General features: G+C 44.6%; 1 protein-coding gene across 1 annotated transcript; it reads right to left on the bottom strand.

Annotated features, from left to right (window-relative positions):
* Positions 1–22,947: 22,947 nt before the first annotated feature.
* Positions 22,948–53,954, bottom strand: CFAP45 (cilia and flagella associated protein 45). Its single transcript, XM_068251710.1, has 12 exons — positions 53,756–53,954; positions 51,351–51,470; positions 49,758–49,894; positions 49,522–49,666; positions 46,275–46,445; positions 45,600–45,778; positions 41,713–41,842; positions 36,266–36,412; positions 34,431–34,544; positions 31,324–31,517; positions 31,017–31,241; positions 22,948–23,356 (listed from the first exon to the last, which is right to left on the bottom strand). Exons 1-12 carry the CDS (start codon positions 53,756–53,758, stop codon positions 23,281–23,283), a joined length of 1,641 nt encoding a protein of 546 aa, XP_068107811.1. The 5' UTR covers positions 53,759–53,954; the 3' UTR covers positions 22,948–23,280.
* Between the last annotated feature and the right edge of the window lie 6,410 nt (positions 53,955–60,364).

Raw genomic sequence — 60,364 nt, 5'->3', positions numbered from 1 at the left:
CCCCCCCCCACACACACACACACACTCTGCTGTACCCCATTTTTAAAAAGCGCCAGCCTTGCGACATGCAGATTGTTGCTAGCCTGCAATTTAGTTCAGGCTGTCAGTCACCACCGCTCCCCAGCCTCCTGCATATCGGGACTCCCCGCCTGTGTCCTTTCCCTCCCTGCCTCTGTAAGCCGATTGGAGGAAGCTTACAGAGGCGAGGAGGGAAGGGACACAAGCGGGGAGCCACGCTACACAGGAGGTTGGGGAGCGCCGGTGAGTGGTAGCCTGAAGTAAATAGCAGGCTACCAACAATCTGCATGTCGCTAGCCTGGCGCTTTTTAAAATGGGGACAGCAAAGTGGGGGGGGCTGGAGGCACACTGAAAGGACACAGAGACAGATGATTGTATACAGAAGAATATACCTCAGTGTCCTAATATGATTTCACAAACCCACCTCGGGTTCTCTTTAAAGCACAACTGAAGTGAGAAGAACATGGAGGCTGCCTTATTTATTCCCATTTAAACAATACCAGTTGCCAGGCAGCCCTGGTGATCTATTTGGCTACAATAGTGTCTGAATGACACCAGAAACAAGCATGCAGCTAATCCAGTCAGATCTGACAATAAAGCCAGAAACACCTGATCTGCTGCATGCTTGTTCAGGGTCTACGGCTAAAAGTAAAGAGACAGAGAATCAGCAGGACAGCCAGGCAACTGGTATTGCTGAAAAAGGAAATAAATGTGGCAGCCACCATATTGCTCTTGTTACAGTTATCCTTTAAACCTTCTAATATGTGGAATCTACACAAACAGCAAACCCAAAAAAAGCATACTGTGTTTACAAAGCAAAAGGGCACAAAGTTCCAACAGCAATAAGTCCAGGCTGCAGGGTCATAAAATGCAGACCACAGTTCTCAGCAAGTTACAAGTCCAAACCGTGGGGCAACACTGGAACACAACAGACGTTCCAGAAATGCACAAGCATCAAGAGTGGAATCCACAAATCCCAGCTGGCTTACAGTCACAAATTATGACAGGGCATGATCTCTAGAGGTTAAGTTATAGATAGGAGGAGCAAAAATTAATAAAATAATTAAGAACAATCTAAAAAGGAGGAAAGTGGTGGACTTGCCTTTTATAATGAGACCACCATGAAAATTAAGTGTCACAGTGATATACAAACAGGCAGAGGCCATGATGTGACTGTTGGTTTATGACTGTGATACTCAATTTTGACCCGAGGAAGTGAGTTATCACCTTTGAAACATGTTGTCATTGAGTTTAGTTTGACCAATTTAAACTGTAAGTTGCCCCCTCCTATCTATATAATAGCAGTGACCCACCCACTATTGAAAGGATGATTTTTTTTCCTCCATCACCATATCCTCTTTTGAAGTGTGGCTGTTCCTAAGGTGCTATCCCAAACCCAAGTGAAAACAGTCTTGTAATCCCCAATGGCTCTGTGGTTGGCTGCCACTCTGGTGATCTTTGTCTTTGAGTACTTACCATATTTATATATTTTGTCATTTGAGACTTGTGACCCAAATACTACACTAGTAGTGTATAGCTCCCAACTGTCCCTTTTTCGAAGGGACAGTCCCTCTTTGAGAACTAAATTCCTTTGTCCCTCTGTTCTCCGTATTTGTCCCTCTTTCGGGACTAATGTAAAGATCTATGTGCATTTTTGCTATTTTTCTACTTTTAAAGAATGGGAGTAAAGTTTACAGTCAATTAATTGACTGTAAACTTTACTCCCATTCTTTAAAAGGATATATTTCTATATATTTCCAAATGTTAATAATAAGGTAACATAATGATGACAGAAAGGACCAGTATGGTATGAATTATTAAACTCTATATTTTGCTGGTGGATTCTTTGTGGTATGCATGACTATGGCAAGTGTGTGTCAGGAGGTGTGGCAGGGGCATGTCTTAAAGAGGAAAGCCAGTGAAAATAATGTGCCTCATTTTTACAATAATTATGTATAAATGCTTTAGTCAGTGTTTGTCCGTTGTAAATTCTTTCCTCTTCCTGATTTACATTCTGACATTTATCACATGGTGACATTTTTAGTGATGGCAGGTGATGTCAGTGGAAGGAGATGCTGCTTGCTTTTTTGGTAGTTGGAAACAGCTGTAAACAGCTGTTATTTCCCATAATGCAACAAGGCTCCCACAGTGTGATGTCAGAACCATGGTCCTGACATCATACTGTGGGAGGGGTTTCACCACAATATCAGCCATACAGAGCCCCGATGATCCATTTGTGAAAAGGAAAAGATTTCTCATGGAAAAGGGGGTATCAGCTACTGATTGGGATGAAGTTCAATTCTTGGTTAAGGTTTTTGTTTGACCCTTTGAAGACCGCTGTAGTTAAATACTACGCCGCACTTGTGGCTGTCTAAGCCTGATGCGTTGTAGGATTAACGCCACCTACAGCTTCCGCTCCCAACCCGAGAGGGGAGATTAAGCTGTCACATGACAGCTGACATCTCCTCTCAGTGATCAGGAGCCATCGCGCTTGGCTCTTAATCATCATGTGATCATTGCGATCGCCAGCGGACCGTAGAGATCACCATAAGAGCTGCGGCGGTAGGGGGAAAAAAAGAAGATCCACTCACCTTCCTTACATTCCCCCAACGATCGGCGCTCCCCTCTGCTCTGGCCGGCAACCCCGCTCGCTCTAACGTAAGTGCCGGGTCCAGGCTTGATGACGTCATCAAGCCACGACCCGAAACTGAACGGCAGTACGAGCTGGGATGCCGACTAGAGCGGAGGGGTCCACAGCTGCTCATCGCTGGAGCCTGGGAGGTGATTAAAGGCTGCTGGCTACAGGGGGACACCTAACTACGAAAGGGACACCATGCCCAGCTAGCCACAGCGGGGATCCGGCTGCCTGACCCCCCCCCCCCCCAAACGCACCCCCAACCATGCAAAATCGCCTGGTCCTTAAAGCGGTATAAGACCCTGACATAATATACAATAAAAACATGTTGTCCTACTTTTTATATGCCATACGGTTAGCATATTTGTTTTGTGCATAAGTATTATTATTCATTTATAAATTATACATTCCTAAAGTACACTAATTTTACTCTGAGAGCTGACTCTGCATTTTATTTATAACTGCTTTATTTATCCTCTAACTTAAGGTGGCCATACACTCGTTAGATTAGCAGCAGATAGATCATCAGATAGATTTCTTAGGAACATTTTTACTAGGATTAGAATTCCAATAGATTTCAGTTTAAAATCTTTTGAAAATCCATCTGATGGCATTTTTTTGCCATCAGATTTCCATTAGGGCCAATGCAAAATGATAAGCAATCTCAACAGATCGACCTAGATTTTCCACCCTGCCAGATCGATCGAAATTAGCCGAAATTTGCAATCGACCAATCGATCGATTTTGATCGATTGATCGGCCAGAAAATCGTCTGCGTGTATGGGCCCCTTTAATCAGAAAGCATCAGAAAGCATTTATGCTTGTCTGACTTTGTTCAGCAGAGCTGGCAGTGTGAGAGAAGGCTTTGTTTACATTTCTCACTTGATACAATTAAAAACTAGATAACATTATGTGAAGCTCTGCTGGAAGGGAAGCTTCTAAAGCCTATGTTAAACTGTAACATTGCCCACTTGAGCAATAGGGAAATATAGACATTACTTGCCACATCAGTTGTCCTCTCAGCTATAACTGACAGCAACTGATAAATAACTGACAGCAACTGATATATTTCAGTTCTGACAAAATGTTGTCATAACTGAATGGGATCATTGTCAGAAGAAAATGGTGAGCTTCTATAAGGGACTGATGGCAAGGTAACTATGTAATGTTCATTTGAAGTTACCTCGTGTTTATTTTAAATCATTTTACTCAGTACAGGTTACCTTTAAGGGGGGTTAGGCAGCCGGTCCGGAAAGGGTTAAGGTGTCCCTCTTTTTTATGTCAGAAAGTTGGGAGGTATGAAAGTGGCTCATTCCTCATGTTCCTTGCTTTCAGCACTATAGTCCCTCTTTTATTTTTTATTAACTTTTTATTTTTATAGTTTGTCAATAAAACGCCTTTTAAGCCACCACCAAGTAAGAAAATATTCAAAATATTATGATTTTACTTTTTCATCTACATTTTGGTAAATTTTGAATTTGTAAAATGCTGAAAAGTTGTTTTAAAGCGAACCCAAGCCAAAGCTCAGGTTCAAAATCTATCACTTACCACTCAGAGAGGGAAGATTCAGGATCCTAATGAGGCTTCCCTCAGTTGTCCCAAGCCCCCCGTTGCTGAGCGTGGCCTCCCTTCACTTTGGGGCCTCTCAGCTCCTCTTCCTGGGTGGAGGGTGCGCAATGGGCGCACAATTTTGACTACTTTTAATGCGGCGGGGAGTGGCGTAATTGTGACAGAGGGGAATAGGAGATGTCCCCTAACGCACTGGAATGTTTAATTTTGTGGGATTTTAACAATACAGATTCTCTTTAAGTTAAGTATCTTATTTTGTGTACCTGAACTTTTGCTCGGGTACACTTTAAAGAACAGATGAAAAAATACCTTCTAGGAGAAAACTTAGGAGAAGGAGTTAATTGAATAAAGGCCAATGTGTCACTCCAGAGGCTGCATCTTGGTTTTGAGAGTGGGGATAATCTGCTAGCGATGGATAAGCTGATTTATATTATCTTTACTACACAGGAGTATAACTCAAGGCCCTTGTTGTATGCGCCAGTCAAGCCAACAGGTATCATGCCAAACATTTCTTTTCTAATATTTCATACTTTCCTGATTAAAAACAAAAACAAAACTTTAAAACACTTGTGTTTACTTTAAAGTCTAATAATGGACATCAATTACACTGAAAAAAAAATCGTTAAAAATATTTTTTTAACAAGACTTTCAAAAAAAGGTTTGCTATGTTGTTGTTACAAGATATAATGAGTCCTCCAATCAATTTATCAGACGTCTTTTAAAAACCCTGTAAGTAAGGAGTGCTGAGGAATGCTGCAAGTACAGTCAAACAAAGTAAAGGTGTTAACAGTTTTACGTTTAACCATTATTTAGAAGTGAGAGGAAAACATTTAAAAGGAAGATTTTATTGATGTCCTTGCCTAATGCAAGGTCAACACCCATAATGATGTCGTGGCTTGCTTTATTTTTGTGTTGTTGTTTTTTTTATTATTATTAGAGAACCCTGTTCACGCCTAAAATTGTTTTCAAAGTGACACAAGTATAGAAAAGTTGCTGTAAATTCCCTTGCCTTCACAGTCTGTCTCCAAGCACAGATGTTAATATACTGTGTAACAGCTCAGTGTAAAAACCAACAAAATGGTAGTTTAGTGTGTCAAGCAAGGCTACTGCAGCTAAATAAGTGGCTCAGCTGAAGGATTGAGGGCCAGTCCACATATGCATGTTTGCAGTGTGTCTGCTGACACCAAGGCACTCATATCTGTTGATATTAGGCCTTTAGGCACGATACCTGAGGAAGTAAGTGTTGTCCCACAAAACGCACTGCTAAGTGTTAATACAACTCTATTATTACCTGACTATTTTAATAAAACTCTTTATCACCTGACTCTTACACTACATGGAGCCGGTACACCAAGTATTGACTTACCCTGCTTTTTAATATTTTACTTGTTTTAACCCCATCCTGGGTGCCTCTATAACCTCTCCTTCGGTTATCTTTCTTATCAGTACTCTAGTTGGTCCTTTCCTACCCACCACTTTTACGGTTTGGAGAGCGACCAGCTGGAAACCCCAGCAGAGTACCACGTGGGTGACAAGTGTTATAAACACACTCATTACGTGGCTGTAATGTATATTTGTGCATGTCTAGTGATCCACATTACTACACCTAGTAGACTACTGTATCCAGTTCTGTCTCTCCTGAGGTTCTACATAACTGAAGTAGAAATTACTACATCAGAATTGTGCCCACTACAGTAACATGATAGCTGCTAAAGTCATGAGCGCTAAAGAGAATTAGAATTATAAATAGGAAAGAAAATTGTGACTCATTGGGCCATTTGCAATTCTCTTTTTCACCCGAGTTTTCTCCTAGGAGATCATTTTTAATCTTCGATTTTAAATAACTTTCCTGCACTTTTCAACTAAAAAAGTACCAAAAAGAAGGTGAAAAATTATTTTGTGTATTTTCTTGCTTTCTGGTGGCTTAAAAGGCATTTTATTAATGAGTTTAAAAATATCACTTAGGAGAAAACTCAGGAGAAAAAGTGAATCGCATATGGGCCATTGGCTCACATGCAATTAACTTTTTCACCTGAGTTATCTCTTAGGAGATCCTTTCATCTTCTTAAACTAACTTTTCAGCATTTTACAATTGAAAAAGTACCCAAAAGTTGGTGAAAAAATGTTATCAAATTTATTTTGAGCGTTTTCTTGCTTGCTGTTGGATTAGAAGGCATTTTATGACAAGCTGCGAAAATATTACCTAGCAGAAAACTCAAGAGAAAAAGTAACTTGCATACGGTGCAGTGTCAAACCTAGGAACAGTTATTTCTAAAGGTGCCCATACATTAGAACGAATATAGGCAGATTCGACCAAGAGACAAATTTATTTATGACGTCAGACATAGCGCCGCCGGCGTGTATGCGGAACCCGGCGAGATGGACGGAAACCGCATGGAGGCCGACACCGGACAGGTAATGTATAAATGCACTACACTACATACATTTATACATTGCGGCGGCAGCGGCGGGGGTTTTGTCATCTCGTTGCTCATTCGCAATTCGGCCACCGTACCACCGCGCACCCGACCAACCAACCTCGGCCCGACATTTGACAACATGCGCGATCGACTGTGCGGCCAATTTCTGTCCCGAAATTGGTCGCTTTGTAGGTCAGGCATGCACTTGGCAGCATCAATTTTAATGCAATTCGATTATAATAATCGAATTGGATGGTCGATTGGTTGGTAGGTCACCTAGTGTATGGCCCCCTTAAGAAGGAACATGACAAGAATTCTCCAAGATTTATCAGCTCCCTGAGGGCTTGTTCACATTAGGAGCGACTTTGTGTTTTTTTAAGCGCTGGTGATTTTAAAAATCGCCTTAAAAGCTCTTGTACAATGTTCGCTTATGTGAGTAGTCTCACATAAGCAATCGCAAAAGTAGCTCCTGTACCATTTCTGGAGTGTTTGCGATTCAATGGAAAATATAGGGAAGTTGCAAAACGCTTGAAAAAGCGATTTGCAAAGTGATTTCCCGAACGCTTTAATGAAAAAATACAATGTATTTATACATTTCTGAGTCAAAGAGTTCACTTCCTGTCAGGAAGTGAAAAAAAAACCCGCTACACAAAAGCGCTTAGAATAGCGCTTTTCTACGTGAAAATCACTCTGAAAGCGCTTAGAAAAGCACTTTAATAAATCGCTCAGCGATTGCAATAGCGCTGTCGATTTATAATGTGAACTAGGCCTGAATCTGGGTAACAGCCGATAAACCCTGTTTAGGTTGTATAAGACCATGTCCTGGGATCATCTTGTGATCCAGTTATGTAGCAGTGCTCACAGATTTCTAATGGTTCACTAGAATCTTTGTAAGCATCCTAAGATCAGATGCCAGACCAAAGGGCAAGGCTCTGAACTTAAAAGGAAAAGCCTTGATTTCCACCCCATCACAAACCTAAGGAATGTGGAATGTGGATGTAAGGGCTCATGTAAATCAGCGTCCCTCATATCCAGAAACAGCATTAAATGGTCACGTAAGTCTCTTTAAAAAAAAATGAGTTTTACTCACCTGGGGCTCCCAGCAGCCCCCTGCAGCTGTATCGTGCCCACGCAGACTCCATCACATGCTCCTGGCCCCGCCGGCAGCCACTTCTGGTTTCGGCGACAGGAGCCAACAGGCCGGGAACGTGAGTGATTCTTTGCGTTCCCAGTCACAATAGCGCCCTCTATGCTGCTATATGGTATATGTGTAATGATCGCTGCTGCAGCAGCTATTGCTGGAAGTAGTGCTGCAGCTCAGGCAGTTCTGATCTATTTCCATGCAAGTTGCATAGCTTTGTCTGTCTTTCCCTGCTGTCAGCTTGTGACTGATTATCATTCACCTGTGTGGGAATCTGCATGTCTGCTCCCATTGGATGACCTCAGTATAAAGATCTGCTTCCTGCAGGGTTTCCTTGGGTTTTCATAGCTTCAGCTTAAGCCTGCCTTGCTGTCGCTTTAGCCCCCGATCGTGTTTCTTGTTAAAGATACTTTGCTGGTCTTTGCATCATATATTGGTTCATTGCCAATATATATGCATACCAGCACGTTTATTATTTTCCTTGTATTTGTGTTACGTTGATATATCAGTGTTGCTGATATATACGTACACGAACTGTTTATTTCCTGTGTTCAGTTAGTCAGTTTTCCAGCACGTTTTGGTAGTTTGCGCGTACCGTGAACACCCGTGCTGAGCTAGTTATCCTGTTCCTGGTCCTGTTTGTGGATTGCGTTCATCTCTGCGAAGAGATAACGAATCCTTCTGAATCCTGTTCTGTTACCGTTTGTGGATTGCGTTCATCTCTGCGAAGAGATAACGAATCCTTCTGAATCCTGTTCTGTTACCGTTTGTGGATTGCGTTCATCTCTGCGAAGAGATAGCGAATCCTTCTGAGTCCTGTTCCCTGTGTTACTCCAGTCTTAGTCAGCGTTCCTGCTTATGTCATATATCGGTTCATTGCCGATATATACATATGTTAGTCAGACGTTACAAATAGTTTCATTGATAGCTGTAATTGTAATACGCTAGGAAAACATACTTATTGTATATTTATCTGTGTTACGTTCATCTATCTTAATCCTGCTATTTTCTGACTGTCCTGTCCTGTCTTTGTGAGGCACGCCATCGCCGCATCGCATTGGCTGCCTCATTCCAGTCTGTCTGGTTTTGGACGCTTGCTGTCGCTAAGTAGCCGCTAGCTAGCAAGCGTTCATTCTGTCTACCTGTCCTGATCTCCTCAGTTCCGGTGTATGCGCTCAGCGCTACTTTGCGCTGAGACGTTATACGAAAGCATTGTTTGTGGCTGTCAGATCTGCACCGGCTCTGTGCGCCACAATCTCCTATTGGAGTCAGTCCTCCCCTCCACTATACTAGGGATAGCCTGTTTCCTGGTGCTAGTGTGTGTACCTCCTCCACGTCAGCCCATGCGTTGCATGCTGACTGTGGAGAATACACCACCAAGCCTTACATTATGAAAACCCCATTACCAATCCCCATTGTGGGGGGGATTCCCAGAAAGTATGACACTGTTAATTATGGTTCCTGTTCCTTTAAGAAATTTGAAGAACTTAGCTCTGAAACAGAAAATGAGTTTTTCTCTGAATGTGCCAGGTTCCTGGCCAATCCCGATCTCCAAGCGACTCCTGTTTCAACCTGGGCACTCCAGCTAGTTTATATTTTGTTTAAAGGGCAATTGCTTCAGTGGGCATGTGATGTTCTCAATCATTCCGATTTGAATGAGAGACCACTGGAATTTCTAGCGTTTGTGATCCATAACTGGTTGCGCATAGATCCATTGCCTTTTCCTCTAAATGAACTTCTGGCAGCAGGCCAATCAGCTGCTCCTTCAATTGCTTGCAAGAATGAGCAGCAAGCAGAAAGTGTTACTGATAATTTTCCTGCAGCTTTGAATAAATCATCAAAAACCGCAAGGTCAAAGGCAAAACGCAAACGTTCTAAAAAACGTGTCCAATCTGCAGAGTCGTTATCCTTAGCGACTGAGACCTATGATGAGATTCTGCCATTAACAGATAATGAAATGCAATTGTCTTTCAGGGGAGTTAAATGGACTTATGAAACTACTAATGAACTTTCATCACTGGCTAGGGAAAATAAAGATTTTTGTTTAAAAGAATTATCTGAGTATGATTATGAGGAGATATTACAGAGTATTGAACAAATCAACTTATTTGTGAAGCAAGGAAAGTTTGCATACACTACAGTTAAACATTTGCTACAGGTATTAGAGATTCTTAAGAATAAGGAATCTGCCAATCACCTGCTAATTAACCCAATATATGTCCCTGCCACAATCATATCTGCAAACTGTGATCTGCCTGTTAAGTATGCTTGGAATCCTCCATTTGAGAAAGGAGAGATGGAAGCTCTGGTCAATGAATGGAAGAATGATTCAAGTTCATTTTGTCAATTTTACAGTGCAAAAGGTGAATTAGTATTGAATGCATGCATTAAGTCTGCCTATAACCTAATAAAAACTGGTGTGTGTGGGTATGACTTTGTGGCTCCATTGATCGATGTGTGGAAAATGATTTTGGATGATTTTTATGCGATTCAATCAGTTGATACCAGGGAAGACACACTGTCAATTGGAGACTGTCCCACTTCTCCAGTTACTGAGTCCCTGCCATGTCTTGTGAATGTTCCTGTAACTCCACCCTGTACCATGGATAACTCAGTGTTACTTCCCAGTAAAACAGAAGCCACTGATACATTCTTAACCTTGCCCTGCGCAAATTTCTCAGCAGAGAATCCAGAGGTCCTGCTGACTTCCGAGTCCAGCCTAGCCAGTACTCATGACTCTTTGTTTAGTGAAACAGACACCAGAAAAATCTTGCCTGTCTCTGCAAACACTTCTGCAGAAATTACCTGTGTTAATAAAGTTCAACTCCTGTCTGATCCAGCAGATGCCAGTAGGTGCACTGCATCAGTTTCCGAGTCCCAGCAATCCTGTCTAGTAAACTCAGAACCCCAGCATCTGAATTTTCCAATTTTACAAATGAATGGTGATTCAGATGCGCAAACATTGTGTCTTGATCTTCCTGTTTCTACACCTCGCTCTAGTTTCGTGAATAGCTCAGAGCATCTGCTATGTGAACCTGAAATCGCAGAATTATTACCTTGTTCAGAAAATTTTCCAATAAATTTGCCCTGTACCATGAATTGTGCAGTAGATCTCTCCAATGAAAGTCAGGTCACAGAATCATTATGCTGTCCAGCAGGTGCTTCCATGGTTTTGCCCTGCAATATGGACTGTTCAGTGATCCTGTCCAGTGAAGCTGTGGTCGCAGAGTCTTATGCTTCACCCAGTACTTTGGATACTTTAAACCCTCTAGCAGAGGAGGCTGAAGCACTGCTTACCTCAGTTGGTGTTGCAGTAATATTCACTTGTCTAGCAGCTGTTTTGGAATTACAGTCTGCTCTAATAAAACTTGATGAATTTCTGCCCAGCAAAGCAGAAGCCATTGAAATATTGTCCTCGTCAGCAAGTGTGTCAGATACCTTGCCCTGTACACAGTCTGATTTAACCAATGTTGAGTCCCTCTCCAGTGTTGTAACAGCCGAGGAACTCCAGCCCTGTCCTCTGAATGTTTCAGAAGTCTTGCCCTGTAACATGGATAATTCTGATTCTCTGGTCAAAATAATAGAAATCTCAGAATTTCAGTCCGGTCTGATGAGTGTTCCTGAAACCCAGCCCTGTATCCTGAAAGATTCTGGTTCTCTGGCCGCTGTGGCAGAGGTTCCAGAGTTCCCTTCCTGTCCAGGGAATTCCTCAGTTTTGCCTAGTCCAGTGGGGGCTGCTGCAATACTGACTTGTTCTGCAGCGCCTCATGAGCCCCAATCCAGTGTATTAAATGAGTCTCTGTCCAGTCCAGAGGTAGTTGTGGAGTCCCTGTCTGGTTCAGTGCATACATCAGAAGATTTGTCCTGTCTTGTTAGTGCCCCTGAATCTGATTTGTTACTGACTTTGCTGGAATCAGCGACATCTAAGTCTGATCCAGCATTCTCGTGTAAAAGTCCAGTAGTTGCGAAGTTTAGTCATGATGATTTTTTTTTGGCCAGTCCTGGTTTTGGTCCTGTCTTGGCTGACCCTGAGGCTCACAGTTCCTTGACATGCCCAGAGGTTTCTCTTGTGCCGGTGTGCCCAGATGTTCTTTGTGTGCCAGAATGCCCAAGTGTGTCTAAGGTGTTAGCGTGCTCTGATGCTTCCTTAGTGGGAACACGTTCTGATATTGCCAGTCTGCCTGCATGCCCAGAGATGGTTCTGGTCCCTGGAAGCCCTGATATTGATGTTTGTCCTTGTGGCCCTGATTCGGGAATTGCCCTAGGTTCCATAGGGGTTCTTGATAGTTCTCCATGTGAGCCTAAGGGGCATTCTGACCTATGGGGATCTCTTTGGAGCTTCAAGGTGTTCTGGGAGGTCTCTGAGAAAACTTGTCCTGGTGCCTTGGACTGGTTCAACAGTGGGTTTTGTGTTGGTAAAGACAGTACCGGTGGGCATTGCAAAGGCTTTGGCGTTTCTGAACTGTTCCTGGAAGGCGGTGGGTATCGCTCAGGGAGTTTCGGAGGGCTTTCTTCTGGAAATCATGGTTCTGATGGGTGTCACACTGGGGCTTGTAGTACTGATGGGCATGGTTCTGTAGGTTCTGGTTCTGATGGGTCCAGTCTTGTGGGGACTGATTCTGGAATTCGGTCTTGCCGGGCTGTCCCGGTCATCATGAATTATCAGTCAGACTGTTTTGTTGGAAATTTCAGTTTTGAAAAGCGTCTGGAATCCGCTTTTAAAGGCGGGGGTATTGTAATGATCGCTGCTGCAGCAGCTATTGCTGGAAGTAGTGCTGCAGCTCAGGCAGTTCTGATCTATTTCCATGCAAGTTGCATAGCTTTGTCTGTCTTTCCCTGCTGTCAGCTTGTGACTGATTATCATTCACCTGTGTGGGAATCTGCATGTCTGCTCCCATTGGATGACCTCAGTATAAAGATCTGCTTCCTGCAGGGTTTCCTTGGGTTTTCATAGCTTCAGCTTAAGCCTGCCTTGCTGTCGCTTTAGCCCCCGATCGTGTTTCTTGTTAAAGATACTTTGCTGGTCTTTGCATCATATATTGGTTCATTGCCAATATATATGCATACCAGCACGTTTATTATTTTCCTTGTATTTGTGTTACGTTGATATATCAGTGTTGCTGATATATACGTACACGAACTGTTTATTTCCTGTGTTCAGTTAGTCAGTTTTCCAGCACGTTTTGGTAGTTTGCGCGTACCGTGAACACCCGTGCTGAGCTAGTTATCCTGTTCCTGGTCCTGTTTGTGGATTGCGTTCATCTCTGCGAAGAGATAACGAATCCTTCTGAATCCTGTTCTGTTACCGTTTGTGGATTGCGTTCATCTCTGCGAAGAGATAACGAATCCTTCTGAATCCTGTTCTGTTACCGTTTGTGGATTGCGTTCATCTCTGCGAAGAGATAGCGAATCCTTCTGAGTCCTGTTCCCTGTGTTACTCCAGTCTTAGTCAGCGTTCCTGCTTATGTCATATATCGGTTCATTGCCGATATATACATATGTTAGTCAGACGTTACAAATAGTTTCATTGATAGCTGTAATTGTAATACGCTAGGAAAACATACTTATTGTATATTTATCTGTGTTACGTTCATCTATCTTAATCCTGCTATTTTCTGACTGTCCTGTCCTGTCTTTGTGAGGCACGCCATCGCCGCATCGCATTGGCTGCCTCATTCCAGTCTGTCTGGTTTTGGACGCTTGCTGTCGCTAAGTAGCCGCTAGCTAGCAAGCGTTCATTCTGTCTACCTGTCCTGATCTCCTCAGTTCCGGTGTATGCGCTCAGCGCTACTTTGCGCTGAGACGTTATACGAAAGCATTGTTTGTGGCTGTCAGATCTGCACCGGCTCTGTGCGCCACAATCTCCTATTGGAGTCAGTCCTCCCCTCCACTATACTAGGGATAGCCTGTTTCCTGGTGCTAGTGTGTGTACCTCCTCCACGTCAGCCCATGCGTTGCATGCTGACTGTGGAGAATACACCACCAAGCCTTACAATATGCTATATCAGCATAGAGGGCACTATTGTGGCCGGGAACGCGAAGAATCACTCGCATTCCTGGCCTGTTGTCTCCTGTTGCCGAAACCGGAAGTGGCTGCCGGCGGGGCCAGGAGCAGCTGATGGAGTCGGCGTGGGCACGATACAGCTGCAGGGGGCTGCTGTTTTTAAAGAGACTTGTGTCCCTTTAAAGAGGAACTGTAACGACAAAACGGCCCCTGGGGGGTACTCACCTCGGGTGGGGGAAGCCTCAGGATCCTAATGAGGCTTCCCACGCCGTCCTGCGTCCCTCGGGGGTCTCGCTGTAGCCCTCCGTACAGCCGTGACGCAATATTTACCTTCCTGGCTCCTGCGCAGGCGCTCTGATGCCTCTCGGCGCCGAAGTAGGCGGAAATACCCGATCACCGTCGGGTCTGCTCTACTGCGCAGGCGCAAGTTTCCAGCGCCTGCGCAGTAGAGCGGACCCGACGGAGATCGGGTATTTCCGTCTATTTCCGTGCAGAAAGTCGCCACAGCGCCCCCGCTGGAGCCAGCAAAGGTAAATATTGAACTGACAGTCGGCACAGTCGTCGGCTGTTCGGAGGGCTGCGGCGAGACCCCCGTGGGACAGAGGACGGCGTGGGAAGCCTCATTAGGATCCGGAGGCTTCCCCCACCCGAGGTGAGTACCCCCCAGGGGATCTTTTTAATGTTACAGAGTCTCTTTAAGACATTTGGAGTCAGCGGTGACCTTCCACTGCAAACAGATTCCATCTGAAACTTTCTAAGTTATACAGACATAATCTTTTCAAATTCAAAATCATCCTAAACTGGCCTGAGGAATTTAGTGGTACAAAAAATAGGGTAGGAATCCTGGCAGGCTGCACACTATTCTGGCAGTTGGACTGTGCCACTGCTGTAAGTACAATATTTCATACCAAGCCAATCATATAATCCTATTTCGGGTTTCATATTTTATGCAAGTCTAGATATTCTTTAAGCAAAATAAGTTGTTTGCAGAAGAGAAGAATTTGCCTGACTGCCCTGGGCCACAAAATGAACAATAAAACTAGTGATCACCACCCAATATCAGCACATACCTATGCAAAGAGTCAGAATTGTCCAAATGTTCACTTCTAGGTGGGGGCTTTATAACATTATCCAGTTAAGTAGCCAGAATAATATGTGCCTGGCATTATAGTGGAGTTCTATACTGGCAAACAAAATTTCCCCCTTACTGTGAGAATCTGCTCAGCTGCCTGTGCAGACAGGCAGCGTTTTGACCACTGTTCACGTCTGCATTCTGCAGGTCTCTTTAAGAGAGACTTTCTGTCAGTTTTGCAGCTTGTGTTGCTGAGGGATTTGCATACATTAGTCATGCAAATCCGTTACCTGCCTTCTTTTGATGACTGGCACTATAAAAGCATGCTGCTCCCAGAATGCTTTGCTGGACATTTCCCTTCCATGGTCTGTTCCTGATGGACACTGCTGGAGTGTCAGCCATTGCTATCTAGTATAGTTAATTCCTGGGGGGTGCTTTAGGCTCCCCTTCTAGTCCAGTCAGGTTGTATTATCTGTTTTGCCTGTTCCGTCTGTCTTGTGTTTGGATCGTACAAGCCCTAGTGTTAGCGGCTGTGGATCCTTCTGATTGAGTCTGGAGTGTAGGTTGGAACAGCGGTTGTTTCTGCCTACCTCATCTGTTCTGTCTGCCGTGTGTTTGGATCGCACTCGCCCTAGCGCTAGTGCTGGGGATCCTTCTGTTCTGTCTCCTGGGATCACGCTAGCTACTTTTCGCTAGCGCTGGGGACGCTTCTGTTCTGTCTTCTGGGATCGCACTAGCCACTTTTCGCTAGCGCTGGGGATCCTTCTGTTCTGCTACTGTCTCCTGGGATCGCGCTAGCTACTTTTCGCTAGCGCTGGGGATCCTTCTGTTCTGTCTTCTGGGATCGCGCTAGCCACTTTTCGCTAGCGCTGGGGATCCTTCTGTCGCTTGTCCCTGTTTTCGTGTGTCTGTCTTGTCTGCTGCGCTTGCTGGAGGCTCGGTGAGGTAACCGTTAAGCAAGCGCTCGCGTCCTCTGTTTCATGTTTGTCTGTTAATGGTTAGTTAGGCGTGCTTGTCTCTATTGTGCTTATCACGTGGAGACCGCGCATAACCGCGTGCACTGTTGCGAATGAGTGCGGTGTTCGCGGTTAGCTAGCATTTGTTATTTTCCGTATCTCCTTATTGTATTATTTGCTGTGCCTTTGCTACTCTCGTGCTCCGCCTTGCTGTAACCTTGTGTCACGTCTGGCGATCGCACCTCTCGCGATCGCGTTCCTGCTTCTTATCTGCTGTGGTGTGTGCACAGTCGCGGGTTGGCGACTAATTTTATGCACACACACACAATCTGTCTCTGTGCTCACTCTCAATCGCTTCTCTTGCGATTGCGTTTCTTCCCTTCGTACAATTCCTGTCTGGCGTGTGTGGTAGGGCAGAGGAGCTGTTCCTCTGCACTCCACAGCTCCACCTGCCGACAGGAATTTCCCTCTGCAGGTGCATAGCACCTAGCCTGGGTGTCCTCAATAATACGCTTGTGGAGGAAATCCGCCGCTTCAGCGCACGTCTGGTGCGCTGACCACGGAGACGATTCCACAATCGTTACAGAATGTCCAGCCAAACCAAAATTCCCAGGGCAGAGGGAACCTTCGATTTTGTTCAGATGTCATTGCCTGAGGCAAAGGCATATGTGGATCCTATTATAGGTAGGATCGCACACTACATTAAAGCAGTTAAAAAGTCTGTCCTCGTTCCTGACCCCAACCCATATGGAGATTACCTAGATACTGGGTTGTTTGAACCGCCATTTGCCTCATGGGAGATTGGGGCCTTGTTGGAAGAGTTTGATTTCGATTGGAAAGCCTTTTGCGATTTTTATATCGCAAAGAGTGCGGATGACCTGAATGATTGTCTCGACTCTATGTACCTTTTGATCGATTCTGATGAATGTGATGAGTGTGATGTGGATCTGGTGATTTATGTGTGGCAGACTATTTTGGACGAATTGCACACACACCAACCAATTATTTCCAATAAAGAGACACCATTGTCACATGATTATTCCTGTCTTTCTGGGGTAAAGCAAGTGAGTTTGGACACTGTGCGACCTGAAACGAATGGGTGTGCCTCGACTGTGGACACCTGCGTGAATTCTGATGGAGTTTCTCCCATTTGTTTAGAGGTTAAATCTGTGCGATCTGATGCCTGTTTCTCAGATGTTCCTGCCGATTGTGATCGGCGTGAGTGTGTCAGTTTTGTCAATGATTTGTGGGATCCCTTGTCATGTAAAAACAGATCTTCTTCTCTCAGTACTACTTTAAGATCCTCCATCTATGATCTTGCTATGGGGAAAATTCCCAAACTATGCAGTTTCAAGAGTAAAATTAATATGATTCCTCATGTTGTTGCCACAACTTCCCCTAACATTGTTCAGTATGAATGCTCAGACCTAGTCAGGTGTGAATGGGAGCCCCCGTTCCAGAAAAAACAGCTCGAAGCGTTGTCGTATGAATTGGAGAACGATTCAGAGTCGTTTTGTGAGTACTACATTGCCAGAAGTGAATCTGTCTTGAGAGCATGTATAAGTTATGCTTCCGCCTTAAGAGAAAAAGAGGGGTGTGAATTTGACTTTGTGAGTCCGCTGATTTGTATGTGGAAAATGATTCTGAATGAATTACGTGTACGTCATTCAGGTGACGTTTGTAAAGGTACATTGTCAGCTGGCGTTTCTGAGATCCAGCAATCCAGCCTGGAGACCTCAGAATCCCTGTCTTTGGAGTGTTCGGTTTCGCAACCTAAAGCGATTGTGGATTTGCAAATTTTGCGTTCTGTCTCCTCGGATTCGACATCGTTAGCCGAGTCTAAGAATGAGACAGCACTTTGGTTTTGTGAACCTGATACTGAAGCACCTTTGCTCTGTCCAGAGAAGATGTCTCTGAGCCTGCCCTGTATCATGAATAAAGACATTATGTCCACTCGCATTGACATTTGCGAGTCTGATTCTGAAGTAAGTACTGACTCTCCACCCAGTAATCTGGATGAGTCAATATTACCTTGTTTAAAATCTCCTGCAGTGTCCCTAGAGGCTCGTCTAGGTATTGCAACCATTGTTACCTGTTTCTCTGCTATTTTGGAATTGCAGTCTGGTTTGACTGCTATGGAGGAATTTCCCTGCAATGAAACGAAACTCAGAAGGCCAGAGTTAGTTTCACTAGATATTTTTGTGTATTCCTGTCCTGATGATGAAATTCAGTCTCAGTTTATGGTGGAACCTTCCCTAGGACATCTGCCCGGTTCAGAAAATAAAGTTCAAGCTTTTCCCTGTAACACGGATAGTTCAGAATCCTTCTTAGGAAACTTGAAAAAGGATGTTCGTGAGGTCCTGTCTGACCTCCTGGAGATCTCCGAGTTCCGCCCAAGGGGTGCAGAACTTGTAGGAGACGTCTCCTGCCCCCCAAGTCCTTCTGAGGTGTTGCTCTCTTCAGTAGGCATTGCAGCCTTGCTGGCTACCTTTTCAGCTCTGATGGAGCTTCACGCCTGTGTAGTCAATGATGATATTATTGTCACAGAAATTTCTGAATTTGTATCCGAGTCTTCTTTTGAAAGTCCAGTGCCTGTGACCTTCACTCATGATGATTCTCTGCCCGGTACTAGTTTTGGTCTTGACGTGCCGGACTCTGAGGTTGGCAGTTCCCCGACATGTCCTGAGGTTTCTCCTGTGCTGGTGTACCCCAGTGTGCTCTGTGACCCAGAAAGCCCAAGTGTGCCTCGGTTACCAGCGTACTCAGATGCTTCCTCGGTGGAGACATGCTCTGATATGGCCTGCCTGCTTGCATGCCCAGAAGTGGTCCCTGAAAGTCTTGATCTTGATGGGTGTCCTCGTAATTCTGAATCCGGAATTGTCATTGGTTCCATGGGGGTTCTTGGTAATTCTCCATGTGAGCCTGGTGATTGTTCTACCCTCTTGGGATCTCTGTGGAGCTTCAAAAGGTTCTGGGAGATTCCGGGAGAGATTTTGCTTGGTACCCTGGATAAGATCAACGGTGGCTTTTGTGTTGTAAGGGACACTTCGAACAGGTATTGTGGCAGGTTTGGTATTTTCGGACGCTCCTTGGAAGGTGGTGGGTATTGTCTGGAGGGTGTCGATGGCTTCTTCTCTGGCGTTCACAGTCCTGATGGGTGTTATACTGAGACTGGTAGTACTGATGGGCATGTTTCGGTGGCTTCTGTTTCCGATGAGGTCGGTTTCGGGTGGACTGACTCTGGAATTGGACCTTGTCGGGCTGGCCCGACCTTCATGAGTCTTCTGTTAGAATGGTTTGGAGATATCAGTTTTGAGGGTCGTCTGGAATTCGACCCTAGAAGGGGGGGTACTGTGAGAATCTGCTCAGCTGCCTGTGCAGACAGGCAGCGTTTTGACCACTGTTCACGTCTGCATTCTGCAGGTCTCTTTAAGAGAGACTTTCTGTCAGTTTTGCAGCTTGTGTTGCTGAGGGATTTGCATACATTAGTCATGCAAATCCGTTACCTGCCTTCTTTTGATGACTGGCACTATAAAAGCATGCTGCTCCCAGAATGCTTTGCTGGACATTTCCCTTCCATGGTCTGTTCCTGATGGACACTGCTGGAGTGTCAGCCATTGCTATCTAGTATAGTTAATTCCTGGGGGGTTCTTTAGGCTCCCCTTCTAGTCCAGTCAGGTTGTATTATCTGTTTTGCCTGTTCCGTCTGTCTTGTGTTTGGATCGTACAAGCCCTAGCGTTAGCGGCTGTGGATCCTTCTGATTGAGTATGGAGTGTAGGTTGGAACAGCGGTTGTTTCTGCCTACCTCATCTGTTCTGTCTGCCGTGTGTTTGGATCGCACTCGCCCTAGCGCTAGTGCTGGGGATCCTTCTGTTCTGTCTCCTGGGATCACGCTAGCTACTTTTCGCTAGCGCTGGGGATCCTTCTGTTCTGTCTTCTGGGATCGCGCTAGCCACTTTTCGCTAGCGCTGGGGATCCTTCTGTCGCTTGTCCCTGTTTTCGTGTGTCTGTCTTGTCTGCTGCGCTTGCTGGAGGCTCGGTGAGGTAACCGTTAAGCAAGCGCTCGCGTCCTCTGTTTCATGTTTGTCTGTTAATGGTTAGTTAGGCGTGCTTGTCTCTATTGTGCTTATCACGTGGAGACCGTGCACTGTTGCGAATGAGTGCGGTGTTCGCGGTTAGCTAGCATTTGTTATTTTCCGTATCTCCTTATTGTATTATTTGCTGTGCCTTTGCTACTCTCGTGCTCCGCCTTGCTGTAACCTTGTGTCACGTCTGGCGATCGCACCTCTCGCGATCGCGTTCCTGCTTCTTATCTGCTGTGGTGTGTGCACAGTCGCGGGTTGGCGACTAATTTTATGCACACACACACAATCTGTCTCTGTGCTCACTCTCAATCGCTTCTCTTGCGATTGCGTTTCTTCCCTTCGTACAATTCCTGTCTGGCGTGTGTGGTAGGGCAGAGGAGCTGTTCCTCTGCACTCCACAGCTCCACCTGCCGACAGGAATTTCCCTCTGCAGGTGCATAGCACCTAGCCTGGGTGTCCTCAATAATACGCTTGTGGAGGAAATCCGCCGCGTCAGCGCACGTCTGGTGCGCTGACCACGGAGACGATTCTGCAATCGTTACACTTACCACCCCTTCCCTGAAGAATGCATGTGTTACTGTCTGTTTTGACTCTGATCAACAGACACAGACTGTCTTGTCAAAGTAATGGTGGCCACTAATGATCCAACTTTTTCATTCTATCTTACCATTTCTATGTAATATAAGGGAACTGCCTAAATTATCCATTCAATATATTTACTCAATTTACCCTTATTCTACATAGATTTGGTAAAATTGAATGAAAAAGATTAGATGATTAGTGACCACCTTTTAACAGATTTCCAAAGTGGTTTAAATTAATTAAAAAAAAAAAAACAATAATTGCATAAGTATCCACCCCCTTTATAGTGTAACTGTCGGGCATAAAATCAATTCTTTATTTTTATCTGGTAAACAAGTAATGAAGATGCTAACCAGGCAATCCAAAAGTTAAAATCTCAATTACTTTTCTTGTTGATAAATGATCATTCCCCAGTTTACTTGACTCTTATTTGGTACACACAAAATTTGGTACACAAAAAGAAAGTTGCAGGGCATGCTGGGTTGTCCTATTTTGCTTCTTTCATTTCCCTCAGACTTAACTAATGCACCTGATTGGCTGAAGCCTCTTTCCCTCCTGTTTTCCCCTCCCACACCTCTGTTCCTCTCTAATTTGCCAATATTTCTCATGCTGAGACAATGCACTTTCTATTGTGAAGGGCAGGCAATGCATAGGCAATCTGGCAGAGGAGAGTAAGGGAGGAAATTAAATCAGGATTGGCTTCAAAATAGCCACACTTAAATGGAGAATCCTAAGATGGATTTTCTCTTTATTTACTATAGAAAAAAATCACAAAAATCAACTAAATTCAAAATGTGGACAGTGAAATACATCTGTTATGTAAGTAGAGCAAGTATTTATTTACTTATATATGTGTTTTTTTTCTTCTGAGATAGTATGGTTGACTGCTCCTCTTTAATGAGAATACTATTAACTCATGCAGCTATTTTTCCCTCAAAGTCACATAATCAGTTAAATAGAGAATACTTTTGTGTAGTTAGTAGTTTTGCTTATTGTGATATTAGATATATGAGATTTAAACCACACTACATCATGATTAAATTATTGCTTTATGAGCAGCGGTCTATGTAGTCTCTGCATATGGTAGTTTCATATTTTTATCTCATTGACTCATCAATCATGAGGTCACCCTGTTTGTCAACCTTTTGGCAGCATTTGTGCGTCATATTGTGGAACAGGCATCCACCTTTTGAATAATGCAATAACAGCTAGAGAAATACATTTGACTTGTAAAAGCACTTTCTGAAATTTGCTGCCACCTAGTGTCTAGTAGCGGTAGAAGAAGACTGCATCTCCACATATCCAAATCCACTTTAACAACTATTTCACACTGTGCCTGGTGCATTGCATTGTAACGCAGCTTACGCCTGACATGGAATGGACATGTGCCCTGGGCTTTCACATGAACTTACCCATGAAGGCGGTGTCCTAATTGAAGTTTGAAGTTCAGAGCTGCAAGGCAAGAGTGATAACCTTGTGCCCAATGCCAAAAGTTATTGCAGTTAGCAGGCATACTATCTAGATCCTGGAGTGATATTCTGCTTACTAGGGATTATCAATGAGATGCTAATAACTCTGAGCTGGTGAAAATTTCATCTAAATCTATGCAACTTGAAAATGGACCCATCAAATGCAGCTGCAGAATTACTAGCATCATGCTGATCATTCCTATTGCTCACCCAGTTCTGCTAGGTCAGTTAATTGTATCCGTGCTGCTAAGTCAGCTTTTGTACTATTTAAAGAGTAACTGTCAGGCTGCAGAAGCTAATTTAAACCTCTATTCTCCTGTGTTAAACAGTTTAGAAGGAAGCTCAAAAGCCATTAGTGAAGATAAACATTTCAGTTACCTTTGATGTGTGCTTATCTTAAAGTCTGTTATAGACCCATAAAGACGCAAGCCGCAGCTAAACTGCAAAGCATTCTGGGGCCCTCCCCTCGGCTGCTAATGAGACGGTACAGGAGCTTCTAATCAGTCCAGCGCTGCGAAGCACTGATAAATCTCGGGCAGACTACACTGCAGGAGTCAGCTATTGTTCCTAGCCACATGGCTCATTAATATTCACTGCACACCGTGTTGTTCAAGAACGAGCTTATCTGTGATCAGAAGCAGGCAGGACATGACGACACATTTGGCTTCACAAACATGGAGCCTGCCATGAGCTGTCAGGAGCATCTATCTCTGCATATACTATATACAAAATCTGTGAAATCCAAACGTGGACAGTGAAATGCATATGTAATGTAAGTACAGCCAATCTTTAGCTACTGATATATGTGTTTATTTTCTCTGAGACCCTATACCTAACAGCTCCTCTTTAATGCAGTACAACACCAAGTATATGATTAGAATTTTAGATTGCAAATATAGATCTCAGTAAAGCACATTTAGATCATTATCATTATAAAAATTAGGTGCACATGACTAATATCATTTGCCTTTAGATACAAAGAGACCAAAAAGCAGTGATGGTAAACTTGTCAGCAATTTATCCACAAACCAAGTACAGACTTTGCACAACTGAGTAAAGGTAAAGCAATATAATTGTCAACAACAAAAATATCACAGTCTGACTCTAGAAGGACAGAGAAAATGGGAAGGGGGATGCACATTAACAACTAGTGCAATAGTTGCAAAAAGTAGTGGAGATTAGAAAAGATACCCAGATAACAAATTCTGACTGGTAGATCGGAGTATCCATTACATTTTTTTTAACCAGTTTTGCACTGTTGTGCTTGCACTGGTTTTGATAAATGTGCCCCAGAATGCACTATAGCTCATGTTATATTTCCAGTCTTCTTAGAGGACAATGGTCATTGGGACATCCGCTTTCCGGGCCACCATGGAACAATATTTGTCTGGTAGGCCAGCCATTCTGCAAGAGAACAAAAAACACAACTCAGAGATTAAACAGAAGCAAAGTGGATGATTGCAGTGAGAAGAACCTTACGTATGAAAAGTGGAAGACAAAAAGATGTTAATGGCTAATTTACGAAGATAAGTCAAAATCAGAATTTACGCCACTTTTCTCCAGTTCTAAAATTTTCAATAAATTTTGACCACATTCACGTTGATTTATAACATTAATTTACGATGCTGGAAAAGTGAGGACAGTCGAAGCATAGTTTTAATAAAGTGGTGAAGAGAAACTGAAAGATGCGATAGATAATTGTAAAGAGACTGTCACAGGAGCCCTAGTGGCTGACCGCACTTAGCCTTCTAAACGGTGCCAGCGCACAGATCGTGCGAACTCTGGTCGCAGTCAATGCGCAGGAACCGTTAAGAATTAGCCGCAGACAACTCAGAAGGGAGCCTGTGAGACACGGGTAATTACAACGTCACCTACTGGTTCAGAGTAAACTGCCACCACCGCGGTTACCATGGGACCGTGGAGCCCACTGACTGACTGACTAGTCCTGCGAATAAAACGGTTAAACACACGGTATTCTGTCTAGCCAACAACAAACAAACAGTAGCGTATCTTCAGAGACCCGGGATCAGTTCTGTGTGTGTGCTGATAAGCAGGGTAGCGGACAGTGAATGACTTGGAGAAAGTCGTTTATTCACGCAATATAAATAATTAATATATACAGACAATTATTAAAATCACAATTATTAAGACAGTAATAGCCAGTATAAAAAATAAAAGAAGGGAGAAAAATACTTAGTTCCTGGAAAGATGTCCTTTTTGTGGGAAAACAGAGTTCTGGGTTTCAATTTGAGTTCAGAGTTCAGACCAGGTGGATGCCAGCATATCCTCAAGCTGGCATCTGATGAGTTCAAGATGTTTCAGTGTGGAGGACACTGAGTTTGGGTCCTCTGCCATTCTTATGCAACCGCTTCAGTAGGAGGGAGTGAGGGCGGGGAGCCATACACCCCCTTAGAAGATGAGATGAGCCCTCCCCTTATCCTGGGGGCTAGAAATCATATCTACCCATATATAGGCTCTATCTCACCGAACCGTACAGGTCAGGGCAGATTTATTAACATTTTCAGGTCTGTCTCGATTTACCCAGCGCCCTGATACCAGACATGAGGGGTGGGACCCCTGTGGTATCATCAGAGCATTTTCAAACTGCCTAACTGGCAGTCCTTACCGCAGAATGTTCTGAAACTTCCTCAGAACCAGCACCGGGGCTCATGCTACACTTCCCCCACGTTTGGCGAAGCTGCCATCTCAGGAACCCCAGAAATATGACAGATCTGGGAAGTTATGGATATGCTATGAGACTCAGGTTATTCCCAGGCAAAGGCTCTTTGAAGTTTGGAGCAGCCAGCGAGGTGTCGCCTCCCCTGCTGGGAATGAGCCAGTGGGTCTGGCTTTTAGCCCAACTAGATTGCTTCTGCCATGGTGCTTGTCACCTTATACCTGATGGATGGGCCATCAGCACAGCTTGAAGCCAGGGACTCTCCGGGGCAGATTAGGCTCAGGCTCATTAGCATATCAAAAGAGCCATCCAGCCTTTAGGATGGTGCTCTCTCTGCTAAGAAAAGGACTTCAGCTCCCCCTACACACTCAACCCAGATTGTATCGATTTGAAGCGCAATCGATGCAGGGAATCGAGTGCGATCGCTTTTTCTTCACGGGCGGTTACAGGACGCGCCTGCGGCCCCGCAACCGTCCGTGACAGCCCTCCCTGGGGAGAAGGCAGATAGACATTCATCAGCAAGATGTGTGTCGTTGCCGCTAACCTGCGAGATCTGATCTAGTTCCCCGTTGGCGTTCTGGGATCGGCTGCCCGCTGCGTGTCGGCCAACCTGGCTGACGGGTCTCGGGTTGCCGGTGCGGCGGGAAAACCTATTGGAGCCTGTGGCTCGGTTCCCCTGGACCGGGCGCGGTCTGCTACCCTCAGGGTTGACCCGACATGGACCATTCTGGACAGGGCGTTTGCGCCACTGCAGTCGGACGTGGTGTCTGCCGGGACTGCTGACAACGGGCAGTGGGTTGGTTAGGTCAACAGCCAGCCCACGCAGGGTTCCCCTGCTAAGTGGCTGTGGACCTAAGGGAACCCCGCGGGGATCCCTGGACCTTCCCAGCTCCTGACAGACGGCACATGCTCTGCAGTAGTTTGCTACATCCCTGTTCATCCGGGGCCAATAAAACTGTTTCCGAATACCGGCAAGTGTCTTGCGGACCCCTGAGTGCCCTGTCAGAGGATTACCATGTGCGGATTTCAGCACATGTCCCCTGAACGCACTCGGGACCACAAGCCATTTGGTATTCGCGTGGGATCTACCTGTAGGGGGCTGTACAGACTCACTGTACAGTCTCCCACCTTCCCAGTACACCTTGAAAGCGGCCCCGTCTGCGAGGGGCTCAGCGGCTTGCTGCCTGAGCACCTCCAGGCTTGGGTCACGTTGTAGTGCGGCTGAGAATACGGCGCTGTCAGTTTCAGCCAACTGGCTCATGTCACACGAGGCCAGCGGCTGAAAGGTCTCATCCCTGCGGTCAGAGGAGGGGGAGGAGGCCGGAACCCCCTCCACCTGTTCTGAGCTCGGGTTCTGAGCAGTGCAGCTGCGCGGTACTGCTAGCACAGGTACACTGTCAGAATGGCACAGACGGACATTACTCAAATCATCATTGCATGCAGTAATGACATTGACAGGTATAGACATTTTTTCATTACAGACAGGTTGTACAGTAAACTCAGGTACAGTTACAGCATCATCACAACAGACAGTCTGTACATCAAACTCAGGTGCCTTTGAAGCAGGCACTATTGAACCTGGTACCCTTGAACTGGGCACATTCAACCCACCTCCCCCTGGTGCTCCCCCAAGTGTATAAAGTACCTGGTGGTGGGTGGAGAGTCCGTCTCCTTCCGTGAGCGACAAGGCGGTCGTGGCAGGTTCATAGTAGGACACAAGCTTGCCCAAATCAGTCCCCAGCAACACAGGGACTGGGAGATCCTTCATAACCCCAACAACCCTTTCTTGGATTCCTCCCACTCCCCAATCCAGCTTCACTGTCGCGTGGGCTATGTGAAAAAGGGTGCCCTCTACTCCAGTAAGGGCAAGGGATCGGCTGGAGCTGATGCTCTCCTTTGGCACAAGATGTGAGTGAACTAACGTGATGTCAGCTCCGGTGTCTCGAAATCCGGTGACAACTTTGCCGTTCACTCTAACAAGTTGCTGCTGGTCGGTTCGGTCGCGGATTTCCTGTCCGCGTGCAAACAGGACAAAATCTGATGATCCAGGCTGTGGTTCGCTGGCGGGTTGCCTCTGCTGTGGGTGAGGTGCAGGTGATGCAGATGATCCAGGTGCTGGTGGTGTCTGTCTCCGCTCCGGACAGTCGAATTTCATGTGTCCGGGCTGGCGGCAGTAGTGACAGGTGACCCCTCCAGGCGCTGCAGGCCTGGGTGCAGCAGCTGCGCTGGGTGGCCTCTGTGGCGGACGGCTCACAGGGGCAGGAGGGTCTGCCGAGGTATTGGGCTGACCTCCTCTCCAGCTGGATGGGACAGTTCTGCGGGTATCAGCCACCCGGGTAGTTGCAAAAGTCTCAGCAAGGTCTGCAGCGACAGTGGCTGAAGCCGGCCTGCGTTCTAACACAAACTGTCGTACATCAGCAGGGCAAATGTTCAGAAATTGTTCCAGGACTATCAAGTCCTCCAGGACATCATAAGACCCTTTGGTGAGGCCTAGTGTCCACTGGCGGAGTGTGGTGAGCAAGCTGCTGGCCACATCTCGGTACGAATCAGAAGGCTTTTTCTGCCAGGCCCTGAACTTTTTCCGATAGGCTTCTGGCGTCAGCTGGTACTTAGTAATGATAGCGTCTTTTATAGCAGCATAATCATTATCCTTCTCCGCAGGCAATTCTGCGAAGGCATCAAGCGCTTTGTAGCGCAGCAAAGGTGTCAGATGTCTGGCCCACTGGTCTTGGGACAGACGATACTGACGGCATGCTTTTTCAAAAGACCGCAAAAACAAGTCAATGTCTGTGTCTTTCTCAATATTAGCAAATTTAAATTTTGCACTTACGGGTGGTGAAGCTCCTTCAGCAGGGAGGCTGGGCGGTGAACTCCGGCTGGCCTGTTGAACCTTTGCCATGTTGAGCTCATGCTGTCGTCTCTCCCGCGCCTCTGCGGCATCCCTCTCCGCGTGGCGTTCTGCAGCAGCAGCAGCAGCCTTGCGTTCTGCAGATTGGCGTTCCCGCTCCTCGCGGGCTTCCATGTACTGCATGTACTTGTCCAGGTCAGTCTCCATCAGCTTTTGTAATGCCTGCTGCATTACCGGGTCAGCACCCCTGGACAGTCCAGTACTGGCCAGTTCCGGGCAAGTATTTTCAGAAACTTTGGGGTTGGGGTCCACACTGACATTCTCCTGCGTAACTGTTGATGCAGGGCCCTCAGGATGCACAACCTCTGTACGGTCAGGAGTCTCAGTCTCTGGTTCCCCTAGCCTTGAGTCAGATGGGTCAGCGTCTACCTCAGCAGACACATCCAGCTCCTGCAGTTGCTGGGTATCCCATTGAAACAATTCCGTTACCAGGTCCCCTTGTTTCTTGCGGCCGACATCAATGCCTCTCTCTTGGCAAAGATTTTGCAGGTCTGCCAGGCACATTTTCTTGTAGTTCCCGGACATTTCCACGCCAAATAAAATAAAACTTTTGGGGAGGGGTACTGGCTACACAGTCTCTCTGTATATATAAAAAAATATATTGCCTTCCAGCTACACCAACGAATTAGTTCCTTTCTTGATAGCGCTAGCGCTATCGTAGATACTTTCAGCACAACACAGGTCCCAACCGCTGCCTAACACTGTCACAGGAGCCCTAGTGGCTGAACGCACTTAGCCTTCTAAACGGTGCCAGCGCACAGATCGTGCGAACTCTGGTCGCAGTCAATGCGCAGGAACCGTTAAGAATTAGCCGCAGACAACTCAGAAGGGAGCCTGTGAGACACGGGTAATTACAACGTCACCTACTGGTTCAGAGTAAACTGCCACCACCGCGGTTACCATGGGACCGTGGAGCCCACTGACTGACTGACTAGTCCTGCGAATAAAACGGTTAAACACACGGTATTCTGTCTAGCCAACAACAAACAAACAGTAGCGTATCTTCAGAGACCCGGGATCAGTTCTGTGTGTGTGCTGATAAGCAGGGTAGCGGACAGTGAATGACTTGGAGAAAGTCGTTTATTCACGCAATATAAATAATTAATATATACAGACAATTATTAAAATCACAATTATTAAGACAGTAATAGCCAGTATAAAAAATAAAAGAAGGGAGAAAAATACTTAGTTCCTGGAAAGATGTCCTTTTTGTGGGAAAACAGAGTTCTGGGTTTCAATTTGAGTTCAGAGTTCAGACCAGGTGGATGCCAGCATATCCTCAAGCTGGCATCTGATGAGTTCAAGATGTTTCAGTGTGGAGGACACTGAGTTTGGGTCCTCTGCCATTCTTATGCCCCTGCTTCAGTAGGAGGGAGTGAGGGCGGGGAGCCATACACCCCCTTAGAAGATGAGATGAGCCCTCCCCTTATCCTGGGGGCTAGAAATCATATCTACCCATATATGGGCTCTATCTCACCGAACCGTACAGGTCAGGGCAGATTTATTAACATTTTCAGGTCTGTCTCGATTTACCCAGCGCCCTGATACCAGACATGAGGGGTGGGACCCCTGTGGTATCATCAGGGCATTTTCAAACTGCCTAACTGGCAGTCCTTAACTCAGAATGTTCTGAAACTTCCTCAGAACCAGCACCGGGGCTCATGCTACACTTCCCCCACGTTTGGCGAAGCTGCCATCTCAGGAACCCCAGAAATATGACAGATCTGGGAAGTTATGGATATGCTATGAGACTCAGGTTATTCCCAGGCAAAGGCTCTTTGAAGTTTGGAGCAGCCAGCGAGGTGTCGCCTCCCCTGCTGGGAATGAGCCAGTGGGTCTGGCTTTTAGCCCAACTAGATTGTTTCTGCCATGGTGCTTGTCACCTTATACCTGATGGATGGGCCATCAGCACAGCTTGAAGTCAGGGACTCTCCGGGGCAGATTAGGCTCAGGCTCATTAGCATATCAAAAGAGCCATCCAGCCTTTAGGATGGTGCTCTCTCTGCTAAGAAAAGGACTTCAGCTCCCCCTACACACTCAACCCAGATTGTATCGATTTGAAGCGCAATCGATGCAGGGAATCGAGTGCGATCGCTTTTTCTTCACGGGCGGTTACAGGACGCGCCTGCGGCCCTGCAACCGTCCGTGACAGAGACTCAATGGTATCAAAAGTGGGAGAAAATTAACAGCAGACAAGGAAAAATAAACTGATTTTTGGAATAGTCCTTCTACCATTATAGTTCTAACTTCACATGAACAACATACCTCAGATTTTACACCGGACATCATTATTACTGTTTTCCCCTTGCATCAATTAAGCCTCTGTATGGTGGTAAGATAAATATCACAACCACGTGGTGAACACATTTTTGGGGAGATCTCAAACTCCCAGCTGGACCTCCTTCAGGACCAATATATGTCCTACCCTTTTTTTGGTGGTGTGTGCGTGTGTGTGTGGGGGGGGGGGGGGGGGTGTTTGTAGGGTTAAGATTCAAATCTTCACAGATTCATAGTACCAAAGACACCACATTGCTCTTTGCCAACAGAGATACCTAGAAGGGACAACCTTCTTTAGATGTCTGTAACTCCAACTGCAAGATGCAGGGGGTTTATTGGGGTGTCACTACTATTAGACAAGACAAGACAAATAACATTTATATTGCGCTTTTCTCCTTGCGGACTCAAAGCGCCAGAGCAGAGCAGCAGCCACTAGGGCGCGCTCTATTGGCAGTAGCAGTGTAAGGGAGACTTGCCAAAGGTCTCCTACTGAATTAGTGCTGGCTTACTGAACAGGCAGTAAAGAGTAGCTAAGAAGAACGTTTGAGTTAAGCATCCGAAAAAATACCAAAATTCTTGATGGATCCTGTACTCCTAACCAAGAGGAGTACAGGAATTCACGGAGGCACCAGGATTTTTTACTGGACAAACAGTTGCTCCACAACATTGCCTGAGGAAGCGGTAAGACCCGCAAAAAGCTTTGTATGTGGAGTTATTGTTGTGACATTTTCACAAATAAAGAAATTCTGTTTGAAATTACACGTGGTGTATTGAATGTTGGCGGTAAGTTCACCACTATCTTCATTTTTAAATGGATTTTAGATGTTTTTATTCTAATTGGCACCTCTATACCATCGATCTCCATTCTCCTAGGTGAGGAGGGTGAAATTTGGAATTCCTAACCCCTACAAACCTAGAAATATTGACCACAAAGTGACAGCACAATCCCCTTTTTTCTCTTCCTGGGAGAGTTCCTTACAGAGGACGATTAGTAGAGTTTGATTACATAAACAACTTTACAAAAAAGAAGAAAAATAAATCTTATTTAACCTTTCTCCAGGTTTTCAGCACTATTCATCTCCATGGTTCTAAAAAGAGTACAGGAGTCTCCCACCAAAACAACTTTTATGTCTAAACAATTTTTTTGCCAGGATAAAAAAATAAATAAAATAATAATGAAAAGCAACTCTGTGCCCTCTTACTTCAGTTCCTCCAACTTCTTTTGTTTTAGTTCATCCAGACGTGCCCTGCGCTGGCGGGCTTCCTCATCCAGTCTCTTGCCCTCCTCGAAGTAGGAAATGCGGTCTAATACTTGCTTCTGCTCATGCTCACGCACTTGATGCCTTAGCTCACTGGCATGTTTCCTTAGCTGGCTGGTTTTCTCCTCCAGCTCTTTGATTTCCTTCTCTGCTAGACTATGCTGAACCCTGGTTGAATGATCAACAAAAATTATAGGACCCTTCAGATTAATATATACAGCTGAATCCCTATTTGCAGCAGATTTCATACTTTAATACACGCTGAAATTCTGCCCGGTCCCGCTGAGCCTGCACAGCCAGGAAGTGCTCCTTCTGCTCCACCTGGTCCAACCGTGCCTTCCTTAACATGGCATTCATCTCTGCTTGCTTCAATGCCTCCTCCTTTTCTTTCTGACGCCAGGATCTCTCGATGGCCTCCTGGTTTCTCTTTGCTCGAAGAGCATCCTAAACAAACAATATAAGGCAAACTTATATGAGTCATTAGAATTGTAGTAAGCTGATTAGCTACTGTACATGCGATTCGGCCCCTTGAGTGTTATAAAAAAAAAATGACTGGCTAAAATGTGATGCAGTCACATTAGGCCTTTGAGAATAATTTCCAAACTGAAGATCGTTAGAGATCACAAAAGACTTAAGAACTGGCCTATATTTCAATACCCCCAAAAAATGCTATTAGGCAGCAAGGGCTTGCAACTTTCACCTGGGTCGTTTCAGATCATTACTTTTTTGATATACCAACCATTCAGCATCCTTTTTGTATGGTCTTAAATGTCCCAGGAAATGGTTACAGGCCCTTTTTATGTAATAGCAGATGATTTTGAACTAATATAAGCAGGATCACTTATGTTTTTCTATGATCTCTAAACATCTGTGACCCCAACATGGGGCCTAAGTAAATCAAGCATATTAATGTACTGAAGATCCGATTGACCACAGCATAGAACCATGAATATTAAGAGATTTAACTAGCTCCAGTATATTGCTGTCTTGTAATGGTTGTGATGATTGATCCAGAGTAGCATAATTCTAGGAGAACGAGCTACAATGTTCAACATTTCTCATTGGCTACTACAAAGGCTAAATGCTATATAGATCGCTTTAGCTAAAGTATAGTGTACCCTATGAATGTTTTACAGATTTGATTAGCTTCATTTCTAGTGAAGTCCTGTGAATGTTCTAAAGGTCTGCTTGGCTTCAGTTCTGGTGTAGACTCTAGATTTCTCTAGTTTTTTGTTCTGGCTTGTCACTAACAGTCTAATGGGCTACAGCAAGGTTTTGTTGTCACTTCTTGCAGGGATAACTGACAGAGGTCTTCCTAACCATAGACACACCAGACAATAGTCTAGAATTTCCCTTTAGATTGAGACTCAGAAATCAGTGGCCTCTGTTCATTCTAAACACCTGAGTTCACTCAAATGCCATAAAGATGTAAATGCTGGATATGCTGAAGCTTCAGATGATTACTACAAGCTTTTATTGCCCACACACAAGAATACACACTCAAAGCAAACCTGTTTACAGCAGAGTAAAAGGTAACCTAATAATACTGACCTCTTCATGTAGCAGCTAATTCCAAAACATCATAGCAGTCATGACTTTACTATGGTAGGGGTGGTGTTCTGAATACATAGTTGATCCACATTAATTTACCTTGAAGTTCTGATTATAAACGTTTCAATTAGCAGGTCCATATCATGTTTCAAAGCTGAGAATGTCAAAATATTGGTTTCTCAGGAATGCAACATAGCAGACCAGTCCTGTTTTAGATTTAGTGACAGAACTACTTGGTTCTAATCATTACAATTTCTAAGTAAAAAAGGGGGAAAAGAATGTGTGAGGAAACCAAGAGCTAAGAAGACAACGTTAATAGGTATACTCACATTTGTGTGCCACAACAGTGGCACAGCTGTAGGCTGATGAGGAGAACAAACCTGACTCCTCTCAAGTTAAAAAAAAGTTTTTCTTCATAAAAAAAGGACAACTGAAGTAAGAAGAATATGGCCATATTTATTTCCTTTTAAACAATACCAGTTGCCAGGCAGCCCTGCTGATCTATTTAGCTGCAGTAGCATCTGAATCACACCAGAAACAAGCATGCAGTTAATCTTGCCAGATTTGACAAGTATGTCAGAAACACCCAATCTGCTGCATGCTTGTTCAGTGTCTATAGCTAGAAGTATTAGAGGCAGAGGTTCAGCAGGAGAGCCAGGCAACTGGTATTGCTTAAAAGGAAATAAATATGGCAGCCTCCATATCCTTCTTGCTACAGCTGTCCTTTAATCAACAAAACAACAAAGGGATATGCGTACACTGAGTTTTACCGGCTGGCCACTTTGGCTCAAGGTGAGCCAAATGACTGCTCACCCTGCTGCCGCTCACGCTGCTACCGTCTTCTTCCCGCTGTCTGCCTCATGTGACCGGCTCATGTTATGTGTAAGCATAATGACATGCGCCGGTCACAAGAGGCAGGCAGCGGGAAGACCAAAAGAAAGAACAGACAGAACATCGTGCTGGCCGCAGGTACAGGTGAGATACCAGTGCTGCTATTGTGTAGGGGCCCCAGGAACACGTAACAAAAGGGAGGTCGGGGGCCTGGCAGCACTAGTTGTAGGCAATGTCCAACCTTTGCTTAAAGGACTTACGAGGCCAAATGACCAAAAAAAGTTAATTCCCTCTGTGCCGATCCGCCGGGTCCCCCCGCTCATTAGCCCCTCGGGCCGGCTCCCGACCCCACGGCCCGGGTCGGGCTCTCCTGCCTCTCCTAAAATGGCCACTTGATCTGGCCGCGGCTGCGCAGTCCGCATAGCCGCGAGTGCGGCTGCGCAGCCCTAGGGCCAACTCCCCCGATCCATGCTACTGTAGCGTGGATCGGGGGTGGCCCTAGAGCTGCACAGCCGCACTTGCTATGTGGACTGCGAAGCCGCGGCCAGATCAAGTGGCCATTTTAGGAGAGGCAGGAGAGCCCGACCCGGGCCGTGGGGTCGGGAGCCGGCCTGGGGGGCTAATGAGCGGGGGACTGGGCGGATTGGCACGGAGGGCGCGGACGGCGTCCTCCATGCCTTAAAAGATGATGCAGGTAATTAACTTTTTTTGGTCATTTGGCCTCGTAAGTCCTTTAATGGAAGCGCCGTCACTGGGGACTGGGTGTATGCATGCAAGATGAACTTGAAGCCTGTTATCTAAACCATAAATTAAAGTGACCCTGTAGTTATGGGAATACATACAAGATGGGCTTGAAGCTTATCTCACTTATCTAAACCGTTTAGCTAGGATTCATCTTGCCCCCTTTGCCTTACTTGTAGCGCTGACCCTGCCGAAAAGTCCAGTGTGTCAAATGCATTTGTTAGGAGTACCTACCTGCTCTGCTCTGTGGTCGTGTGCTCTCTCCTGTAATGCTCGGAGACGAGCAACTTCCAACTCTTTTTCTTTCTTGATCTTCTGCTGCTCTGCTTCATACTCTGCTTCCCGAGCCTGCAAATGTTAACACTGATACTTTCATATACATGGACCCACAAGAAACTCTCCCATTTTAAAATTGAGCTTGTAGGCACTGAAATGGGGCAGTCTAGCTCTCAGTGTGACCAGGGTGAAATGCCTTAGCCTGGTATTACATGTAATTATTTTCATTATCTCCTGCAGTAGCTGTCTACAAACTGCTGGATACAGGACTTGTATTTTTCTGCCTGACCATCACTTCAACTACCACTCAAAAGCTTCACCCCAATTTTTCCAGTTTTTCATTAAAATTCCAGCAGTTCAATGACTCATTGTACTCTGAAATGAAAGCAGAATAAATAGACAACAGAAATTAACTGCTTCCATACTGAGCCAATTGAGATCTACGTCCAATTTACTTCCTACTACGCATACACTTTAACCCTTTCCAATCTAATTAAGTGATCACCCACGTCTCAGGACTTTTTATTCTGGTGTGCTGAGAGGAAAAATTGAAGGAGTGATTGCAGGAGTGCAGCTGTGGTAGGGTTCCAGAGGGTCTCTACCTCCTTGCAGTAGGGTGAGGACCTAACCTGGCATCAGTGGGTAGGTAGGGGAGCGCTGGCATGCCAGCACCAATTTGTGTGCTGCTGCTCTGACCCCACATGCACCAGCGTAATAACAGTGCACACTATATGCATCTTTTACTTGGTTTTAAGGCCATTTAAAGACAAAATGTAAAAATGGACAGCAGGGCTAATGCAGTGAGTATAGAGCTACTGTGATTGTCTTACCTTATAGAACACTGCAAAGAATATTGGAAAACACATGGTGCTAAGCAGGTGTACAAGTGGTGCAGCTGTCCAGCTGCTAAGCGTGACCTATCACAATCTTTAAATTGGACGTGTGCTCCATTTTTCACCAGTCCTGCTCCAGTTTTCTTTGAACTGGTTGTGATAAATCCACCGCATCAAAGTGTAATGGTGTGCATGCCCATTCCTCCAGCCTGCCTGCAAACTAAGCCCCTCCTAGGGGGCCTCTAGGAGGCAAATACTGTACTTACAGCAGTAGCCCTGCTGTCTGTTTTAACATTTATCATTGTGGAGAATCATTGTGAGCTCCTTGTTGTACCTGCTCACAGTGGCAGGTTAAGAGGGACTTAGTTACAATTTGTGGGGCCCTTTGTGAAACTCTGATGCCCCCTGCCCCTCATCATTACTTCTCAACCTCCCCAGGAGATAAAACAATTGTAGCTTTCTCCCTTTCACAAGTGTGACCACCATTTTCCTCATAACAACTGTTACCACCTTAATTCCAATTCCCCCTAATAAGTGGATTCACCATAAACTGCACATTTCCCTCCATAGTAAGTACGGCCACCATACCTCTCTCTCCTATCTCACATAACAACTGTGGCCCACATTCCCCCAGTCCCCCCAGTAACAAGTGAAGTCACCATTCTCCCCTTTACAAGTGTGGCCAACACCTCGCCCATAACAAGTGTGGCCATCCTTCCTCGTGACACCATCTCATACCTGTTGTGGCCACCATTTGTTCCCTATTACAAGTGTGGCCCCCATTCTCCTCTTCCTGCCATCCCCACCCTTAACAAGTGTAGCCACCATTCTCCCCATTACCTCCTTCCCAGTAACAAGTGTGACAACTATACTCTGCTATAACAGCTGCAGTCGCCATAACACCGTTTCCCCAGCAGCTGTGAAGCCTGCTTCCCCAGTAGTTATGCAGTTGCCATTTACCATCTTCTGTTTGGTGTATTCCAGCACCCGCAGCTCCGCCAGCCGCTCCTGCTCCTTCTGCGCAATCTTCTTTTTCTCATTCTCGGCATTGATTAGCTTGATCTCTGCCTGAATTTCCAGCTGCTCCCTCCTCTTCCTATCCATATCCTGACAGAAGGACAAAGTGATATCATGCATAGTTCTCAATTGTAACCCAAAGCAAACCTGTCACAGTGCTGAGCAACATAAACGGAGCGTATAGTGAAAAATTGCACATAAAACAGAGGCCCACTGATCTGCATGCCAAAATGATCACTAGCTTCAGAGATGGAGGGAGACAAAGTCAAAATGGAAGTTAAATCCCAGCGTGAAACCAAAATCTTTTTTAAAAACCACTTGAGGACCACAGTGAACACCCCCCCCCCCCCCCCCCTAAAGACCAGGCTAATTTTTGTGAAAATGGCCACTGCAGCTTTAAGGCCAAGTTGCAGGGCCGCACAACACAGCACACAAGTGATTCCCCCTCCTTTTCTCCCCACCAACAGAGCTCTCTGTTGGTGGAGTCAGATCGCCTCCGGATGTTTGTTTGTTTATTTTTCAATAAATGTTTGTTTTTTTAATACATTTTGCTATTTTTTTTATTTTTATATATTGCCCTCCCTCCCCCTCTGCCAGCCAATCCATGTGATCAGCCTGTGACGGCCGATCACTGCCAAGACACAGGAGGGGGTAGCCGTGACACACGGCTGTCCCCAGTATAGCGCTGCTGCTGATCGCAGCGCATTACATGGTAATTAGACGGTGGTTTCACTGTCTAAAAGTCTCCCGAGCGACGAGCACCGCTCGGAGACTGAAGGCGGGGCAGAGCTCCGCCCCCGAAGCAGGAGATGCGCGCGCAGGTTGCCAATTGGCATTAGGCTGTCCTGGGGCTGCCGCCACTGCCACGCCCATTGGCGTGGAGCAGTCGTAAGGTAGTTAAAGATAGTCTGAAGCAAATTAAATTACCCATTTTTCTTGTACATTTAACTTAAGCATTAAGATCAAAGCTGATTCGCCTCATTCCAGTGGCAGAACAAGGTATTTATCCCCCCAAAGTCCCCGGGGCAAAATTCTGCTATTGCAGAATTTTGCTTCCTGGAAAAGGCTGAGCTTTGTGCAGTAGTTCTGCCTCTGCTCCGGTCAATCTCCGCCTCTACCAGCCCCTCTCAGTTTTGTTTCACTGAGAGGGGCGGGGAGAAGCGGAGATCGGCAGAGATTGACTGGACAGGAGGCAGAGATACTGCGCAAAGCTCTGCCTCCCCTGGGCTGCAAAATTTACGACCTGAAAAGTTGTTCTGCCGCAGGGATGCGGCAAATCAGCTTTGATCTTAATGCTTCAGTTAACTGTACAAGAAAGAGAGGTAATTTAATTGGCTTTAGACTTTTTTGCAGCTATTCAGAGGCATCATTATTTTTGTGTAGAAATGATTTGATTAGCAAAATATGTCTCTATCAAAGTTCATGTTTGGGAGCCCTTATACCATCTAATTCATGCATCACAGACTTATAGGTCTGTTATCTCAGAGAGCTCTGTGTGTGCCTGCCCTCCTACTGTCCAAACCATGTCATGATACAGCTCAAAAAAGCAGGAGACACAATTACACAGCCTGTTGATGCTGTAATCTGCCCTGCTCCAGGGTATGTGACCAGATTTTTAGAAAATGTTTTTATCTGCAAAGCCTCATTTGAGACAAAAGGTAACACAGGTACTCTACTAAGCTACTAAGCTGCTAGATACTGTATGTAAATCTACGGTAGGGCTGAACTTTATAGTAAAATTAACTTGTTGATGGAGCCATTCATTACAATCAAAGATCAATAGAAAGGCTTGAGAGCTGCAAAGGGTGGAGCTAATCAAGAAAGACAGGTACACCTTTGGTTCAGCTCCTCCATGATTCCAGCCACTAATCCAGAAGTAAGGGCCGCCATGGCCGGACGCTTCTGTGACAGCCAGATTATGTTGATTAGCCCTGCTGAATGCTGTCCAGGCGTCAAGACCCACCACAGAAATAAACACTACTGCACCTTTTAAACTGGAACATCTTGGCCAGCACTGCCAGATACCAGATGTCAGCAATAGGGACCCTCAGCAGCGTCAGACATCACCACCAGTTTCTTTTGTTGACACTTCACCTCCCTTCCCCCCCCCTCCCCCCTTGTCTCCTTAGGGATAACAGATGATTGCCAAGTGTGGCTGGTGGCATCATAGTATGGCAGCCTCGGCTCTTGGCTTTCTGTCATTATCCCCCCCCCCCCCTTCCAGAACCTGTATAAGTCAAAACCAAGTCCGGGTACAACCCCTCCTTTGCACTTGGCAAAATAAATTATTCTGGTTCTGAAAGGCAATCCCTCAGCTCACCCAGACTTCCGGGGCTGTACAGAGTCTCCACAAGGTGCTCGAATCAAAGGCCACCAGCCTCAGCACAACTAATAACCAAGAAGATGATCCGCACACAGGGGATATGCTGACTCAGAGATTTATTCAATAAATCAACAGTGCACACCTAAAGGAGCAAATTACTAACACGTTTCACATCAGAGGTAAGCATTCTCTGACATGAAACTCATTACATATCTGCTCCTTTATGTGCACACTGGTGATTTATTCAAACAGTACTTATAGAGTGCACTACCCCTTCCCAATGTTCAATTACTACAAAAAAAGTCCTTTTTTTGGCACGTCCTCCACTGTTTAACATCCAGTGTCCAGGTACTCCAAACGTATTCACCCGTTGATGGTGCAATTCACATATGTAAAAAGAGAAACAGACAAGAAATCATAGTGCGATCCGTTTATATCGAAACCATGTAGGGACCTTCACCCTATGGGGTCCAGTTGTGTGACTTCTATAGTGGGATCACCTCTATATCTGTGACCATTTAGCCAACAATTGGCACGCTCACCTTGCTGCCAGGCTGCCCAGCCCCACAGACAGCAACAGCACTTGAAAGTTTAACCGGTTCCTTTCCAGCGGTTAGTGATACATCCAATCTCAAACAAAATCTCAATCATTTAAAAATATGTCTATTTAAATATATTTTTTACAATTTTTTTTTTTATAAAATAAGTTTATTCTTTAACAATTTGGGAACCTGATGTGGTTCTCTATGATAATTTAGTTAGGATTATTGAGAAAAAGTAAAAATAAAAATAATCAAAAGTGGGGAAGGGAGATAGGATTATATAATGTGTACTAATCACAATGTACCGATACAATGGTGTGTGGTGGGTGAGGTATTATGAGTAATATGTGCCAAACCAGTTATTTAGAAAAGGTATGGGGGTGCACTGTTTTAGGGGTATTTGAGGTTGGTTAATATAATGAGTTGGAGGTTATGAATAATTAATTAAGCATGTTAATTTAACTAGTTGTGGACCGTTTATGGGGTGGCTGTTACAATACACAGAATTGGTGGTTATGTAATTGAACAGCTGGCACACATGTTCACTATGTGTTGTTTATATATAAGAGTATCACATTATAGTGGGGTTAGCTAAATAATGTTGATATCATAGGAGGGAGCAAATAATAACTAATATCACTGTAGATAGGAGTAAAAGATTATTGTGAAATATTTCAGTGTATGGTATAAATACATGGGTATGGTATAAATACATGGGTATAATGGCATAATTGATATAGTAAAATGAGTTGCACGGGGAGTTTATATGTTTATATGATTATCCACATGGGTAGGAGATCACATATAGTTAGTGCACTGTGTGGGTTTACTATGGATGAGGGATGTATAGGAGTGGGCGGGGGGAGGAAGTATAGTGGACGGTGATGGGTTGGGAGTAAATGTGTTCCTGGGGATGTGGTGAGAACATATGGGTCTCGTGTTCAAGCCCCACAGATGCAGTCTTTGTCATGAAACCCGGACGCATTAGGCAATGCAGTCCGGTCGTGGAGTATTGCTCCCCAGGGTCTCGCGAGACTCTGGGAAGTATGGGTAATGTAGTTTGGGACAGCGAGCTATGGTGGGTAATATGGCGTCCAAGTCTCGCGAGAGTGCGAGATTTCGGGAATATGGGTAACGTAGTTCCTCCGGGTGGACATTTGGGTGTGCAGTAATATGTCCCTAGTCTCGCGAGCATGCGAGATTTGGGCAATATGGGTAATGTAGTCCGGGGCATACGTGTAGGACAGCATTCCCATGGGAATTTTGGCGTGAATCGGCGCTGTATAACAGGAATTAATAGAGTATAAGTAAGTACAAGATGGTGGAGGATTGAAAGGCATAGAGAACAATGTTTTAGGAAAACAATGTTTTAGGAATAGACTGGTTTTAGGAGTGATCTTGTTTAGTAATCACATGTGTGGAATATGTAAATGAGCTATGGGAATATATGAGACTGCTGGGTCGCTTCCTAACCAATAGCCCCTAATGAGTCGTATGACGTAACGCGTAGGGCGGAGCCTGGAAGGGAAGCGACCAGCAGCAGGAGGAGACGTCCCTTGAGTGTTTTAAACTTATATGCGCTTTTTATCTGATGTTTGTGAGTACAACTCTTAACTTTTATACAATAAATCGTGGATTTTACACTATTGGAAGCTTTTTAGTTTATGGATATATGCCTAAGATCCTGCCATCAGACTGTGGAGGTGGAATCTGTCTGTAATCATTGAGGTTGAGATTGCACACCCATAAGCGTGGACAGCTGTCTGTGAGTGTGGACAGCAGTAATCAAGGGTGAGCAGGAGACCAATAGAAGTGAACTGTTATATGATTTCAGTTGCTGTGTAAACAAGATTGCACTATGATAGTATCTCATTGCTTTGTTTGAGATTGGATGTATCACTAACCGCTGGAAAGGAACCGGTTAACCCTTCAAGTGCTGTTGCTGTCTGTGGGGCTGGGCAGCCTGGCAGCAAGGTGAGCGTGCCAATTGTTGGCTAAATGGTCACAGATATAGAGGTGATCCCACTATAGAAGTCACACAACTGGACCCCATAGGGTGGAGGTCCCTACATGGTTTCGATATAAACGGATTGCACTATGATTTCTTGTCTGTTTCTCTTTCTCTTTTTACATATGTGAATTGCACCATCAACGGGTGAATACGTTTGGAGTACCTGGACACTGGATGTTAAACAGTGAAGGACGTGCCAAAAAAAGGACTTTTTTGTAGTAATTGAACATTGGGAAGGGGTAGCGCACTCTACGTACTGTTTGAACATTTGAGATGTACATGTAGCACCTGTTTTTTGAGTTGCAGCAGGCCTTGATATAGAGGGGAGGGTGATAAGAGGGGAGCGCAATTGAAAGACTACACACTGTTGATTTACTGAATGAGTCAGCATATCCCTTGAGTGTGGATCTTCTTCTTGGCTCAAGGGTGGAGCTAAGCTTGAATTTTACAAGAAAATCCAAAATGTGCATTTTGCTACAGCAGCCACCAGGGACTCTTTTCTGTGCTCTGTCACCTTGTAATCTTCCATCTGCAGCTCATCCAGGAACTGAAGCATCTGTTGGGCTTCCTGCTCCCTCTGCTCTTCCTGGAGAAGTCTGGCCTCTTCATTTTCTTTCATCTGATGGATGATGTGTAGCTTTCCTCTACAGTAAGGAGGAAATCAATCACATTTACCAGATGCAACCAAACAAAATGCTACCACTTTTGTCTTGTCTCATTCAAGCAAATAAGGGAAGCGGCCCAATGCATACAAAATACACAGCAGCAACAATGCTGAAGTTCTACTGATTTAAATGACATAGTTACCCAAATATTGACCATAAGCATGTTGGTGTTCATTCCTATTGCAGTCATAATCTCCTAACGGTGGGCCTATGTCTACCCCTCTCTGAATGGCTAGCTCAACATAACTTCACTGAGGTCCAGAAAAGTAATTAACAATAGTTATGGACCACTTATACATTCCGAAGTCAACCCTGGCTCTTTGGAATCCAGGTTTCATTTAAAGCTGCTGATATTGTAATGATGTCATGTGATGAGTTTTTCTTCTACCAAGCTTATGTAGAATTCTCTATTATTTTATTTACTGTAACAAATGACAAACTAGTAAAACATTTGATCTATAAAGGATAGCTTTAAAAACACTAAATACACAATAGGGATAGGCTCTCAGAACTCCCAGCAGCACGCCTGACATCTACAGTAAAGTCTCTTCAAAGGGTGAGGAAATTTATATATATAAAAAAATAGGCCCAGACTGACTACTCAGTTACAAAGCACTACCAATTATGTCTCAATACAGATCAAAAACCCCCATTGGCTGTGTAATATTTATAAACACTTCTCCACATCCCTGTTTAATGTATACAGTATAAAACAGTATTCTGACAGGTTCTACATGTCTCTCACTTAGGGCCCTTTTCCACTAGCAGTCGCTAGCGTTCGCGCTGAACGCTAGCGATTGCTGAATCGCAATTCCGCCGTTTTCCCGACGTTTGCGGCCACGATTTTGCTATGCTATGCACTGCATAGCAAAATCGCGGCAAAAGTCGCTCCGCGGCGCGATCAAGTAAAAAACGAATCGCGGTAGTGGAAATGACCTACCGCGATTCCTATGTTAAAAAGCAAACCGTAGCGATTGTAAAATCGCTAGCGGTTTGCGGTTTTGCGATTCAGCTAGCGCAAACGCGCTAGTGGAAAAGGGCCCTTAATCCTCCCGACACTGCTGCTTTTCCCTGTGTTAAAATGTACGCATCTGTGATCTTTAGTCAGGCCAGATCATTGCTGTCTGCATATCCTTTCCTCTTCAGGGGAGTAAAATCAATAATGTATTATACCAGTAATTGCATTACTAAATGGTTGTACATCGCTGTGTAATATGTTGGCGCTATATAAATCTAATAAATAATAATAATAATAAATTATGGGTGGTTTGAGGCTGATGTCAGTGGCAGACAAAGCCAGCAGTGGGCCCCTGTGCAAAATAAATGGAGTGGGCCCCAATACGAGTGGATGTGGTCATAACAGAGCATGGGTGGATCCAAAAATTGTTAAAGTGGATTCGAGATAAACGTTTACTCATTTCATAATTGTGTTCTTTACATATAGTATTTTTGTTTTAATACTCTAATTCCCTATAAACTAAACAAGCCTTGCCCACAGCTTTTTCAGAGTGCCTTGGCACTGTAGCAAGGGCTTATGGGAGCTCAGTCTGGGCAGGAGGAGGAGGAGGTTACTAGCCAGAGATTTCAGAGGCAGAGGGAAGGAGGGAGGAGGAGGGGAGGGGACTGAATTTGTCACAGGTTGAGGTCTGGAAATGCTATCAGCTTGCCTGTGTGTAATGTGACAAACAGAACATGGCTGTCCTCATTGTATCACAGGAATAAATAATCATAAACTGTTGAAGCTGTTTACAGCTACATTTGCTGTGTAAACTATCTAAACTTTAGGGGCTTGATTCACAAAACGGTGCTAACTGTTAGCACGCTGTGAAAAGTGCTTTGTGCGAAATATCGCGTGATAACGGTTATCGTGCGCAGAAAACTCCGTTTGCGCATTCAAGCAATTTTTTTGTACGTTGATGCTCGCGTTCTCGAGATAAATGTGCGTTATCGCGTGAATGTGAACGTTAACACACTAAAAATTCTGTTAATGCACAAACGCAAATTTTTACACGCAATAACCTGTTTTTGAGCGATAACGTGCTAAAAACGCACGCAAAGCCATGCTAACAGCCATGCTAACAGTTAGCACAGTTTTGTGAATCAAGCCCAAGATAAGATATATAGACAATTTACTTGTTATAGTTAATTTTTCATCTCGGATCCGCTTTAAGGACATAAAAGTACATAGTTAAAATGACAGACGACCACATGGGGGAAAGGACATGGATGGAAAGACAACTACATAAAGTGGAGTGATACAGGAAGAGAGAGGCAGCTTTTGTACTGACTGGGTCCTGATGCATACATGAACCTAGAGGATAATCTGGCCCTGACTGTGGTGCAGCTCAGAGAACGATAGGGTCTTAACCCCCTTGGCGGTATGAAAAATACCGCCAGGGGGCAGCGCAGCAGTTTTTTTTAAATTATTTTTTTTTTAAATCATGTAGCGAGCCGAGGGCTCGCTACATGATAGCCGCTGCTCAGCGGCATCCCCCCAGCCCCGCCGATCGCCTCCGGCGATAGGCGATCAGGAAATCCCGTTCAGGAAATCCCGTTCAAAGAACGGGATTTCCTGGAGGGCTTCCCCCGTCGCCATGGCGACGGGGCGGAATGACGTCACCGACGTCAGCGACGTCACCGACGTCAGCGACGTCGGGACGTCATTGGGAGACCCGATCCACCCCTCGGCGCTGCCTGGCACTGATTGGCCAGGCAGCGCTCGGGGTCTGGGGGGGGGGGGGGGGGCGCGCGCCGCACCGGATAGCGGCGATCGGGCGCGCGGCGGCGGCGATCGGGGTGCTGGCGCAGCTAGCAAAGTGCTAGCTGCGTCCAGCAAAAAAAAAATGAAGTAAATCGGCCCAGCAGGGCCTGAGCGGCACCCTCCGGCGGCTTACCCCGTGTCACACACGGGGTTACCGCCAAGGAGGTTAATGGGGGCCCAAGGTAAGTTAAGTTTCTTCAGTCCCCTATGATAGTTTTTATGGTAAGCTAAGAAGAGAGTGGGTCAAAAAAGATGGCAGTTGGGCCTCTTGACACCCACTAGGCCCCAGGCACCTACCTATGTTGCCTTGTGGATGATCCTGTTCCGGTGCAGCTGCATGGGCCCCAGAGGAGGTGGGGCCCCTGTGCAGTTGCACGGCCTGCACGGGCCTATGTCCGCCTCTGGCTAATGTCATACATTTATATGATGAACATGGCACGCCACAAAATGTGAGCCACACTTCCAGGAGTTTGCAAGTGATGAAAAGGAACCCCCCAAAAAAACTATTTTAAATATAAACTTGCCTTCTTAAAACTCCTAGTTAACTGGGTAATCTGTAACAGTTGTTGCCTAAGTTCTACCTCATAGAGCCATATTAATCCATGTACTGAGGAAGTCGGAAACAGCCATATGGGCGTTGAATTAGTATGGCTCTGTAAACTGAATAGGCCATATAAGCCCACTGAGCACTTTAACGTCTCAGGGTGTGTGTCTAATGTTTCTGGACATAAAAGAATGATTTGCATATACATTAGTGGTGCATCATGGGAGATCTTTCTTGTTGACATAAAGCTGAATAATTTAAATTATCTTCTATTATAAGATGGCAAATGTACGGTATATTTAGTACAGCTGTTTAGTAAGGGGGCTTTTCGGCTCCTTTAGGTCCCTTACAAACTCTTAATGATTCTAGTTCACCTTGAGCTTACTGGGTACTCTGTAACAGGGTTTTGTGTGAGAGGCAGTTTTGTCTACCTGATCTTCTCCTGTTTCCTATTCTCTTCTATCTCCTCCTGCAATCTGATGGCTTTTTGCCGCTCCACTTCCATCATCTGATCCAGGCGCTTCAACTCATCCTCCATCTCTTTTGTAATAACCTTCTTCTCTAAAATCTGAGCATCGCGGATGGCGTGGCACTTGGCATTAAGAACCATCTGATTGGTTAGAAATACAAGTAAGTTAATTTCTAAACTTTACTGAAAAAATGAAAGTATACCTGTAGTGACATGATGAGATAAACATAGGTGCGTATAATACTAGACGTAGTAAAAAATTATCTGAAGTCCATTTCCGTTTTCCAGTACAGCAAGTTAAAAACAAAACAAAAAAACTTGAGGTGTTATCTATGCAAAAGAGCTTGTGGACAGCTTGTTTTGTCAAATTCAGTCCAGTTTCCTAAAGAGTAAATAGAGGCTAAAACAACTGAGAAACAGAGAGACAGAGTGTGGATTCTAAACATCTACGGTGACGGTCTGATCGAATCCTGAAAATTATGTCATTAAACTAAAATAAAACACTCATTTCCATGTTACTAAAGTTCGATTTATCATCCATACTACACACAGAATTAATTATCTCACAAGAGTATTTCCACTTCACATTCAACTCATCAGTTTAGCTTCCCTTTAAGTGTAATAGGTGGTAACTTACCTCATTAAGCTTTTTGATCTCATCCTCTTGTTCCATGCGCATGGTGTTGGCTCTTTGCAAGAGATGCTGTGCCCTCTTTTGGGCTTCTTCCTCCAGATCACTCAGCTTCTCATTCTTCTTCCGCGACATCTCCTTTTGCTTCATGTAGTTCTTGCGTTCATTAACAGCTTCCTAGGTGCAAACAAATTAAGAAACTGTTCCATCAGTCTCACTCAAATCTGTATAAAACTTAATTCAAATGAAAAATCTTTAAAATCTATTGCAAAAATATGGATTTCAAATTTTGGTTTTAGTGCTAATAGACTTGATCTAAAGTAAACTCAAAGTGAGAGGAACATGGAGGCTGACATACTGGCTGTAGTAGTGTCTGAATGACACACCTGAAAAAAAACTTGCAGCTAATCTAGTCAGACTTCAGCCAGAGCACCTGTCTGCAAACTTGTTTGTGGTCTATGGGAACCAGAGACGGGTGGAACCTTAAAAATGGAAAAAGATTTTATACCTACTTGGGGCTTTCTCCGCTGCCTCTAACCGCCGGTGCCGGGTCCCGTCACTTCCGCATCCACAGGGACTCCCTCCGTCTCTTTACGCATGCACCTGCACAGTATGGAGGGAACGCATTGAGGGACCCGGTACCGGTGGAAAGAGGCAGTGGAGAAAGGCGGTGTGGGAATGATCCAGGCTTATGGGGCTGGAGGAAGCCCCAGGTATGTATAAATCTATTTATTCTTCGTCTCTTTAAAGTATGAAAGGCAGAGGCCTATATGCAATTAACATTTTCTCCTGAGTTTTCTGCTGGGTGATATTTTCACTGTGGTCAATAAAATGCATTTTTAAACAGCCAGCAAGCGACAAAATACTCAAAATAATTTTGATAGTATAATATAATCTCGTTACAGTAAACTCTGATATACAGGGTGGGCCATTTATATGGATACACCTAATATGGCCATTTATATGCATACACCATTGTATGTGAATGGTGAAGTTAACAAACAAAACCACAGCTATTGGTCTGACACTAACCCACACTGGATAGATCCCTCCAAGACTGTTGGAACAAAAAAATTGATGGTATGGTGTGGTATATGGGGTGTATCCATAGATAAGGTGTATCCATATAAATGGCCCACCCTGTAGTAAAACTGGTATAGTAAACTAAATGTCCAGGTCTCAGCCAAGCACCATTATAAGTATATGGGAGTAACGTCTGGTATAGTAAACCCTGATATAATAGAATTTCCGTTATATTAAACATGTTTCTTGCCCCAGTGGTATTCTGTATTCAGCTATAGTGGAAAAGGGTGGGTATAAGCCTCATACAGCAGTCGGAGACCCATGATCAGTGGTCAGTGGGCGGGCTGGCAGCCACTTGTAGCCTGCTCACTATCTGCACACTATGGGCTTGCGTGGATTACCTCAAAAGCACCAGCTGGTAAGACCAATGTGGAAGCTGCTGCCTGATTACTAAGGGAATTGCCTGTCATCTGTGACTTGCTTGTGTATGGCTGCAAAGCTACAGTGTCATCCAGGCTGCACAGAAATGTGGACAGAGGAGCATACTAGAAGTACTGTACCTGCATTAACTGGTGAGACCTATGCTTCCTGTGCAAGCTGTTGCATGATTACTGAGGAAACTGCCTATCATCCAAGACTTGCTTTTGCATGACTGCTGTGCAAGATGCTGCATGATTATTGCCTGCAAAACCACAATGACAATCCCTACTGGCTAATGTGAACTGCGTACATCAAAAAAGGGCTTCGGGAAAAAAGGGCGCGTGGTGTAAACGATAAGCAGTATTATCGTTTATAAAAATATTGTGTAGAATTTCGTTTACAAATAGTGTTTTAAGAATTTATAAATCATTAAATAATGTGTATGAGATCGGCAATTCTTAAAACGTTAATCTTCCCTGTTTCTAAACTGAAACTTATATTTACGTTTGTTAAAAACCCTCCCTGTACCTATCCCTAACCCCTAGACCCCCTGGTGGTGCATAAACCTAAGACCCCCCTGGTGGTGCCTAAACCTAAGACCCCCCTGGTGGTGCCTAAACCTAAGACCCCCCTGGTGGTGCCTAAACCTAAGACCCCCTGTTGGTGCCTAAACCTAAAACCCCCCTGTTGGTGCCTAAACCTAAGACCCCCCCTGGTGGTGCCTAAACCTAAGACCCCCTGTTGGTGCCTAAACCTAAGACCCCCCTGTTGGTGCCTAAACCTAAGACCCCCTATGGATAATAATGTTTTACAAACATTAATAAATAAAAAATTTAAATAAAAAAATGTAAATAATTTTTTTGGGTGGATAATAATGTTTTAGAAATGTTTTAGAAATAGTGATTTAGTATCTTTATAAACGTTATTCGTCACGGGCTCATTTTGTAAAGTTAAATCATCACAAGCACAGTTATAAAACCTTAAAAATCTCTGGGCGCCGTTTGTAAAACGTTAATAATCTCCGGCGCCTTTTTTTCCCTGTTCGGCGCCCATTAAACGATATTTATAATGGGAGTGAATGGGGCGCCCTTTTTGTCCACTTGTCTCATGCGCCCAAATCTCCTGCTTCCATGTGAACTTGCATATATGTAGATTTGAGCAAGACTTTCAAAAACACAACTCAAACATAGCTGGCATTGGCGTGTAGGTTTTTAAAAATATGCCGGCAGTCTAAAGTTGGCTATACACTTGCAGATGGCCATGCAGAAACTACAATCAGGTAGCTATGTTGTGGCATCGAACTCTGGCAGATTATATCATAATTATCAAATCTGCTGGGAAATTTTAGTAAGTATAGGGGCACCTTCAGTGTTAAGTCTGCCCCTTTGGAAACTGTCCAGTGCTGAATTATTCAGCTCAGTTCTGTTTACCTGAATTCCCATCTGATTCTTGTGGTGACCTAGTTTGCTGCCTTGTTCCTGTTTTTGTTCATTGCTTTATGTTGCCAATCTCTATACATCTGACTACCAGCCTCATCAACGGAATCTCCCTACCAGGCACAATGATGAGATCTCCCTGCAGTAGCTTGTGTCTCCTTCCCACCTACAATGATGAGATATTCCTGCATTGGGTGCTTTCTCTGTTTCTCTCTCACAGTCACGGCTGTTTCTAGCTATTTTGGTGCCCTAGTAATGACAGCCCACCGTCAATTTTTCCCACTTTTCCCTTAGTTAAAAGTAGAGTAAATTAAACAATACATTAAATTCTAAAAATCAGAAATAAACTATCAGTTGTTAACTGTTGCTCTTACAATGGCAGCTTCCTTCTCCTCTTTAAAGATCTGCATCGCCATCTGACGCTCCTCCTTGGTGCGGACCCGAGCTGCATACTTGATGCGAATGAAATCCTGGGGTGACATTATTATGGAGAGGCCAGAGGGGTCCTCAGAGGGCACCCTAGAAGGAAGAGCAGTTAAACAAATATATTTACTAAAGTGAGCTTCTAAGGGTGTACAAGATTTGTAAACTAATTCTGTGTAAAACATACACCAGATCTCGGATGAGGTCACTGGTAATAATTTGGATGGTCTCCGGTTTGTGGCCTCTGCTTGGCGCAGACTTGGCCTTCCGATGTCCAAACTCTGTCTTCTGCACAAAAGGACTGTTGTCATTTGCAGGTTGTTCCTGATGAATAAATAGACATGTTCTGTATTATTTTTTTTCACCAGAATTTAAATGAGCAAATATTATCTTCAACACTCTGAAAAAACGATGAAATGATAAAAAAAAATATTCTAGTACTGAATAGTGTGAAGATTAGAAGCTTTTTTTGCTGCTTTCTGCATTCACTATGGTGAATTTCCCTCACATCTTACTTCAGGAACCTCTTTGCAACTCCACATGAACCCCAGTGGCCCTGGGAACAGGAAGTGGAGGAAACCTTGAAAAAGTTGTCAGGGTTCTAAAGTTTCCTCACGATACAAAAAAAAAAATACCTTATTTGTTGCTGTCTATGGCACTGTTGGAAAGCACTTAGCAGTAAAATGCTGCATTTAAAATCAGCAGTTTTGGAAATCTATTAAAATACAGTAGAATAGATCAGTGTGCCACTTTGAATGGTATTATCTGCCTACAGTATGAACAAATAATATAGATTGTTTTGTCAAATTGCTTGAACCGCCTAGTGTAATGTTGCTATGGTGAGAGACATAAAATTCTTCCAGACTTTAATATCGTTACAGTGGCAACATGGCATTGGGGTAGGGCAAGATGTATCAGTGGGTGTGGTCTAATCATGAACCAACTAAATAACTTGAATTTGTCATAATTGAAGAAAAAGAAAAAAAAAGCAAGAATAGCGTTCTGTTCCCTATCTGTCTCTTATCATTATTAATAATGTATAAAGTGCCCCACATATTTTGTGCCATATTCCATATTTTATGCCATATAATGTTCTCCAGTACCTAACGTTACCAAAATACCTGCATGCCTGCACAGGAGAATGGCGAAACATGAGACTGGCAGAGAATAACACCACCACTAACAGATTATTGTTTGCATGGCTTATTTCTCCTCGCCATCTTCCCTGTTAGCGGGCAATATAAACATTTGTATTTTTATTATTATTATTTAGTATTTATATAGCACCGACATCTTCTGCAGCGCTGTACAGAGTATATATAGTCTTGTCACTAACTGTCCCTCAAAGGAGCTCACAATCTAGTCCCTACCATAGTCATATATCTATGTATGTATTGTGTACTGCATGTATATTTTAGTCTAGGGCCAATTTTAGGGGAGGCCAATTAACTTATCTGTATGTTTTTGGGATGTGGGAGGAAACCGGAGTGCCCAGAGGAATCCCACACAGACACGGGGAGAACATACAATCTCACTGCAGATGTTGACCTGGCTGGGATTCAGCCTGGGGACCCAGCGATGCAAAGCGAGAGCGCTAACCACTACACCACCGTGCTGCCCATATTTGAAACCGAAGTTTAAATTTCAGCATTTGTACATCACCAATAGTTAGTTTGGTTGAAAAAAGACATTCGTCCATCAAGTCAAACCAGAAAAAAAAAAAAATTGCCATCCAGAGATTGCAATCCAGAGTGCCATCACTGGAGATAGGTAGCCTCACCTTTGTTCCAAACAAGCTCTCGTCTATTTCTGAACTTAAAGCCTTAGTCCGATACTTCCAGGCTTTTGACCGGTGGGATCCATGAGAGCCGGAGCTGATCGAGCCCACCACACTATCAGGCTGAAAAGACATAGTGGCATGCAGAGGGTTAATGACACCTATTACTAAAGATGGGAACAACTGATGTATTGAATAAGCACAAGCCGATTAGGAAACATACAGTGTAAGGCTCCCTGCACACTGCATGAGATTCCAATTCCGATTTTTAATCGTTACTGTATGCTGCGTTTTTTCCTCCGTTTTTCTGTTGATTGCATTCAGGGAAAATCGGAATTGAAAATCGGAATTGGAATCGCAAAATGGATTTGCAGTGTGCAGGGAGCCTAAGGCCTCTTTCACACAGGAGGCTGAAGGCAGTGAATTTACCACCTGTCAGCTGCTCCTTTCTAGCACTTGGTACTGGCTGTGAATAGGCGGTCCGCCACATGGAACCACATCTAAACATGGCCATAGCCATGCTCAGATGTGGCATGTCAGGATTTTCTGGCGCCAGAATTTTTGCGCGCAATTGCAACGATTGCACGTGAAAATCGCAGGGGCTCTGGGCAGGACGAGTGCCATTGCCAATTAGCAGGCATAAGTTTGTAGTGCTTGCTATGCTACTCTGATAAGGCGTGTTAACTTTGATAAGGTGTGATATCTTTGATAAGGTGTGATATCTTTTCATAAGGTGTGATATTTGATAAGGTGTGATATTTAAGTTATCACGGTTTAGTGAATCAAGCCCATGGTGTGCAGAAAACGCATATAGAAAACCGACAGACTTGTGCTCCCAGCCTCAGCTTATTACCCTTACTTTGTCCATCTATGATGGAGCAGAACTGGCTCTGCAGATTTCCCCAGCATCACTACAGTACAGAGCACTTGGGGTGGGGTAAAGAGGTTGGGGGCTGGGCACTGTACACAAAGGCCTGCTGCACACTGAATAGGGATTGTCGACAAATCTGTGTCTGCAAAACTTTGTATGATTCCTTATCAGTGGCTGAGCAGATGCAGAGAGCAGAAAGCTTTTTCAGTCCGTGCCCTTAGTCAATCTCTCAGGACAGGGAAAAGAAACTTCTCCCGCCATGGGGCCCCCTGCGGCTTTTGGGTCCCCCTGTGACTGCCTCCCTTGCAGGGTCTATTGTTACGCCCCTGGAGTAAAGTGTCTGTGTGGAAAACCATGATTTCCATTTTGCATTTTTAATAAAACTATATCCAACAAGTGAAAATAATACATTATTAGAAAATGTGCATGCATTTTTGATTTGCCATAGAATAGCATTATATGCAAATTGCAAGTGTGTACATCCTTTCATGTTAGCCACATATTGGTAGATTGATTTGGCAGAGCAACAACATTTACGAATAGTGGTGACTAGAGTAAAGATTCTGAAGTTTTTACTAGGTTAACATTAAACATGGCTATGTGCCATAAGAATTCTATTATTCTCAGCAACCAAGTGGATGTTTGAAATCCACATAGTGACGCTTCATAGTACATTTGCATTTGCCTTTCATAGGGTCATTCCACCCAAAAATGACTATATTTCAGTAATCGGTGGATGCTGGAGACTCAATCTTTTGTGCCCTCAGTTTGCTAGTCTGTTCACCTGTCACAGCTATTATGAGGCTTCAATTTTCTTCTTTTAGAACAGGAAAATGCAACAGGAAGGACAGGAATAAACTGGATTGAAGGGAGAAATCTCAATACTAGAGCAGGTAAAGAATAAGGCACTATATTTTTACCATTCAGGTCACTGAATCCCAAAGTGACTCAGCATATTGAATTATTTGGTTGTATTATGCTGGGAATACACGATGCGTTTTTACGGTCGATTTTCTGTTCGATCGATTTTCAATTTGTTTTTCTGATCGATTTCCCAGTCGATTCTCTTATCTTTTCTTATCTATTTCCATTCACTTCTATAAGAAATCGATCAGAAAAACAATCGTAAATAGGATTGTACATGTCAGAAATTATCTATCGAACCATCTATCTGCTGAAAAAAACGTATGGTGTATTCCCAGCATAACTGGTTGAAAGGTAGATTTAACAGGTCAGATGCAGGGCATGAAGAGGAAATCTATCTATATGAGGCTGCAAATAAAAGGGGTTGAACACAAAAAGTTTTTTTTTTTAGGGAGGTGGACATGGGGATTTGCATATATTAGTATACATGAGATGAGATAGCTGTTGCAGACATAAGACAGAAAGACAGACAGATTAGATTGACAGTGCAATAAGTATAGCACAGTGCACTAGGACAGGAGTACACAGTAGAAGTCATGTTGGACAGCAGAACAGGTGGCACAAGAAGTACATAGAATTCATACAAGTCAGTATGACAGCCCTTTTCCCTCACCATATCTGCACTGTGGTCGGCTCCAGGCTTATCAGGCAGCGCCTGTTTACTGGTAGTCACAGTAACATACACTTCCCCTCACTCCATGGAAACTGATACTAACAGGAAGTCTCTGCTTCTTCAGGCGCCATGTTGTAGCCTAGCGTGCGCCATCTTGTCATAGATCACCTAGTAGTCAGCTTGCATTAGAAATCGCTCCGCCCTTCTCTGTTCGCGGCGGAAATGACGATACAGGAAAGTAAAACCATGCTATCCTGCTTCAGGAAGGAAATTCATTTTTCTTCACGAGAATGTTGCGATGAGAGTCGCAGTAGAATAATGTAATATACTCAAGTAAACAGCTGGTAAATAATAGCTATTCTCGGTCAGGTTCTCTGACCTCAGAGAAGACAAATGACAATCGGTTATCCCTTATGCATCCTAGTAGCTCCATTCTGGGTAAAGCAGGGAACCCGAGGTGAGAGGGATATGTAGGCTGTCATATTTATTGCCTTTTAAACAATACCAGTTGCCTGGCTGTCCTGTGTCTTTTAGCCATAGACCCTGAACAAGCATGCAGCAAATCAGGTGCTCTGACTCTGACGCTTTTACTGCATTAGCCATATGCTTGTTGTGGGGTTTTGACTCTGACACTACTTATAGGGAGTCTGAAGAGATTTAAAAAAAAAACATACTCACCTAAGGAAGGGAAGGCTCTAGGTTTCGAAAACTTCAGAAGTCTCCTGCAGTGGGAGATGCAAACGGCGGGGCCTGCAGGGGAAAGAGGACACTATGAGGAGAACAGGAAGGCTTTATAGGACCCAGAACCTTCCTTCTCCTTAGGGTATCTGTTTTTGTTTTTTTTAACTTACACTTCAGACTTGCTTTAAGCCAGCAGGCCAATGGTTTCCAGGCAACTGGCATTGTTTTACAAGGAAATAAATAGCTAACGGCCTCCATATCCCTCTCCTTCCAGGTTCCATTTAAAACCATCATACCGTGAAACTATAACTACTAAGTCATGTTCTCACATTTTGTAATATAACTTCCATCATGAATCTCTTGTTACTCTATTTCCTTTTTTTGATGTAGAACAATGTACATGTATCGAGCGCCCAGCACTTGTCAACCCTTAGGCCCGGTTCACACTTGCGTTCCAGGTCCGGTTTCCCCGGACCCGGAACGCACCGTATACTGTACAAACGGACCCGGATGTGAATGGATACATTGTTATTCAATGTATCCATTCACACCCGTCCGTCTATCCGGGCTGCGTTCAGGATTTTTCCAACATGCAGCATTTTTCCGGAACGCAGCTCTGGCCGCCACACCTGACCCAGAACCTGACCATTTTCCCCGCACCATAGGAAGTGATGAGAAACGGAAGTTTCTTATCACACTGGCAATAGAAACGGGTGCTTACGGCACCCGTCCTTTGCCACATGGGGGGTCCAGGCATGGACAGATGGGGGGGGGGGGGGGAGACGGCAGCACTGACAGGACAACAGCCCAGGTATGTTTATTATTGTATTGTGGGCTGTTGTCCTGTACTGTGTGCACTGTGTCGTCCCCCCCCCCCCCCCCCCCCCCCGACTCCCCCCCATGCCTGTCTGTGCTGCCGTACCTGTTTTAAAGTACAGTATCGGCAATCCGGAAGTGTTACTTTCCGAATGCCGAACTGATACTTTTTTGTCCGCAACCTGACCGGATCCTGAGGGATCCGTGCGGCCCCAGTACGGGACCCGGACCCGGAAGTACTGCCCGGTTTCACACAAAACGCAAGTGTGAACCGGTCCATGGGGCTCATTCACACTGTGCTGTGCTGTCAGTTTTGACGCACTGCACGTAGTATACAAACCTCATGGTAACATTCACAGCACAGCTGTGTGTTCCCAATGCGTTGTGATATTACGCATCTACAAACATTTTAGAGCACGGCACACACGTTTTCCCGATGGGTTCTATTGCGTTGCTGACGTCTGCGCTTTAACGCACCACAAAGTGCATTCCGTGCGATGGGAACGCATGCACAAAATCTTGTTCGTACATGTGTTTTGTAGTGTGAATGAGGTTCACAGTGGGAGTTGCGTTTCCTGTAACAGCAGGAGCAGTACGGAAAAACTGGCGTACGTTATCTGCGCGTTGCAGTGCATATGGTGAAGCGTAGTCAATTAAAAGTACGCTTCACTGTTAAAGAGACTCTGAAGCCTCAAAAAAAAAAACGTTTTTACTTAAAGGATACCACAACTGACATGTGACATAATGAGATAGACATGGGTATGTACAGTGCCTAGCACACAAATAACTATGCTGTGTTCCTTTTTTTCTTTCTCTGCCTGAAAGAGGTAAATATCAGGTATGTAAGTGGCTGACTCAGTCCTGACTCAGACAGGAAGTGACTACAGTGTGACCCTCACTGATAAGAATTTCCCCCTTTTTTATCTCTTTCTTGCTCTCAGAAGCCATTCTCTTCTAGGAAAGTGTTTTATAGTTGGAATTTCTTATCAGTGAAGGTCACACTGTAGTCACTTCCTGTCTGAGTCAGGACTGAGTCAGCCACTTACATACCTGATATTTACCTCTTTCAGGCAGAGAAAGAAAAAAAGGAACACAGCATAGTTATTTGTGTGCTAGGCACTGTACATACCCATGTCTATCTCATTATGCCACATGTCAGTTGTGGTATCCTTTAACAGTCTTCATTAGCATTAATGCCCTACCTGAAACGCTGCATCCCCGTGGCAAAACTCAATTAAAACCCCCGAAATCTCGGGGGAAAAAATCCACAACTTTCTAAGTCGTGGATTTTGCTGCCCAGGGGAGGCAGAGCTTTGGGCTGTAGCTCTGCTTCTAGACCAATCAATCTGCGCTGATCGCCGCCTCTCCCCGCCCCTCGCAGTGAAAGAAGACATGGGCAGGCGGAGGCGGAGATCCACGTAGATTGGCGCAAGTACATGGAAGGAGCCCCAAATCTTACGTTTGGGGATTTCGGGGGTATTAATTGAGAGTTCAGCTGCTGGGATGCAGCGTTTCAGGTAGGGCATTAATGCTTAAGAGGACTGTTAAGTAAAAACTGGGTTTTTTTGAGGCTTCAGTGTCTCTTTAACATGCAAGTGTGTTACCATGCCACACGCTGTTTTACTGTGCTGCACCAGTAAATGTCGGATAGGTGGTGCATTGCGGTGCGGGACGCCGCGTTAGAATGCGGCCATTGCACCACTGTGAACGTAGCATTATTGTTTTGAGTCTTGTAGAGTCTTTTAAGTGCGTTTTGGTGTTTTGGGGGGTCTGCTTTCCTTGGTGCAGAGTCTGTCTGTCCTGCTTTATATTGCCAATTGAATTTAGTTTTTTACATGTATTCCGTAGCTGCCTGTACACAGTTTGACTTTACTTTTTATGAACTGTATAAGAGCCTTTTAACACTGGCACTTTTCTGCTAAACGGATCAATGAAAACTGATCCGATTTCCATGCAAACAAATCTGTTTCCGTTCCCATTCAGTTGGTTCAGTTCCATTTGCCCATATCCCCCCAGACCCCCATTACCAAGTAGATTTTGCTGGCTAGAATGGTCTGTTTCTTTGCCAGTGTGCACCACAGGATCCGTTTCTCATTGCCCCCAATGCAGTGCTTCAACGTCCGTTGGCATTCCGCTGGGCTCTGCTGTCTCGCACAATCGCTGCAACACCAAACTTGCGGTCCGCTCAGTGGATTGTGCAAAACTGATCCGTTTGAATGGACCATTGCAAACGGATCCATAGGTTAACATTGGATCTGTTTGCACATGTTACGATCCGTTCAGCTACGATCGTCACCGGACCATTTTTAACTGCCAGTGTAAACTGAGCCTAATGCTGGGCATACACGGTTAGTTTATTCTTATCAATCAAGCCGCTGATGGCTCGATTGATAAGATCCAACCTGTCCGATCACCGCGGCAGATCGATACCGCGCTCGATCCCGCGGGCGGACAATAGAAAAAAACGAAGTGCTGATAAGAAGCGCCCGCGGGGATGAGCGGGAATCGATCCACGCGGACGAGAGGTGACGCCCCTGGCTTGATACCGGCGCATAAACTCACCGTGTAAACTCACCGTGTATGCCCAGCATAAGGCTTATTGGATTAGGGGTTACATTTCAAGCATTCTTTAATGAGGAACTTCAGTGAAAATAATGTAATTTAAAAAAGTGCTTCATTTTTATAATAATTATGTATAGATGATTTAGTCAGTGTTTGCCCATTGTAAAATCTTTTAAATCCCTGATTTACATTCTTACTTTTATCACATGGTGACATTTTTACTGTTGGCAGGTGATGTAGCTGCTGATTGCTTTTTTGGCAGTTGGAAATAGCTGTAAACAGCTATTTAAAACAATGCAACAAGGTTCACAGACAGGAAACTGCCAGGACCATGGTCCTCAGAGTTTCTTGTGGGAGGGGTCTCGCCACAATATCAGCCATACAGAGCCCCTTGATGATCCGTTTGTGAAAAGGAATAGATTTCTCATGTAAAAGGGGATATCAGCTACTGATTGGGACGAAGTTCAATTCTTGGTCACGGTTTCTCTTTAAGGCCTTGTTCACATTAGAAATCGCTAGTGCAATCGCACACGCTGAGCGATTTGGTTAGTGCTTTTCCCTGCGCTTTGCACTTAGAAAATCGCTTTTCTAAGCGCTTTTGCGGAGTGATGATTTTTTTTACAGGAAGTGAATTCTTTGACGTGGAAATGATTAAATACAATGTATTTATTCATAAAAGCGCTCGGGAAAATTGCTTTTGAAAGCGATTTGACATTTCCCTATACTTTCTTTTGAATCTCAAAAGCTTAGAAAATGATGCAGGAGCCGCGTTTGCGATTCAATAGAAAGCGCTTTGCTCATGTGAGAACACTCACATTGAGCATCATTGCACTAGCGCAATTTTTAAAAGTAGGTCTTATTTTCATGGAAATGGTAGCTGTGGTTCCATGTAAGAACATTTATCCAGCAGAGGGAGACAAAATACAGAGAAAGAGTTGCTCTGTTCACTGTAAGGACAGAAACTTTAATTTACTAAACGGTTTCATTCAGCATATATCAAACAGGACAAGGCTACATAGCAGAAACTTCCTCAATTTAAAGTGAGGACAGATTCCAAAATCTGTACATATAACCCTTTTCAAATGGTAAATAATATATGTTTTCCAGATTAATAAGACCTTAATATTTTAACTATAAAATGGTGGTCATGTGACTTCTTTGAAAAGCCAGGTAGAGTGTAAGGCAAACTCCTGCCACATCTTTGGGACTTACATAAAGTTACACTGAAGCAGAAAAAAAAACTTAGGATATAATGAATTGTATGTGCAGTTTGGATAATTCATAGAACATTAGTAGCAAAGAAAATAGCTGTTTTTTTTATAACATTGCATCATTCTCTAATATTTACAATTTACAAACTACACTCTATTTTAAACTATCAAATAGAGCAGCGATAATGAACCTTTGAACTTCTCTGCAGTAAAATCTTACTACTATCTCAGTAGAAGCCAACGACACGCGCTACACGCGGACGGAACAGACGGATCCGCGCGATATGCTGCACTGGGGACCATACTAAGCAAAATAGCCCCTCTGATGAGGCCCACGACGGCAATGGGCAAAACAGCTGTTAGGGTTGCAGTCCTGGAGCGCTTCACTGCTTCCATCCAGTTCCACACCTGCCACCACAAACTTTTGGTCACGCAAGTATAGCCTGCTTCCTAGCTTTCCTTACAGCTTGAAAGCTTTCATGAGGTGCTGATGGAATTGTATTGCGTATTGTCACAGTTTGCTGGATGCATGTGCACAGTTGTTAATAAAGTGGTGTCAGTTTTTTATCCTGAAGTGCCTGCCAGCCTTTTTCTCTAGTTGGGAACAGTAAAATCTTATCTGAAGTTGTCTTTTACTGTTTCTTTGATGTATAAGTGCTTCAGAAAATAGCATTGCGAACCGAGGAAGATGGTCGTAGTCTACCCTTGCTCTGCTCCCTCTGGCTGCATAAACGGCTATCAGTCCCACCTCATACAGCTTTTTGACCCTCCTGGAAGCTAATTGCAGTTGGTAGCATCTCCGACAATAAGCTCAGCCTGATTTATTAAGGTGTGTGCAGGAGAAAGACGATAACATCCTTGCAAGAGACGCTCCCAGCATGACCTCTAAGATGGCGACTGATAAGCAGCAGCGTGAGGAATTTCCGGCTCGGATGTCAGACGACAGCAGCATCTCATCACTCCGCTCGTCTACCAGGAGTACTACTAAAGGCAATCCAGCTGTGAAAGGTCAGTCTAAACCAGACTCTAGAGATCAAGCGATGCTTGACCAGTTCGAACAGATCCTGCAGCGCAAGCTGAATGAAGCCACGACCTGCATAACCTCACAGCTTAAAAAATAGATTAGAGAGCTGGGTACTCGAACCAGTGATTTAGAGCGACAAACGGACAAGATGGATGTGGTGTTAGACGCTCCCGAAAAAGACATAGGGATATTACAAACTGACACCCTACACTCGCAATTAAAAATGGAGGACTTTGAAAACGGCCCGGCGGGGCAACCTGAGGATCAGGGGGCTCCCGGAGTCACTTGAGGACTTAACCTCCACAGTCACGGCCC

This window comes from Hyperolius riggenbachi, chromosome 9 (assembly GCF_040937935.1).
Source record: "Hyperolius riggenbachi isolate aHypRig1 chromosome 9, aHypRig1.pri, whole genome shotgun sequence".
NCBI classification, from domain to species: domain Eukaryota; kingdom Metazoa; phylum Chordata; class Amphibia; order Anura; family Hyperoliidae; genus Hyperolius; species Hyperolius riggenbachi.
Note: the sequence above shows the minus strand (reverse complement) of the source record. Positions and strands in the feature narration are given on the sequence as shown.

Bases quoted from the DNA above. Each gene is read 5' to 3' on its own strand.
- CFAP45 (XM_068251710.1), bottom strand. The intron at 45,779-46,274 runs GTAAGTTACCAC...CTAACCAATCAG, and splicing joins AGATCAAAAAGCTTAATGAG to ATGGTTCTTAATGCCAAGTG. The intron at 31,518-34,430 runs GTAGGTACTCCT...TTGTTTGTTTAG, and splicing joins ACGACCACAGAGCAGAGCAG to GATGCTCTTCGAGCAAAGAG.